This window comes from Rhineura floridana, chromosome 7 (assembly GCF_030035675.1).
Source record: "Rhineura floridana isolate rRhiFlo1 chromosome 7, rRhiFlo1.hap2, whole genome shotgun sequence".
NCBI classification, from domain to species: Eukaryota; Metazoa; Chordata; class Lepidosauria; order Squamata; family Rhineuridae; genus Rhineura; species Rhineura floridana.
In genome coordinates, this window is record NC_084486.1 from 119,752,858 (window position 1) to 119,824,946 (window position 72,089).

Below are 72,089 nucleotides of genomic sequence, written 5' to 3' on the forward strand. Positions count from 1 at the left end.
AATGCTGTCCTACATGCAGGCTCCTCTCAGATCTTCGCATGTTGAGTGTGAAGGTCTGAAGAGAGTTTCTGTGTGCATTCACCCAAAGCCTCTATGCATCCAGGGACCTTGCCTGTTCAGGATTCCCACTTGCATGGAAACGTCTAAGTATGTTCATTCAAACACATTTAGCAGCCCCCTTCAGATTTTTGTGCTCAGTGCACAAAGGTCTGAGAGGAGACCACATGTGCAGAGACATCAGGTGAGTCTTGCAGGTACACCTCCACCCTTCTGCAGACTTTTCACCCTCTCATGTCCTGGAAAGTGTTAGTGTGTTATTAAATAATATGCTCATTAATTCTAATAATGCAGTTAGGGCTTAGTATTGCAACTGAGGGCCAATAGTTGAGTGGTGCAGCATATACCTTGCATACAGAGAGCACATGGTTTGATTCTTCCTGTATCAGAATCGGCAGAGCAGACCATGGGCACCTTCAGTTCTGTGTGCAGCTGCTCCTTGTAGTGAGTTATCACAGCTACAGCTTGGAACATTTTTCCTGGGAATAAAGTATTCTCAGGCTCTGGACAGGATCACCTAGACTAGCCATTGGAACCTGCTAGCAGAAGGGGTTTGCTTGGTGGGGTGGAGCTGTAGCAGGAGCCTCTGGGCAGTGGTGTTGCTGCCACTTATGAATATGGGGAGGAGGGAGTCAGTGACACAGTTGGGCATGAGCACCAAATTAGCTCCACCAGTGTACCTGTACAGCTTGGACCTTCCCAGTAAACAGACATAACACCACTGCTGGGAGGGTATTGCTGCTTCTCTGCCCCACTGGGTGAGCTGCTCCTGCCTACTACCCAGGAAGAGCTATAAAAAAAGGCTTCCTGTTTGGTCTAGGGCAGCCTTTCCCAACTACTGGGGCACCAGATGTTGTTGGACCACAACTCCCATCAGCCTGAGCCAGCATTGCCAATGGTCAGGAAAGATGGGAATTGTGGTCCAACAACATCTGAGGCCCACTAGTTGGGAAAGGCTGGTCTAGGGCTTTGCCTAAGCATCTCACTTGTCCTGGCTCTGGTGTGTTTGCAAGCAATCCTCAGTTCTGACTGAGTTCTGACTCAAGGTGCTAAAAGCACCCTGGACAGCTCCTTGATAGTTCAGACTAAAACCCAGAGCGAATTCGACTGTTCCACTGACATGGAGTCACCAGCTGCCACTGCATCATCATTTAAAAGGGTATGAGCCAACTGGTCAGCAAGAAGCTCTGGTGAGTTGCTGTTGATGGCAATATTGAGTGGACCCAAGGGCCCGACTTAGTTTGTGGCAATTTCATATGTTCAAGTTAATGGAGAGGCTGCGTTTGAAGTACTGGGTAATATTCAACACTAGTCCTGCTCAGAGTAGACCCACTGCAGTTAATGGAGATGGCTAACTTAGTTTATTAATTTCAATAGGTCTACTCTGAGTAGATCTTAGTTGGCTATAACACACTGTGTGCTCATCACCTATATCCAAGAAGGATGTCTTTAATTCAAAGCAGAGCAAAGAAGTGCAACTATAGTAGCTGGAGGCAAGGAGGATGACCGAGCAAACCAAAAGAATCTGGGTTGCACCTTTTAGAAACAAAGAAGGGATATGATAAAACTTTTTCACTTGCATTTGTTGTGGTCATCCTTTAAGTGGGGTGGGCAGGACTTGCTCCTTTTAAATGTGTTGTCAGATGAGTATTTTAGTTTTTGTTTATTGCTGTTCTTATCTGATTTTAATGTCTTTCATTTTTTTCTATGTAAATTACTTTAAGGCACTTAATTGCAAAACTGTAACTCATATTAATTAATCAATCAAATAAATAAATAAACTGCTCAAGCAGCTCAGAGATGATAGATAATAAAGCAGGCACAGATATTTTTATATATTTTTGAAAATAAATGTTTTTAACTCAGTTTTTATAACATTAAATAACAAAATGCATCAATATAATACAGAGTGCAGTATTATACACACACACACATTATATATATAATGTATAATGCAGTCATACAATGCATATCAAAATAAATTACATATTTCATTGGTCCAATCATGTAGATGAATAAAAATAAAGGTATCCTGGTAAGAGGCAGTTTGAGATCTGGTGCCATCTGTGACATAGCTAGTTTTGGGGAGCTGGCAGTTGTCGCCAGAAGCCATCGCCATGCCTCACAAAATTGAAGAGATCAAATATTTTCTGCTGACAGCTAGGAGGAAGGATGCAAAATCTGTCAAGATCAAGAAGAACAAAGATAATGTGAAGTTCACGGTGCGTTGCAGCCAGTATCTGTAAATGCTAGTCATCACAGACAAGGAAAAGGCCAAAAAACGGAAGCAGTCTCTGCCACGAGAGGCTGTTGGTTTAATCCATCCAAGTGCTGACTAAAGCAGTCTTGTAAATCCTTGTGGCCTCCTCCCTCTTCACTGGTCTCTTTCTTGACGTAGCAGTACCGTTAACACTCTGGACCTGTTCTGCCTGCTTAAAGAGAAAACGATGCATAGTAATTTCAAGTTTGCTGGTATCACATGTCCCACAAGGAGGCATTCACTATTCCAGCTCTTAGTAGCCAGGATTGGCAAGAGTCACATGCACAAAATACAATGGTTCGGCTCTGTACTTGTGGAAGGAACAAGATCTCTTGCCCAAAATATTAAATGCCTGGAATTTCCAGAGGGGCTGGTAGTTATTGGGCAGAACAGTGTTTCTCAATGAGACGGAAAATAAGGGCATAATATGGCCAAAGTTAAGCATGTCTGACTTTTATTAATTCCTATAGGAGAGTAAAATTCCCTTGGTGAATTCTGACTTTTATACTGTGCTTATGTATATGGATATGGATATTGTTTATGTATTTTGCTTTGTAAATTAATTTGATATGTTTTTTTATTGTACCTTGTGTATTCCATTGTAAACAGCTTTGAGATCTTTTAGATAGTGAGCGGTCTATCAATGGAAATAATTATAATAATAATAAAAAATAAAGTGCCAATTGTGAGAGAAATAAACTACTTTATACTGCATCAGAGAAATGGTCCATCTAGAGCAGTAGCTCAGTATCTGATGGATCGAAGCTCTCCAAGATCTCCCACAGGGATCTTTCCCAACATCTGCCTTCTGAAATCCTCTGAACTGAAAATGTCACTTTATAGCCTTTTTCCTGCCTATACAGTAAGCCCATCAAGATTGTTGCAATTCTGCCATCTTACTTGCTGATAGTTTCTTTAAAATAAAAACACAGTATCTTTGTAATGAAAAAGAGAGTGTGATATTTAATGAAACTGTTGCTTAAAAAATGTAATTTAGTCTAGATACAGGTCCAGCTTCATGCTCTTGACACATATTCTACTCAGAAGAGTGGAGAGCCTTAGACGGTCTTTGTTTTTAGTGGGAGGTTTGTTGCTCAGTGTTTTTGATAATTAATCCCATGGTACCTCATACTGAAGTCTTGAAGTATGGAGAGTCCAAAATATAAATCATCACAGTTGCTATAATGGGCCTTAACTGGATTAACTAGCATAATTAAACTTCAAAAGATATTCACTAATAGGCAAAACACCTTGCAGTTTAAGAATGTAACTATAGCCCACTGGTATTTCTATCAAACTTTAAAAAGCAGGGAAATTGGGCAGCTATAGTGAATGCACCAGGGAAGCAGGAGACCTGACCTCCTCTCTGATGCAAACCCAATTTGGGTTGCTCTTTCACGGTCCAATCCACTTCCTGTGTAGCTTGGAAGAATTTGGTAACATGCCTCTGAGCATATTGTGAGTGGTGGCAACAACTGCCATCTCCAAAGATGGAGAATTATATTTTTGTATGTTTGTTGGTGTTTTTCTTACTCTGCTGCTTTCCTGTGTTAGTAATGTTTCAACAGAGAATCTAATCTAGAAAATTTTATTTCTCTCATTTTTCATCCTAGAAATCTGTGGCAGATTGCGCCTCCAACACCTTCCCATTCGATACTACTGCATACCTGGTTTCCAATTGCCCACATTGGTTCCTTGTACAAGAACCATCTGTATATAGTACCAAGTCCAGTACTTGTAAGGGAATGTCACTAATGTCAGGGTGAGGGGTGGCAATAATTTCCACCAGCCGCTGACAATCATGCGATTCCAGATCACCTGCTTCCTCCCCCTCCAATGGGAGAAAGTTCACTGGGTTTAACATTGTACACCATTCTAGAGTAATAGAAGCATCTCCTAAGAGGTTCTTCTCGTAGGAGGTGACTCTGGCATTCGTGCAATGTTGTTTAGATTTCTGCAAAAGCATAGCAGCAACTGAATGGGGGACATGTACTGTCATGGGGTGACCCAAAGTAGGGTCTTTAGCCTTTCCTACGAGCAGAGCAGTGGCTGCAACTGCCCTAAGACCGGGCGGGAAACCCTGTGCAGTGGTAATTTGCCACTATAATAGGCAATGGGCCTATTATTAGTCCCTAACTTCTGAGAGAGCACACCAACTGCTACACCATCTCTTTCAGTAACAAACAGCATAAAAGGCTTCTTATAGTCTGGTAAACCTAAGGCTGGTGTATTACACAGAGCTTGAATGATCTCCTGATAACCTAAATCCATTTCATCATCCCATTCGAGCGATTCAGGCCTATTGTCTCTAATTGCCTCATTCAATGTCTTAGCATAAAAAGAGAAATTTGGAATCCACTGTCTACAATAACCTGCTGCTCCCAAAAAACCTTGAAGTTGCTGCTTAGTTTTTGGCTTACGTAACCTTAATATTGCATCAACTCTTTCCTGCATCAGTTTCCTACTCTCTTTGGTCAACCAATGTCCTAAGTAGGTAACCTCTTCTTGAACAAATTGCAACTTTTTCCTGGACACCTTATGGCCTTTCATAGCCAGGAAGCATAACAATTGTAAGGTATTTCTGTAGCATTGGTCTGCGTCCCTAGAGGCCACCAGAATATTGTCAAGGTATAGAATGAGCGTAGACCCTCCCTCCAATTCCAAACCCTCCAAATCTCATTTCAGGGCTTGGGAAAATATCATTCGACTTTCACAATATCCCTGGGGCAGCCGCATGAACGTTTAAGTCTTATCGAAAGGAAAAAGCAAAAAGGAACTGCGAATCGGGATGTATAGGAATGCTGAAGAAAGCTAAGCACAAGTCAATTACTGAAAAGTACCCAGCATCCGTTGGAATGGACGCTAATACAGTAGCTGGATTTGGGACCAAATTATGTCTGGGCAGGACTATTCTATTAATATTTTGAACAAATCTGAAAACCTGATTCCCATGTTCATCAAACTTCCCGTGTTTAGCTACAGGCAAAATCAGAGTATTACATATCAAACCATGTGGAAGTATTCAGAGTACTCCCTGTTCCAAGAGAGACAGAATCACAGGTCAGATACCGTCTATCTGCTCCTGGGACAAGGGATACTGGGGAATCCGTGGGTAGGTTATTCCTGGTTTTAACTGAATTTTCACCGGTTCCATGTCTCACAAGTGGCCCACTACATTAGGGTGTGAGGCCCACAAGGATTCAGGCAAGCCATCAACTGGGGAGGATCCACTTAGGTCATTCCCCATCTTACTGCCTCCGTCATCCATGGCAAGAAGTAGCAAGAATGACCGGTCAAACTTTTCGGGCAACTCTATAGTGATGGTTCCATCAGTATGGCAATAGATAACTGCATCCAATTTACACAGGAGATCCCTACCCAGAAGGTTTACAGGGGTGCAAGGCGACAACAATACAGAGTGTTCCACTTCTCATGGCCCAATTGATAGTTTAACAGCTTCAGAAAACTGATATGGGATGGCTTGATGCCCTATACCCACAGCTTGTATCATTTCATCACTTCCTTTGATATTCAATTCATCAGACCTAACAGTAGTAATTGCTGTCCCCGTATCAATCATGCACTCAACAATTTCTTTTCCTACAGCCAATTTTACAATAGGCTCCTTTGTAATAAATTTTCCAATGGTAGATGAGCTCAAGAGCCAAGAGGGGGGCTCCATGTCCCATCATTGGGGGTTCCAACCCATGGAAAGGGGTCTAAATTTGAAATCATGGTTGTCAGAACGGTGTGCCCCCTCTTCTCGCATGCACTTTTTACAGTCCCTTGCAAAATAATTCATAAGTCCACAATAATAGCAAGGTCCTTTCTGTTTTGGGCGGGCCTGGATGTTCTGTTGTTGGTACTACTGATTGTTCCAATTTCCTCTCCATGGTGCGTTGGGCGCCTGGCTACCACTTGCCTGTAAATCATTCGGTTTTTGTTTTTGTTTTGGCTTTTCCAGTTGTGGAATTTGTAATGCTAATAATTTAGTCTCTAATTTCTTTTGATTATTCTTTTTTCTTCTTCAAGTCCCGTAAGGCGGCCACCACTATTTCATTGACTGGTTTTCCCCAGTATCCAATGACACTTTTCTTGATTTGGTCGGAAATTTCTGGCAAAAATCCTTCTAAAAGTTGCACAACCAATAAGGTTGAATTCTCAGCTGCAGTGGAATCTAGATTATAGTACTTCCTAAATGCTGTCTCCAACCTCTCTCTATACTCCCTGGGATTCTCTTCTTCTTTCTGTTTAGTGTCCCTGATTGTTCCCCAGTTAACCCTTCACAGGAATGCTGGCCTTATTGCCCCAGTGAGGGTGGCCTGCAATTGATTGGCTGTTGTAAGAATGTCCACTGCAATAACACCATTAGCAGCCATGGCCGCCATGGGTCTAGGCATATTCTGGGGCCAAGGATGTGAATTAAGTTGGCCAATCTCTTTTGCCTTTTCCATAATTGCCACAAATTCATGGGGAGCCACGGTCACCTTGACCAAGGTCTCCATGTCTGCAGGGAAGGGGTTATACAGTAGGCACAAGCTTTCAAACACCTCTATGTATTTTTCCACATTGTCCTCAGGCTTGGATAATTTCTGTTTAAAATTGTAAATATCAGCCATTGACCAGGGCTGATACGTCCTAATGGCTTCTCCATTAGGACCCACAAAATTGGGGTAAACTTTAACTGGGAATTGACTAACTGGTCATTTTGCTGCCTGTATATGAGCCAATTTATTAAGATCAAAACAGTTTCTGGACGGAGGATATGCTTTAACCTCCCCAAATGAACCTTCCAGGAAAACTTAATTTTTATCCTGTTGGATGTCAATTACCATATAACCCCGTGTCCTATACGATAAACAATCTTGCAATTCACTATTAGTGAAATTGTCTACACAGAGGTCTTCCATTTGCCAATCTCTGGACATAATCTCCAATGTGGTGTTGATAACATCTTCAGCAGTTTGTGAAGCCCGTTCGGCTGCTCTAACAGCAGAGGTGGGCATAACTTCCTGGGTTATTTGTTTCTGCTGCACTGGGGTTAAACTTGGGTCAGGGGCATAGGGAGGAGGTGTGCCTACCCGAGGAGTGCCTTCCTGCTCCTGCAATTCCCCCACCATTTGGTCTTGGTTGTGCCTGTCTCTGGTAGGTCATCATTAAGTCAGGAAGAGCTTCTTGTTCTGCCTCAAACTGTCCCTGAGGCACCAGGAGTCCAGAAGTAATTACCTCTTTCTGACTCTGTCATTAATGAAAGCTGTTTCAAGGTGGGGTATTTTGAGACATAAGGTGGTGGGGCAGTAGGACACTGTTTTTGTAACCACATCACTGCATTCTCCATCCTTTTTACTACTTCTGTACATTCCTGCAAGTCCCTTTTCTCCTTTCTCTTGGTAGCTTCATAATCCCACAAATCATAATAATCCATCTGACCGGGCTTATTCTGTTCCAAGTTGTGCCTAAGGGGTATTAGGCTGTTAAAGTCAAAAGAACCATTTCCCAGCCACTGTTGTTCCGGGCTAAGGTCATAAGTAAACAATGGCCATCTGTCCTGGCAAATTTTAACGAGCTGCCTTATACCAAGTCCTGCTGGCAACTTACCCCTCTCTATGGTTAGGGTCTCAACTAACAATTGCCACATTTTACAGCCTTACTGTGTCACCATGCCCTTTATTATTTTGGACCTTCCAAACATAGACACCATGCGCATGCTGGACCAGGAGTCTGTTCACAAGGGAACCGCTACCTGAATTGGCCTCATACAACCCAGGCGTCACATCACCTGTCAGTGGTCAATAGCCAGTGGACCTAGCACTGGAGGTGGTTTGTCTTCCGTGCATAACAACACACATCAAATCACATTCATTATCCACAAACAATCCCTCACAAAACCCAACCTAACAATACAAACCACCCAAGCGCTGTCACTGTGTAATTAGAGGAACAATATGACTTTGAACGGAGTATCATAAAATTTATAGTGGGCACTTACCACCCCAAGGTCCTGGTCGGAGAGAACTGGGAGGGAGAAAACAACCAAGGAGGGTTTTTATAATTAGGTCCCTCTTACCTCTCTCAGTGGTGTGCTGCCGTTACTCTGTTCCGGACCCTCCAGCCAGTCCCCCGGCGATGTTCCCAGGATCCAAGTCACAGCACCAAATTGTTGCAGGGGCCAAGAAGAGGACTCATCCCTGCGAGTTCTATCCTGGGAGACCCTAAAGAAATTCTCAAGACACAGGATTGGCACTTTAATTAGAAGCTTTATTAAACTAGCAATTGCCTGGGGACAAGCACTCAGACAAAGTCCTAGTGCAGGCCCCTGAACACACTCCACACAAGGAGCTTTATACCCTTTCAATGACGTACATACATTACACAATTACACAAAGAAGCTACACACATATTTCCATAAATGGCAATAGCAGACCCTTATTTCCCACAATACTTATGGCCAAAATAACTTGTTTTTTCCCTTCTTGTAAGTCAACCGGTATCTGCTTTTCCCATTTGTCAAGCCTTGCAATCTCCAGTTTCCTCTGCAAGCTATGCAACAGCTGCTCTCTGTTGTTCTATTTAGCATGCAAGGAAGCTGCCCAATTAATAAATACTCTATCTTAACATGCAATGAGGCCTAGCCAGTTTGGTGCTCACTAGAAAGCCTAAACCAAAGATTTTCCTCCACACAGGCAAAGATCAGAGGGTCCAAAGGCAGATGATGTGGTCAAATTGTTGGACTGATTCCAGAAGGCAGATGAAGCTAGGAAAGTAGCAGTGTTTGATCAAGGATGCCTTACCATGAGCACTCCTTCTTGAATTCATTGGAGCAGAAAGCAGGTGGGAACACCCCACTCTTCGCCAGCTCACTTTAGAGGTCAGGAATAAGGTAGTATGCAACAGCAGGCTCCTGCATAGTTCAGAGAGGCCAATTAGACCTCCCCTCCTGTCCTCAACAGTATGCAAAGTGAAGATGCTACCAGAGGAGGGACAGCAGTGCTGCTACTCCAAGTAGTGAATTAGGGAACTACTTCGAGGGAAACATCTCCATTCCCTGTTATCTTGACCAAGCCACTAAGATAAGATTCTTTCTCCTGAGGATGGGATGAGGTACCATGGACTTTTCCTACTGAGCATCATGGAGTTTGCAGTTCTATTCCCATGGTTCCTGGCAGAAACACTGGCGCTGACCATGTTTGGAAATAATGCTGAGCCACAAAGTATGGTTCTTTAACCATATTTATTTATTTTATTTATTTAAGACATTTCTTACCCGCGCTTCACAACAAGGTTACAGGCATATAATCATACAATATTAAAATCCAATAAAACAATTTAAAAACAAAAACAAAGAATTGACATCATACGTAGAGGTGGCCTCACACAAAAACCTTACCTGTCAAAACCCAAGGTATAGAGGTGCATGGAAACTATATAATGAAGATGCATGATGCACCTCAATGGGGGAGGCAGCTCTTCATTCAGAGAACTGCCATGGAGAATGACTTCTCTAGTTAATGCAACTCACAGCACTCCCACTTCACTCCTCCCTTAGTCAAGCATTATGTCTGCACATAGAATCATAGAATTGTAGAATAGTAGAGTAGGAAGGGGCCTATAAGGCCATTGAGTCCAACCCCCTGCTCAATGCAGGAATCCAAATTAAAGTACACCAGACAGTTGGTTGTCCAGCTGCCTCTTGAATGCCTCCAGTGTTGGAGAGCCCCCAACCTCCCTAGGTTATTGATTCCATTGTCATCTTGCTCTAACAGTTAGGAAGTTTTTCCTGATATTCAGCTGAAATCTGGCTTCCTGCAACTTGAGCCCATTATTCCATGTCCTGCACTCCTCTGTGTGACATCCTTTGAAGTACTTGAAGAGCGCTATCATATTTCCCCTTGGTCTTCTCTTCTCCAGGCTAAACATGCCCAGTTCTTTCAGTCTCTCCTCATAGGGCTTTGTTTCCAGTCTCCTGATCATCCTTGTTGCCTTTCTTTGAACCTGTTCCAATTTGTCTGCATCCTTCTTAAACTGCAGTGTCCAGAACTGGATGCAATACTCAAGATGAGGCCTAACCAGTACCGAATACAGGAGAACTAGCACCAGTACTAGTACTAGAACCAGCACTCATAGCTTGTTTGTCCCAAATAAACCACAGCCAAGAGCAAACCTTGGCTTCAGAGTGTGGAGACTGGACAGCTCCTTGAAAGTTCAGACTAAAACCAGAGCAGAATCACTTCCCTGGTAAGGTTGGAGCCACAGCTCTCCACTGGCTTCAGAGTGTGGTTTGGTCTGAAAGAAACAAGCTTCAATATAACACAAAGCCATCCAGTTGCTTTATGGTTTGTTTCCCCATTTGAGTAAGGGAAGAGTGAAGCAGGAGATCTTGAGCTCTATGCACCAGCAGACAGATCATGCACAGTATAGTTTCCAAATCGCGTGAAGTACTAGTTCCCCTCTATTAAGCACTGGTTAGGCCTCATCTTGAACTGCGTCCAGTTCTGGTCTCCGCACTTCAAGAAGGATGCAGACAAACTGGAATGGGTTCAGAGGAGGGCAACAAGGATGATCAGGGGACTGGAAACAAAGCCCTATGAGGAGAGACTGAAAGAACTGGGCATGTTTAGCCTGGAGAAGAGAAGACTGAGGGGAGATATGATAGCACTCTTCAAGTCCATGAAAGGTTGTCACATAAAGGAGGACCAGGATCTCTTCTCGATCGTCCCAGAGTGCAGGACACGGAATAATGGGCTCAAGTTGCAGGAAACCAGATTTCAACTGGACATCAGGAAAAACTTCCTAACTGTTAGAGCCATACAACAATGGAATCAATTACCTAGAGAGGTAGTGGGCTCTCCAACACTGGAGGCATTCAAGAGGCAGCTGGACAGCCATGTGTCAGGAATGCTTTGATTTGGATTCCTGCATTGAGCAGGGGGTTGGACTCGATGGCCTTGTAGGCCCCTTCCAACTCTACTATTCTATGATTCTATGGGTAAACAAACCATTATTTGTGTCTTAGCATTAAGTCTGAATGTGGCTTGCTGGTTTTAGTAATGGCGATAAAAGCTATGTTGATGAAATCAGCCTTCACTAGCCTGGTGCCCTCCAGATGTTTTGGAGTACAACTCCCATCAGCTCCAGCAAAAATAGCCATGGTGAGCAAGGGCTGATGGGAGTTGTAGTCCAAAACATCTGGAGGGCACCAGGTTAGTGAAGTGTTGTTAAATGGTTTTAACAGTATTTTTTGTTGTGTTTGGATTATACATAGTATGTAAATTCTCTTGGGAAGAATTTTAATTTTTGAAAGGCAGTATATAAATGTATTTAATCAATCAATTAATTAAATTAAATTAAATAACAAAGCAGCAGCTAAAACACTAAAAATAATCATCAAATTAACAGCAGGAAAAGGTCCCTAATCATTAAAGGCTTCAGCAAATCAAAAAGTCTTGGCCTGGTGCTTTAAGCTCTTTAAAGTAAGCCTCAGCCCCAGGGAAAACATCCCGAAGCTGGTTTGCAACTGCAAAAGCACTTTTTGTGATCATCAACTACCTGACGTCTGATGGGGGGACATCCAGCGAAAAGGCTCAGTTAATATCTCAGCTGGCAAGCAGGTTCAGGTGGCAGCAGGTTGTCCCTTGCATTTCCTATTTGGGAAAGGACCACATGTCAATGGTAAGACACCTGCTTTGCATGTTGAAAGTCCCAGGTACAACCCCTGGTGTCTACAGTACAAGCAGGAATGGGGGACCTGCAGGCTGCCAGATGTTGTTGGACTACGACTCCCATCATCCCTGAGCTTTCGCCGTGTTGGCTGGGGCTGATGGGAGATGGGAGTCTCACAACATCTGGAGGGTCACAGGTTCCCCATCTCTGAGTTAAAAGGTTCTGGTGGCTGATGATATGAAAAACTCTTCCTAAAATCCTCGGAGAGCCACTCCTAATCAATGCAGACAGTACAGGATTAGATGAACAAATGGTCTGACTAGCTTAAGGCAATTGCCTATGGTTCTATTTACCACTGAAGCTGTCCTGACCAAAGTTGCTCTACTGATGCTAAATAAGTACATAGTAGCAGTAATATATTTTCAACTTAAAATCCAGTCTCAGAGGAACAAAGATCTTCCCCGTCTCTCTGTTCCATAAATGTTTTAGATAATTGGAAGCAGTTAAGTTGTATGAGAATTTGGAAACAATGACAGAATTTAAAACAGTGGAGCTACAATGTCTAAGGAAGCAACACAGGACCTAAGTGAAAATCTGGAATCTGCAAGATTATATTTACTCCTCCTGCAGTGATTGTCATTAATGGAGGTCAATAGTAGTTCTGCAGACATACAAACAAGTGTCAACCAATTAGACAAGAGCAAAGTTACTGTTGTGAGCCAGTTGCCTGGTTTATGCATTTCTTAGTGATCACAAATATCAAAAATATGTATAGGTATACAAGGCTAGTCCCATAATGGAAACCTTGCATTTACTAAGGCAAAAAGAGCAAGTACTATAGTACAGTAGATGAAACACAGCAAACTAATGGGAAAAAACTTCCTATAACTGAAATCCGCTTAAGCACATTCAAAATCAAATAGGTTAAGTGGTTCAGAAAAACCAGGCTTCAAGTCTTATGTGTTCTACTAGGTTTGCAAAATCAACCTTAACTTTGGGTTGCTACAACTGAATGGTGCTGTAATGAGAGTTAATGAGATGGGAGACTTAAAGTGTGTCCCATATTTTTAATATTAAAAATGCTATATAAAATGATTAATGGGGCTTGGGCAACCCAGTTGCACATAGCGAAAGAGGCTAATCAAGGTATCAGTTCTTTATCATTGATGTTCAGATTCTTAACAAAAGACAAAATTTCAAAATATCCAGAAGTTTGAAAAATATCCTCAGGCATAATTTTACATTTCCCAATGGAGACTTGATAAACTGTAGTACACTTGATTTATCAGTATTTAGGGAAGAATTATTTAGATCAATCTCCTGATTAATCTTCCTTCTATTTGTTTCTTTTTTTAAAAAAAATGGCTATTCACAGGTCTCTCACTATTGGTTCACAGCCACATTTTGCTGTAGGGAAGACATTTAGAACTCTTAGAACTAGAAAGGTCATGTGAATAGGAAATGCGGCTGACTTGAAACTTGAGCAGAGATCAATGTCTGTAGCCCTGGCTTTTATTTTCTTTTAAGGATTGTTCTGGGGGGGCAACTATGTTTTCAGTTTAAATAAACCTCTTTTGTTGGATTTAAGAACTAGTGATGGGGAAAACTTGATTCACTCTTGGATTCATTGACATGGGGGCAATTATACTTTTGCATATCTTATGTTCTACTAGGACTGAGGCACAGTAACAGTCCAAAGAATAGGGGTTGGACCTAGACTAAGTTATAGCCAAAGTAGATCTATTATTATTGCAATTGTTCATTTTGTGGATTCAGACTAAGGCTTCAATCCAATACATGTCTACTCAGAAATAATCTCCATTGGGTTCAGTGGGGCTTACTCCCATATAAGTGTGTTTTGGATTGCAGCCTAAATTAGAGACATATGCACCTGTTGTTCTTATGTGCCTTCAGGTCGATTATGACTTATGATGACCCTATGAATCAGTGACCTCCAATAGCATCTGTTATAAACTACTGAGTTCAGATCTTGTAAGTTCAGATCTGTGGCTTCCTTTATGGAATCAATCCATCTTATGTTTGGCCTTCATCTTTTCCTACTCCCTTCTGTTTTCCCCAGGATAATTTGTTCTAACCCACCCAATAATTTGTCTTTTTCGTGGTCCATGGTATCTGCAAAGCCTCCTTCAACACCACATTTCAAATGAGTTGATTTTTCTCTTATCTGCTTTTTTCACTGTCCAACTTCACATCCATACATAGAGGTCAGGCATACCATGGTCTGAATGATCCTGACTTTGGTGTTCAGTGATACATCTTTGCATTTGAGGACCTTGTCTAGTTCTCTCATAGCTGCCCTTCCCAGTCGTAGCCTTCTTCTAATTTATTGACTATTATCTCCAATTTGGTTAATGACTGTACCAAGGAATCAGGGCCCATGAGAGGGGGATGCAGGGGGTACATCTTACCTGGGCCCAGGGTCAAAAAGGGCCCGGGAGCCAAAGGAGGGGAGCTCCCTTTTCCTCCCTTTGTTATATCATTTCCTGCTGGATCTCATTCTGCAAGCCTGCTACAAATGGTGCTTTTTTTCCTTTCCCCCCTAATTTGTGCAAAAAAGCATAACATTGTTCAAACAAATATTTGTATTTCTGTTGGATTCTGAAAATACAAATAATCAAACTTGAGGATTTTTTTCATTTTTTATGAAACTTACTCTGGAAGAAACTGAGCATGCTCGGTGGCCAAGGTAACAAGAGGAAGAGATACTTTTACCTTAAGAGGGCGTGGTCATTAGGAAGCTAGATTAACCCTTCCCCTTTAGTATGAAAGGAAAAATGCGGTTTGAGGGCTCATATAAGGTAAGCAGTGTGAACCTTTAAACCCTATCACGATGAGAAAATCATCTCTCTAAAATGTATTCTCACAAATCAGGATCCCAGAAAAGAAAAGACAAGAAAGAATGAGAGGAAAATGAAAAAAGCGGTCAACAAACACTCTCTCAATTTGGATTATGTGCGGCTTCAAAAAAAATTTCATTGAACTCATCTACAGAATTGGAGCAAGAAGAAACTGTTGGAAACCTCGTCCCCAAACAAGGAGCAGTTGATTTGGGTAATCATGCACAGTATTTTGATGAAGGGGCAGATGCAGAAAATGAAAATGGAAAACAGAAAGAAACAGACATACAGACGCATGTGGAAGTGAATTTGGAAGAGAGGAGTAATCATAATGTAGGCCTTGACATTGGATGTATCACAACCGAGTTTCCATCTCAAAAGGAAATAGAAAAGTATGTTATGAATGATCACATCCCTCTGCCTAAAGCATTCCCAAAAGACACCTGCGATCAAGTGTTCCCAGAAAGCATACTGAAATTTCAAAGCACTAATGGAGAACTACATGTAAGAGACTGGCTTGTCTGGAGTCAACAGAAACAAGCTTCATATTGCTTTCCATGTCAATTATTTTGGCACAAGACAGTCAAGACTAGCACTTCTGCGTCTAAGTCTGCACTGGTATCTGCTGAAGGCTGGGATTCTAATGGGAAGTGGCGGAAACTTTCCTACAAGATCCCAAAACATGAAAAAGGCAATAGTCACAGAGAATATTACCTAGCTTGGCGAGAACTAGAAAGGCGCCTGCTGTCTGAGACAGGAGTTGACATCATCTTAGAAGCGTCAATCAGAACTGAAGCTGTGAAATGATAATAATGATAAATAATAATTTTATTTGTGGGTCGCCTATCTGTCCGGGTTAACGGACACTCTAAGCGACGTACAACAGTATAAAATACAATACACATATTATAAACAATCATAATCCATCTAAAAGCAACCATCAATTAACACTTTAAACTAATCCACCCTGATCTTATAGACCTGTCTGAATAGCCAGGTCTTTAAGGCTTGGCGAAAACCTAGCAGGGAAGGGGTAAGTCGCAGATCCAAAGGAAGGGAATTCCAGAGGGTGGGGGCCACAATTGAAAATGCCCTCTCTCTGGTCCGCACCAGCCTAGCTGTTTTAACTGGTGGGACCGAGAGAAGGTCTTGTGAGGCTGATCTCGTCAGGCGGCATAATTGGTGATACTGGAGGCACTCCTTCAGATAAACTGGGCCGAAACTGTATAGGGTTTTAAAGGTCAGCACCAACACCTTGAATTGGGCCTGGTAGAAAACTGGTAGCCAGTGAAGATCTATTAACACCGGAGTGATATGATCACGTTGACGGCTATGCGTAATCAAACACGCCGCCGCATTCTGTACCAGCTGTAACTTCCGGACCGTTTTCAAGGGTAACCCCACGTAGAGCGCATTACAGTAGTCTAAGCGGGAGGAGACCAGGGCATGTATCACCTGTGGGAGCAGATGAAGAGGAAGGTAGGGTCGCAGCCTCTGTATCGAATGTAATTGATACCAAGCTGCCCGGCTCACTGCCAAAACCTGAGCCTCCATGGACAACTGGGAGTCCAAAATGACCCCAAGGCTGCGGACCTGGTCCTTCAGGGGTAGTCTCACCCCATTAATAATAATAATAATAAATAATAATAAAATTTTATTTGTTAGTCGCCCATCTGTCCGAATTAATGGACACTCTGGGTGACGTACAACAATACAAAATACAATATAAAACAATAAAACAATATACAATCAACAATTCACAACATCAACATTAATTCATCTAAAACCATCTTTCAATTGATATACCATAAAAACTAATCCACCCCAGAAATCCCATAGGCCTGCCTGAATAGCCAGGTTTTTAAGGCTCGGCAAAAAGCCATCAGGGAGGAGGCATGTCGAAGGTCAAAAGGAAGCAAGTTCCAGAGGGTGGGGGCCACAATTGAAAATGCCCTCTCTCTGGTCCGCACCAGCCTAGCTGTTTTCACCGGTGGGACTGAGAGAAGGTCTTGTGAGGCCGATCTTGTTTGGTGGCATAATTGGTGATGCTGGAGGGGTTCCTTCAGATAAACTGGGCCTAAACCGTATAGGGTTTTAAAGGTCAATACCAACACCTTGAATTGGGCCTGGTAAACAACTGGTAACCAGTGTAGATCTATCAACACTGGGGTGATATGATCCCGGCGACAGCTCTGCGTTATCAAGCGAGCCGCCGCGTTCTGTACCAGCTGCAATTTCCGGACCGTTTTCAAGGGTAACCCCACGTAGAGCGCGTTACAGTAGACTAAATGAGAGGAGACCAGGGCATGTATCACTCGTGGGAGCAGATGAACAGGAAAGTAGGGTCGCAGCCTCTGTACCAGATGTAATTGGTACCAAGCTGCCCGGCTCACTGCTGAGACCTGAGCCTCCATGGACAGCTGGGAGTCAAGAATGACCCCCAGGCTGCGGACCTGGTCCTTCAGGAGTAATTTCACCGCATTAAGCACCAAGTCTAAGTTTCCCAGCCTTCTCTTATCACCCACGAGCAATACCTCGGTCTTGTTGGGATTTAGCTTCAGCCTGTTCTCTCCCATCCATCCACTTATGGACTCCAGGCATTTGGACAAGGTCTCCACAGCCAGGTCTGTAATTCCCAACCTTCTTTTGTCTCCCACAAGCAACACCTCAGTCTTGTCGGGGTTCAGTTTCAGTCTGTTCTCTCCCATCCATCCACTTACGGATTCCAGGCACTTGTACACGGTATCCACAGCCAACTCTGGTGAGGACTTAAATGAGAGGTAGAGCTGAGTGTCATCCGCATATTGGTGACACTGCAGCCCAAAACTCCTGATGATGGCCCCCAGCGGTTTCACATAGATGTTGAATAGCATGGGGGAGAGGATAGAACCCTGTGGTACTCCACAATTAAGAGGCCAAGGGTCTGAAACCTCATCTCCCAATGCCACCCGTTGGTGCCGATTAGAGAGATAGGAACGGAACCACTGTAAAACAGTGCCTCCTATTCCCAATCCCTCTAGGCAATTTAAAAGGACACCGTGGTCAATGGTGTCGAAAGCCGCTGAGAGATCCAGGAGGACGAGGAAGGTATATTCTCCCCTATCCAACGCCCTCCTCATATCATCCACCAGGGCGACCAAGGCTGTTTCAGTTCCATGTCCAGTCCTGAAGCCCGATTGGAATGGATCTAAATAATCCGCTTCATCCAAGTGTGTCTGTAATTGTTTAGCCACCACTCGCTCAATCACCTTGCCCAAGAATGGTAAATTAGAGACTGGGCGAAAGTTATTCAACTCTTGGGGATCCAAGGAGGGTTTTTTTAAGATGGGCTTTATCACCGCCTCCTTGAGGTCTGATGGCATTGCACCCTCTTTCAAGGATGCATTTATCACTGCCTTGATCCCTTCGCTCAGTGTCTCTTTGCAGCTCATAATGAGCCACGAAGGGCAAGGATCAAAAAGCCAGGTGGTTGGCTTCACAGTACTGAGCACCTTGTCCACTTCCTCAGCGAGAAGAGGCTGAAATCGATCCCACCGGACCGGAATGCAACTGGCCGACTCTGGCCCACTACCTGTATCCACGGCAAACGGAATCATGCTCTTCAGGTGCTCGATTTTATCGGCAAAGTGTTTAGCAAAAGTACCACAGGAGATTTTAGAATGCTCCATGGGATCCTGAGCAACTGGACTGACCAGGCTTCGGACCACTTGGAACAATCTCCTGCGACAACACTCTGCCGACACAATAGAGGCCACAAAGAAATCCTTCTTTGTTGCCTTTGTTGCCACGTGGTGGGCAGCTATTGCTGCTCTAACCAGTGTCCGATCGTCTTCAGTGCGAGATTTCCGCCACCGGCGCTCAAGTCGTCTCACCTCCTGTCTCAGACCCCGCAACCGTGGTGTATACCAGGGTGCTATCTGAGCTCTATTCAGGGGGAGAGGACGTTTTGGAGCCACCTGGTCCACTGCCCTAGTGATCTCCCTGTTCCACTCCATCACCAGGGCTTCGACCGGGCGTCCTTCAGTCAGCTCCAAATCCCCCAGCGCATTCAGGAAACCCTTAGGCTCCATCAGGCATCTGGGGCGGACCATCCTAATAGGTCCTTGTCCCCTGCGGAGGGTGTGTGGCCTCGAGAGGTCTATATTCACCAGATAGTGATCTGACCATGACACGGGGTTAGAAGAAACAGCCCCTATTTTCAGAACACTTCCCTCCCCTCCCGAGACAAACACAAGGTCAATAGCATGACTGGCTACATGGGTGGGTCCCATATTACTAAGGTGCAGATCCCAAGAAGTCATGGTTTCAATGAAATCCTGAGGGGCTCCCAAAAGGGCAGTCTCGGCGTGTACATTGAAGTCCCCTACAACCAGTAGGTTGGGGGAAAGCAACTGCACACCAAGACCACCTCGAGCACCTCGGTCAAGGAGTCTGCTGTTCAGCGGGGTGGGCGGTACACAAGAAGAATCCCTAAACTGCCCTTCGGACCCAACCTCCAGTACATGCAATCAACAAACTTGGTCTCATGGAGACGGGGTCTGGCAAAACCCAAAGATCCCCAATAGATGACTGCCACTCCCCCTCCCTGCCTACCAGTCCTCGGCTGCTGTGCGTATTGGAAACCGGCTGGACACATGGCCTCAAGTATAGGAGCTGAGGCCTCGTCCAGCCAGGTCTCCGTAATACACACCAGATCTGCGTTCTCATCCAAGATCATATCATGGATGAGAGATGTTTTCTGCACCACAGACCTGGCGTTACACAACAGCAGTCAAAGATTGGAAGGAGTCCTTCATCCCCCAGTTATCTTCTGGTTGTGAACAGGCCCAGAACAAGGAATGGATATTATGCATCTATCCCTTGTTCCCCTAGACTGGCATGGCCTGCCACGCATGCCTCTCCAGGATCTGCCGCCTAGCATAATATCATGGCCCCACAACCTTTTAAAGCGCATCATCGATGTTGTACTCTTCTTGGGAGAACGTGGTCTAGCATTTACTGGTTCATCCCATCGAATTGGTGATTCAAACAGTGGAAACTTTTTAGGACTCATTGAACTGCTCTCCAGGTGGGACCCCATCCTTCAGGAACATGTGCTAAGTGTAGAGGAGTCACAGAAAAGGAGTGAGCGGCTTCAAGTTCATTATCTGTCCCCTGACTCACAAAATGAATTTATTGCAGAATACTTGAATCTTGTGAAACAACACATTTTGCTTGAGAGGCAATCTGCAAAGTACTTTGCAGTAGTAGTAGATTCTACTGCAATAATAGTAGATTCCACACCAGATTCTTCCCATATTGAACAAACAGCATTACTTTTGAGATACGTACTTTTAAAAGAAACGCAGTATGAGATTCAAGAAAGATTTCTCAAGTTTGCAGATTATAGCAACAAGAGGGGAAGAAATTGCTCAGTTGATAATGGATACATTGAAAGAACATGCTATTCCTCTCAGTGATTGTAGAGCTCAAGGCTACGATAATGGGGCAAATATGGCCGGAAAATACAACGGCGCACAAGCAAAAATACAAGAACAATGCTCAACAGCAATTTTTTCACCTTGCGGTTGTCACACACTCAACTTATGTGGAAATGATGCTGCTGAATGCATACCTGAAGCAATAACCTTTTTCGGAACAATTCAAACTGTGTACCACCTGTTCAGTTCCAGTGCTAAGCGGTGGGAATTACTACAAAACCGTAAGGACCTCTTCCGGTAAGACGCTTCGCTTCGAGCTCCTGTGGCAATTGTTATTTTTGTTTTATATACGTGCTTTTCATTATTATCAAACAGAGCTCTTGTTACCAAAATTCCTGACACTAAAAGGTGGTTGCAAAGGAGCCTCTGGCTGGTTTGTCCTTGTTGACAAGGCAATAGTAAAGAACGGGAAGGCTCGCCTTTTCCCCAGCGTTAATTGCTGCCATTAACTTTGTTATCTGCCGCAGTTTATCTGGAGAGGAGCTGAGCCGGGCTCCCCCCACTAAGGAAGTTATTGCACTGGAACTGATTATAGCTAATTACCTAGGCAATCCTGCACGTTTCCTTGGAGACGAGCGTGTTACTGCTCTATTTTACACCTTCAAGTTAAGACCACCCAAGAAGATATTCAACATTAACATTAGTTACAAGAAGTTGGGAATTGGGTGGTTATGGAAGAAGGAAGCAGATTAATCAAACTACAAACAAAGATAACCAACTATTTTCCACGGACTCTGGACACACAGCATTCTATGTTATTTTCACAGTTTTCTCAGGAACCTAATTCTTGCCCAGTGACTCATGAATGGTCCTTAGAGAAACCTCTTTCAGTGAACAACTATGCAGTTAATGTTAACGCTGACACAATAGAAGTTAAAAGCTTGGCCGCAGAGCTGGCTGACGCTGGTTTTAACCGCTCTACTGACTCACTGTATGATGCACCACCTACAGAGATTGTCACCATAGACTCACTTCAAGATCTATCTAGCGAAGATGTTTCTTTAGCTGGGTCTTTTGAAGTACGCTCTCCAATACCTGCTGCTTCTGTCTTCAAAACTACAGAGCCGGGCTGGAAATCCCTCATGTTGCAGGAATTGAGTCTGATTAAATCATTCATTATTGAAACCAACAGTCTACTCACCACCCTGGTGAAATCCCGAGGTCCTTTTTCCTCACCTAACACCTTGGAGCAATGCTCTCAAATGAACTTGTTGGACACTATCCAGCAGGAGGTGTCTGCAGGAGGAAGGGAAGAAGGAAAAAGAATAATAAGCGGCAGCAGCTTAGGAAAGCAAAGCGTGAGAGGCAAAAGCAAAATCCATCAAGGACTTGTAAAAAATCCAAGAATCTTAAAAAAACCAGCATTATTCCAGCTTCAAAAATGAATTTCAAACCTCTATTTAAGCTGATAGACACACAAAGGTTGGATACCATCGCGAGGAGGCATGCTAGGTCCTTGTCGGCTAACAAAAGTCTCCAGCAGTCCACTTCCTCCGTGTCTTCCAACGTGGAGTTACATACCGAATCTATAATCAACTCGGAGGATGAGAGCTTTTCTTCAGCGGCCCTTCATTTGAATAAAAGGACTCCTTGTGCTAACATCCAGCCATGACCGTGGAATCTTATTCTCCAGTCTGGAAAACTGGTTATATCTTACAACTCTATGAATACAAGAGGTTGGCCCACCTTTCCAAGTGTGCCCTTTTTGGACAATTGCTTTGCTGAACTTTTACATTCACTGCGGCCTACTAATTACATCAAATCCTTGGTTAATATATCTACCAGATCGGGTGCATGGTGTTTAATTGTTACTTTTCATTCATCGGTATTAGCTACCCAGATATATCGAGCAAGGGCGGACTTCTATATCAAAGGCTTATACATCCAGCGTTATTATACTAATTCGACTGGTCCAACTCCTTTATGGCCTCACCTTGCCTGTTCAAGAAGCGCGTCTCTTTTAGAGGCAGGATCTCCGACTATCTCTGGCCCCTCTCTTGCCAAGGAACTCTCCCAATGTCAATCCGTTGCATCCCCCCCTTGTCTCCTTCGCTTTCCACCTTGCTCTGCGAGTTGGAGCCGGAAGAGGCTCACTTGGCGGAATTATGTTCCCATTTATCCGAGCCGGGGAGAGAGCTGATTATTCAAAAACTTCAGTACTTAATTCAATGCCTCATGGATACGAACCAGCCGGCAAGCCCCATTGGGAAAGAGACAATTTTTCCTTCCTCTGTGATGGCGACCCCCGCTCCTAAACCACCCCTGAACTATGTCAAAACCCTGGGACTGCATCCATCTTCAGGGTCAGTTTTTTTGGACGAACTGGGCCTTTTAAACCATACTGAAGTTTTGCACTGACCTCTACAGAATCAGGCATTCCCTCCTTCTGGCCCATTACAGCCTTCGCACAACTCCCTGACATCCACGCCGGCGCCACGTCCGCTTCATCTACTCTCCTGGAATATAGCAGGATGGTCTGCCAAACATAATACGCCAGATTTTATCGAGTATCTAAACCAGTATGATATAATCTGTTTGCAGGAAACCTGGTCTGCTGGAGACTTAGCTATGGATGGCTTTGTCCCCATAGTTTGCCCAGCAGTCTTTCCATTGTCTAAAGTCAAAGGCCGCCCTAAGGGTGGTATGGCAATTTTCATTTCCACGGCACTTTCCGTGCATATCAGTGATATCTCGCCATGTCATAATTACGCTATGGCGGTTACTCTGACATTTGGACCAGTATCTTTTATTTTAATTAATGTTTATATACCTCCTGCTAAAGATAGGGCCCACACTGAACAAGTATGGGAGGATTTGGAGCTTTATATTACAGAACTGGAGGCTCGATTCCCTAAAGCCTCAGTAATAATCTTGGGAGATTTTAATGCTAGAATAGGTCAGAACAACGAGAGCCTCCTTGCCTCCACGCTCTGGGGGGGGGGTGAAGCAAACACTCACCTGGTCCCAGAGCAGGAGAGGATCTCTAAGGATCAGTGTGTTAATTTTCAGGGTATCTGTTTAACTCAAATGGTGGGCAGTCGTAATTTAATTATTCTTAATGGCCTAAGTCCTCTTGATCCCTGGGCGGAATTCACCTACATATCAAATAGGGGAAGTAGTGTGATAGATTATGCGATCATTTCCTCCCACCTACTGAATTCAATAACAAGCTTTATGGTCGGTAAGAGATTAGACAGTGACCATTTACCTATTTCCCTCTTAGTTCAGTTAAATGTGAAATGTTGTTTAGAGACAGTATATAACCCGGTTGTTAATCATGCGTATTTCAAATCTAAATGGTCCATTTGGGTTCTGAAAGTCGCTTCTAAAATCGCAGATTTTATAGCATCGTCCTACGCTATGTCCACCCAAGAGTCTCTTATTAATTCCACTAATCTCCCTGAGTCTCTAACTGTTTATGACTCTTTAGTAAGGACTCTTCAACCGATACTAGTCTCATGTACCACTGCTACCCACACAAAGACCTGCTCAGGCTCACATACTTGGTACGACCTAGAATGTTTAACCCTGAAAAGACAATTAAAAGAAATTTATTTATGTTACCGGCAGCAAAACGCCACCTCCCTGCCCGATGCTTACTACAACATCAAAAGGAAATATAAGGCTCTTATAATTAATAAAAAAAGGCTTGCATTACTGAAGGAGTGGGAATCTCTGAGGCAGGCAGCCCAAGCCAAAAATTCCAAAGGCTTTTGGCATTTAGTCAATGGCTCTATTAAACCCACTAACTTTGTGCCTTGTAACATCTCGTCAGGGGTGTGGGAACAATTTTTTGCTGACTTTCAAAAGGACTCCTGTCACTCTCCCTTACAGCTCTCGTGTCACGTTGATCATGAAAATCTCCCAGTCTGGCTGCCGGTCACACAGCAGGAAATAATTGATTTGATCAACAACTTAAGACCGGCCAAAGCTCCGGGTGGTGATAACATCCCCCCGGAACTTCTGAAAGCACATCCAGAATGGTGGGCTCCGGCCCTTGCCAACTTTTTTACATTGATTAATAATGTTGGACAGTTTCCGCGGGCATGGCAAGAAGCCATAGTTGTGCCCATATATAAAAAAGGTCCAAGGAAAGAGCCCTCTAGCTATAGGCCCATTAGCCTGCTTTCGGTAGTTGGAAAGTTATATACCAGCTACCTAAAGAGGAAACTGTCCGAGTGGATGGAAGAGGAAAAAGTCTTGGGATGGGAACAGGCGGGCTTCAGGAATGGCAGATCCGTCGTGGACCACTGCCTACTTTTAAAACATCTAGCGGAAAAGTACAGGAATCAAGTGGGCAGTGGCCTTTACGTTGCTTTCATCGACCTGAGGTCTGCCTTCGATTCCATCCCGAGAGACATTCTCTGGTCCAAATTGGCTAACACAACCATCGACAAAAGGCTGCTGTTTTTGTTGCATAACCTCCATCTGAACACCTCCCTCCGAGTTCGCTGTGGGCGAAATGGGGGTCTATCCAACTTAATCCACATCTCGAAAAGAGTCAGACAGGGATGTGTTCTGGCTCCCCTCCTCTTTAACCTTTTTATGAATGATCTGGCCCCCAACTGCCGTTTGTCTGATCTTCATTCACCTAAAATCAGAGGAAGTAATTGCCCTATTTTGCTTTACGCGGATGATGCGGCTCTGCTTTCCTTTTCTAAAATTGGCCTGCTACGTTTAATTAGAATTTTTATGTCCTATTGTTCGGATAATTTACTTACAATAAATTTTGCTAAAACAAAAATTTTAGTATTTGCAAAATCCTTCCGAACAACCAGTTGGAAAATTAGTAGCCATTGTATCGAGCAAGTAAAAGCATACACATATTTGGGTATCACTTTTCACTATTCTCTCTCTTGGATGCCCCACATTCGTGCAGCAGTTGCGACGGCTCGCACTACACTGAAGAGCATTGTACGATATTATTACCACAAAGGGGGGCAGTTTATTCCGGCAGCTATCCAAGTCTTCAGAGCAAAAATTCTAGCCCAACTTCTTTATGGGGCTCCACTTTGGGTCCACGCATTTAATGTCACTATAGAAGCAGTCCTCTCCATTTTCTTACATCAAATTTTTGGAGTTCCAAACTGCGTCCCAAGTGCGGCCCTAAGATTAGAAGCTGGTCTATGCTCGGTTGAATGCCAAGCGTGGATTCTTGCCTTCAACTATTGGACTAAAATCTCGTATACTTGTCCTATTGGATATCTGTCGCTCCTATGGGAAGACGGGTACCAATCCACTTGGATGAAATCCTTTTCAGATAAACTTTTTAGGTTAGGTTTGTCTATAGAATTTATTTCTTCCCTAGATTTTTGTAAGGCCAGACAGTATATCTGGTCTCAGCTCAAAGACATTGATAGACAAACCACATTACAAGCAGCAGCTAAAGTTTGCTCGCCCCTTTATCATAATTTGAGTTTTAATTTATTAAAGCACGCTCCCTACCTCGAGGCCCTAACGAATCCCAAATATCGCTTAGCATTTTCTAAGGCCCGTTTTAACTGCTTAGATTCAGCTCTATTGGAGGGCAGATTTCAGGGCATACCCCTAGTGCAACGTACGTGCCCGTGCAAGGAAGGCTTGATTGAATCGCTTTCTCACGTTCTTTTTTCCTGTCTGCTATATCTAGCGGAAAGGGACCTATACATATTGCCCTTTCTTAACAAATGACCCAATATATCTCCCAAACTTCAATTGGCCTGGCTTTTATCTGGCGCTATTAGTGATCATTTGGTACCAGTAGCAAAGTTCTTTTATGCAGCGCAATGTAAACGCTTATCCTTGTTTTCTTAAAGTTTTAGTTGTTGTTTGCCTTTTATTAATTTTTAATGATCTTTTATCCTTCTTGGTTTGTAACCTGATTGTTGTTTATCCCTTTTGATGGGTTATTGACCATAATAAAGATATGGATCATACAAAACCGTATTGGTTGTTCTCTTCATGGTATGTCTGAAACAAGATGGTCAGATCGGGTTGAATGTGTAAAGCCTTTTGCAGCTCACTTGCCTGGCATTAAATTAGCACTGGAAGACCTCCTAGAACTAAATTTGATGGCCAAAACAAGAAATGAAGTCCATGGAGTTTTATTATATGTGACATCTTTTGCCTGTGTGTTAATGTCAGCCGTGTGGTACAAAATATTAGCTGGCATAGATATTGCAACAAGGTCATCCAAGCTAGAGATGTCACACTGGATGTTGAAGTAGCAAACATAGAAACTCTCCTCACAGAGCTGACAAAACTTTGAAAGAACTGGAAATGCATGTGGAATGAAGCCAAATTGGTTGCATCAAACCTAAATATAGAAATAAAACTCTCTCATAGATGTGACGGAGTTAGGCGCAAGAGGGCAAGGCCGCATGACGACAGCACACCTGATGCTAACTTGGAAGAAATGAATGACACAGATGATACTCCAAAAGAGGCCTACTTCAGAAAGTGTGTGTTTTACATTTTGGTAAAAAAATGTTATAGCAGGATTAACTGTCTGCTTCAATGCTGTTAAGCAGTTGGCAGAAAAAAATGATTTCTTGTGGAAATATCTCACCATGTCCGAAAGTGATGTGGAGAGAAAAGCTTTATCTTCATCAGAGCAATATCCTGCTGACCTTAATGGTGATGATTTCGGAAAAGAATTTTATTTAATTGCATTTCTAAACCGCCCTATAGCTAACAGCTCCCAGGGCGGTGTACAACACGATAAAACCACAATATTTAAAATACAAGCAAGTGTGTATTGCGCATACAATTATAAAACATATTTAAAAACAGAGTAAAAGAAAATAAACATAAGATTAAATTAAAAAAAACTTAAAATGCCTGGGTGAAGAGGTGGGTTTTTACCTGGCGCCGAAAAGATGACAGAGAAGGCGCCAGGCGTATCTCATCTGGGAGGGCATTCCATAATTCAGGGGCCACCACCGAAAAGGCCCTAGATCTTGTTACTGTTCTCCGGGCCTCTGTATGAGTTGAGACCCAGAGAAGGGCCTTAGACGTCGAGCGGAGTGAACGGGTAGGAACATAGCGAGAGAGGCGTTCCATCAGATATTGTGGTCCAGTGCCATTAAGGGCTTTATAGGTAAGGACCAACACTTTGAATCTGGCCCGGAAACGTATTGGAAGCCAGTGCAGTTGGGCCAGAATAGGTGTTATGTGGTCGAATTTCTTCGTCCCAGTAAGAACTCTGGCCGCGGCATTCTGCACCAGCTAAAGTTTCCGAATCGTTTTCAAAGGTAACCCTACGTAGACAGCATTACAGTAATCCAATCTAGAGGTTACCAGAGCGTGAATAACTGAGGCTAGGTTCTCCCTGTCCAGATAGGGTCGTAGTTGGGCTACCAGCCGAAGCTGGTAGAATGCATTTCATGCCACCGAGGCTACTTGGGCCTCGAGTGACAGAAGCGGATCTAATAAGATCCCCAAACTACGGACCTGTTCCTTTAGGGGGAGTGTAACCCCATCTAGGGCAGGTCTGACATCAACCATCTGAGCAGAGGGCCCCCCAACCAACAGCATCTCAGTCTTGTCAGGATTGAGTTTCAGTTTGTTAGCTCTCATCCAGTCCATTATCGTGGCCAGGCAGCGGTTCAGTACAGCAACAGCCTCACCTGAAGAAGATGAAAAGGAGAAATAGAGCTGCGTATCATCAGCATATTGCTGGAAGTGCACTCCAAAACTCCTGATGACCTCGCCCAGCGGCTTCATATAGATATTAAAAAGCATGGGGGACAGAACTGAGCCCTGCGGGACCCCATATTGTAGCACCCAGGGACTCGAGTAATGTTCCCCAAGCATCACCCTCTGGAGACGATTCCCAAGATAGGAGCACAGCCACCGCCAAGCAGTGCCTCCAACTCCTAAATCCGCGAGTCGCCCCAGAAGGATACCATGGTCGATGGTATCAAAAGCCGCCGAGAGATCAAGGAGAATCAACAGAGTTACACTCCCTCTGTCTTTCTCCCGACAGAGGTCATCATACAGGGCGACCAAGGCTGTTTCTGTACCAAACCCCGGCCGAAAGCCTGATTGAAATGGATCCAGATAATCAGTTTCATCCAAAAGGGCCTGGAGTTGGCGAGCGACCACGCGCTCTAGAACCTTGCCCAGAAATTGAACATTTGCTACTGGCCTATAGTTGTTAAAATTGTCAGGGTCCAAGGAGGGCTTTTTTAGGAGCGGTCTCACTACCGCCTGTTTCAGGCAAGGTGGGACCACTCCCTCTCGTAAGGAGGCATTAATCACCTCCTTGGCCCAGCCGGCAGTTCCATTTCTGCTAGCTTTTATTAGCCACGAGGGGCAAGGGTCCAGAGCGGAAGTGGTCGCCCGTACCTGTCCAAGCACCTTGTCCACATCCTCGAGCTGTACCAACTGAAACTCATCCAATAAAACAGGACAAGACTGTGTTCTGGACACCTCATTAGATTCAACTGTTGCAATATTGGAGTCAAGGTCCCGATGGATGTTTATGATCTTATCTTGGAATAAATGCAACATTTACCCTCAGTTCATAAAGCAAATGTTGTAAATGCACAGTTAAAGCCATTAGATCTGTTGAACTTGTTAACAGAGTACAGACTTGGTGACCTGTTTCCAAATGTTTGTGTTAGCTTAAGAATACTATTAACAATTCCAGCAACAGTAGCTTCTGGAGAGAGGTCATTTAGCAAACTTAAGCTAATTAAGAATTATTTAAGGTCTACAATGTCTCAGGAATGTCTTGTGGATTTGGCCAGGCTAAGTATTGAATCAAACATTGCCAGAACAATTAATTTTCATGCTGTGATTTGAAATTTTTCACAAAAAAAGGCCAGGAAAGCTCTTTTTTTAAAGTAAATAGTAAGTTTATCTACCTTGTTTCAATGTAAATTCTTTCTCCTTGTCTGTATTGTAGCACAAACAAAGATGTTCAAATCAAATGCGCTTTCTTATCTCTGATCCTCTTTTATTTTATTTATATTTATTTATATTTATCATGGAGGGAGTATAAGAGCATAAGGCCTTAAATGCAGAAAATTAACAGAGCGCTCCACTCCACCCCTCTCTCGTCTTCCATACCCTTTTTGACCTTACAGGCTACAGCTCATGGCATAAAACCGTAGTGGATAAAAACAGAATGACTAATGGAGAAGGAAAGGGACCCAAAAGAAACTTTGTACCCCCTGATAAAATTCCTCTCAGAGGCCCTGCAAGGTATTGATAATCCTTGACAAGTTCAATGTCCTCATTGTCAACTGTAAAGTTACATAAATCTTCTGTTGTCATTACTTTAGTCTTCTTGACATTCAGCTGTAGTTCTACTTGTTGGAAGTGGAGGCAAGAGCAACTCCTGTTTGGGTTCTTTTGTTTGTATTCCAGAAGGAAGATAGAGTTAGGTCCTTCACCTGTGCTGTTCTCTAGCTAACTACCTTCTGTTGTAAACTGATATGCTCAGGGAAGCTGACCTGCCCTTCCTTCGTCATCTTCTTTGACTGTCCGAGGAGAGAGGAGACATCTTTCTCTTTGTTCTCTCTCCTGAGCCATAAGGGCAATATCCAAATCTGGGCATTGCGCCTCCAATGTAGTTAGTTAGTTAGTTAGAAGTAGGTATGTCTTTCCTATCTACTATGTATTTCTATAAATAAAGTAGTTTTTTCTTATTTTACTAAGTCTTAAGTCTCAGTGGTCTAAATGCAGGGTAAAAGCCTGCTACACACATTGGCATACACACAGCTCATACCACTGAGTATCTCTGCATATTTCCATAACACAGCTTTTGTACTTTCCTCTTTAACTTTCATCAGCATTTGTTTCAAATCATTACTGGCTTCTGCTAGTAGTATGGTATTGTGTAAATGGTATATAAAGGTGGCAGAAAAAAGGGTAGACCACAATGCCTTCTTATAAATGATGAGTACAAGTAGTATAGGTAGACAGTAAACAATGTGAGTGCCTTGTCTGTCAGTATGACTTTGGTTTGGTAATTCATATTTTTTCTTATTGATTATTGAATCTTTTGTTTTTGCAAATTGCTTTGTACAGCAAACAAATAGTACAAAATGTTGATAATTGGGTTGTTCCATAAGAAAAACATTCAACAAGTTCATCACAATTTCAGGGATGTAGTCATCCAGGGTTGCTGGGGCTCGTAGACCCCTTAGTATTTTGGGAGCAGGGTTCCTATGTAAGAGCCAATCAGTATGAATGGGGGGCATGTTAGCCACTGAGAAGAGTCTTCTCGTTTTGCTAACAACATGCTTCCTTGTCCTTTCATGCTGATTGGAGTGCCTTCTCAGTAGCTAACACCCACCTCCTCTTTCATGCTGATTGGCTCCTAGGGTAAGTGAGGTGAGCTTCGTGACAAAGTACTTTGGTCTCCCAAATCCTAGTCTCACACTTGGCTTCATTTCAGAATTCTTAAATCACAACATTTCTGGCAATGTTTAGCCCCTAGACAACTAAGATTGACCAGGGGAAAGCCTATGCACACAACAGGTTTATTTTGATTCTATAATTCTGTAATTGCAGGAGAGAGAGTGAATGCTGGGGCATGGCTGTGAGGGAGCATGGAGTATCATGAAGGAACCCTGCACTTCTGAATTTGCCACTACAGTACTGATTAAGATTGAACAAAATGTCACAAAGTCATGAGCAAGTTTTTGAGTTCTCCGCAGCTCTTTATCAGAAGACATGGAACAAAATTAATTGGGGGAGAGGGAGAGAAAAAGTAAGGAATGGTGTTTTTACCATCAGCTCTGTAGTTATAGGTAACATCGCAGAAGTCAGAAATAAACTTTAAAATGATAGAAAACTTCAGCTCAGAGAAAAAAATCTGTAAGAAGCTCTATCCTCCTACCCATTAGTAATCTTTAATGCGAGTCTTTGTAAAATGATTTAAAAAAAAAAAAAGCAAGCATACAGGGATAAATCTAACTTTCCCAAATACATACATACATACATACATATATATATATATTCTATCAAATAGTTAATGCAAAGGCCAGAAAGTCATCTTTTAATTCACTGGGCAAACCAACAAGATGTGCAAAATCTGCTATGCTAGGACTGCATCATGCTGTGCAGTGGAGAGTTATTATTTTGTGGTCATACAGTTCTTGTTTCATCCAGCAGGGGTCTCTAAATTGAGTACTTTAGAAAGGATTATTGTGCAATTGGTAGAGCTGTGACCATATTCCATTGTAACACATGGAGAGAAACCATCATTCACTTTGGTGAAAGATTACATTGACTCTATAATGTATGCAAGAAAGGAGAGATAGCAAAAGTGCCATTGAAAAGACTGATGGGAAAGCTACCAAAATACTCAGATTGCAAAGCCTAGAAAGCAGCTGCCAGCACAATTCCAGGTGCAAAACTAGTACTATGCCAACCTCCCTGCCCCTTGCAAATCTCCCCTCCCCCTGGCAAAAGCAGGGGTGGTTTTCTGCTGCTCTCGTCTAAAGAATTTTGGTGACTTTCAGGGAGATTGCTGCTTACCTTAACTTTATGTGGCTGTTGGATTCTATTCCTTTACGACATTTTTAAAGCCTCACATTGCTCTCCAGCATCCCTGCAGCCGTGTCCCAGTCAGCTGCACTTCTTGGAATACGCATGGGAGGATGTTACATCAGTGTTCCCCCTTGGGTCTTACAGGAAGAATGGCCAGCTGGAACAAGGCTATGGAAATGCTGGCCATTACAATAAATAAAAGAAGGAAGGAAGGAAGAAAACTATTCACCCGCAGCTACCACGTGAAGATAAGGTAAGTGCCAGTTGCCAATTGCCGATGTTCTCTCTAATTCTCTCCCCCTCACCCTCCAAATGTGCATCGGAGCATGCATGGAGTTCTGCATCTGAGTGAGAAACCCCAATCAAAGTAAGCAACACCACACCCAAGTTTCTCTGAAAGTATCCCCCTCCCAAGTTCATATTGGTGCATCAGAGTAAGCACCAATTATCAACCCCAACCCTACAATTTTATTTAAATTTATCTTTTCCCTTCCCCCCACCAAGTGTTAATTGGAGCATATACAGTATAGAGGTCTGCATCAAAACAAGTTTTAATCCCACCCCACCCCAAGTCTCTCTGAAATTCTCCCCCACCACAAGTGTACATTGGAGCATACATGGAGCTTTGCATTAGAATTAAAAGCAGAAGGTCCAAAAGCAAAATCCAGTACAACAGTCTAAGAGATACGTATAACATCTGCCTGGTGTGAACCTGGGACCTTCTGCATGCAAAGCATGTGCTTGCTCGGCTACAGAATTCTGGTCAGCAGGAAAATGGAAGACAGAAACAAAATTCAAAGGGATTTTGACAGGCTGGAACATTGGGCTGAAAACAAGAGAATGAAATTTAACACGGATAAGTGCAAAGTTCTACACTTAGGAAAAAGAAACCCAATACACAGTTATAAGACGGGGGATATTTGGCTCAGCAATACTACATGTGAGAAGGATCTTGGGATTGTTGTTGATCACAAGCTGAATACGAGCCAATAGTGGAATGTGGCTGCAAAAGAGGCAAATGATATTTTAGGCTGCATTAACAGAAGTATAGTTTCCAAACCGCATGAAGTATTAGTTCCCCTCTATTCGGCACTTGTCAGGCCTCATCTTGAGTACTGTGTCCAATTCTGGACACCACACGTTAAGAAGGATACAGACAAACTGGAACGGGTTCAGAGGAGGGCAATGAGGATGATCAGGGGACTGGAAACAAAGCCCTATGAAGAGAGACTGAAAAAACTGGGCATGTTTAGCCTTGAGAAGAGAAGACTGAGAGGAGTTATGATTGCACTCTTCAAGTACATGAAAGGTTGTCACACAGAGGAGGACCAGGATCTCTTCTTGATTGTCCCAGAGTGCAGGACACGGAATAATAGGCTCAAATTACAGGAAGGCAGATTTAAACTGAACAACAGGAAAAACGTCCTAACTGTGAGAGCGATATGATAATGGAACCAATTAACTAAGGAGGTGGTGGGCTCTCCAACACTGGAGACATTCAAGGGGCAGCTGGACAGCCCCCTGTTGGGTATGCTTTAATTTGGATTCCTGCACTGAGCAGGGGGTTGGACTTGATGGCCTTATAGGCCCCTTCCAACTCTGTGATTCTATGAAAATATTCCTCCATACCTCATACCATGTGACATTTCTGTTGTAGCAGGAACTGCCAGCTTGTCCTGTGGGGTTCAGATCAATTGCAGCCCCCATGTGAGCAACTTGGGAAAGTGCAGACATAATTTGCACCATTACAGCAGTTCAAAAAAGGGCCAGTGTTTGTATTAGTGAAAATTGCATTCAAAAATGTATGTATAAAGAGAAATTCGCACTAAAATGCTGATGAATTTTCATGACTATTTTAAAACTAAAACATGTGCAAATTGCTGGAGAACTAAATTTAAGAATGGAAAAATGAGAAATGAAGAGAAGCGAAAGTGACAGATCCATTCATCCTGAGGTATACAATGTGCGGGGTTGTTTTTTTTGCAGGTTTACACTAAGTAAAACTATTAGACTAAAATGACTTGGTGCTCACATAAACTAATCAAACAAAACTTCTGGTTATTCATTTTCAGTTAAGTGCCTCTACCCCCATGAAAATATAATATTGATGTGATAATCCAAATGTTTGGAGTGCTTCGTTCTATTCGTTCTAAAAATAATTAATGTCATAGCTACATCCACTTGTATTATTTAGAGATGCTGCGTCTGTTTCTCCTAACCAGTTAAAATGCAGTAAGGCTGAATGTCTCTTGCTACAGCTATAATGCAAAATCAATCAATAGAAGCAACTTTTAGCAGATAACACTTTTGTTTCGATGGATTGATCTTGGCTGTATTAAAATGTAATGGAATTACAGCCAATTTATAAAATTGCTTCTTTCTATCCTATGTATGATTAACAGGGATAAAGAAAAATATTTTCAAAGGAACTTAACAAGATTTAAATAAAGTAAAATTAAATAAGCAGCAGCTTTATGTTAAATATTAGCGAACTTTTAGAAAGATGTTCATAGAAATGAAGCATAGAAAACCAAGCAGAAACAAACAAATCAATTAATGGTAAATGATCCAAATTATAGTTTCTTATCATGCACAAATGCAGATGATAAAAGAACTAAAGTTCTGTGTTGTTTTAAAATCATTGCTGCTCAGTTAATGTTACTGCAGAATTAATGTGTTCACCTACTGCAGGAGAAAATACAACTTTAATAAAGGTGATAAGTGTGTGTATGTGGGGGATCCCATAAGGCTACTTTTTTAAAGTGCTTTGATTGACCATCTATTCTATCCTGCTGGCAGATATTTTTCATATGACCTCATACCTTCTCTCATCTATTCTGATGTCAATGGGATCTGGTTCATTACACCAAGGAAGTCAGAAGGAGGACAATGGCCCTCCACATGGCTTAGAACATGAACTCACAAACTCCTCATCAGTTTGTGCACTGTTGTATTTGTCATGCTGGAAATGACTCTGATGGAACTTTGATTATGTTGTAAAGCAAATATTTCGACTAGTTTAACTACTGCATATATTGTAGACGTACAAGCTTGCATTTGAAGAAGTGTGCTTTTGAATTTTTGGACACTGAACACTGAGTAAGTAAGGTATATATGCATGCTGATACTTTCATTTATTGGTGAATGTAGAACAGAATGCCGCTCCTCTCCGCCCGGCCCCAAAAAGAGTCCGGGTGGGAACGCTTTTGTGCAAGGGGCAGGAAGAAGGGCATGGAGCCACTTCCTGCCTCTTTGGCGCCAAGAGTGCCAGCAAGGGGGGAGGAGCAGGGGAGGCTATTTAAGGCTATGCCCCTGCTGACCTCCCACTCTTTCGCTACAGGGATCGCGACCTCTTCATCTTTCCTTTGGCGACCACAGGCAGCATTCCCTCCATGTGCGTGGCTACAGCCGCTAGAGTAGGGGGATCAGGGGACTGTGAGGTTGCAGCCGCTGGCCAGCTGATCTTGGATCAGCTGTTCCATGCAGTTCCCATCTGATCAGGGAGCCTGCGAGCAATGGCGGTGACGTGAGCGCGGCAGACAGCGGCGGCAGGCAGCAGTGGTGGGAGTGAAGACTGGTGGTGGCTGGTGATTAGTTGTGGCAGGGGGGCCTAGCATCCCCTTTAGTGGTTTGGAGCTCGAGGGAAGAGGGACATTTGGGGGGAGGGGGTTTGGACTTAGGAGGGTCTTAGAGCTTGGGGGAGGAGTGGTCTGGGTGGGAGGAGGGGTTGGACTTAGGGGATCTTTAGATCTTGGGGGAGAGGGGGGCTGGGCGGGAGGAGGGGAGGTCAGACTTAGGGTAGTTTTAGAGCTTGGGGGAGGGGGGAGGTCTGGCCAGAAGGCGGGGGTCAGACTTAGGGGAGCCTTAGAGCTTGGGGGAAGGGGGTGAAGTCTACCTACCTGAGGAGGAGGAAGGTCGGGGACAGTGGGCCTTAGGTAGTCCCTACCTACCCTGAGGGGAAGAGACTCTTAAGTAAAAGGGAATTTTGGGTGCCAGAGTTGATTAGGAAGTGCTTACCATGGCACCAAAAAAGGGTATTGGAGGAAAAAAGGGTAAGGGCAGAGCCCCAAAGCAGCCTGCTAAGGTTCCCGTTAGGCACAGGATGGCAGAGGCCTCTGCCTCAGAGGAAGAGGATGGCCCTAATATTAGGAGTATTGTGGCAAGGTTGGAGGCTATGGAGAGGGTGGTGGGCAAAAAGCCTGCTAAGCAGAGGAAGACCTCTGCTGAACAAAAGTTGTTGGATGTAGCAGCACGCCTGGATGTACTAGAAGCCTCGAGGAGCAAAAATACTCCTCCAGCGGAAGGGCCAGTGGAGGAAAACCAGCAGCAAGTGGAGAGGAGACCTCAGCAACTGCAGGCAGAGGGGAGACCTCAGGAGCCCCAGCCACTGGGAAACCCCCTTGCAGGATAGGCCAATGCACCTACACAACCATGGGGATGGTCGCCTTCAGGCCCGCCTCCCCCATGGGGTTGGCCATATTGGGGGGCTACAGGGCCATCCTCAGGTACAGTTGCAGGAAATGTGCTAGGGGGAGGACAGAGGCCATCAGGGGGGCAAACAACGGAGCAGCAGCTAATTACACCTACAGCAGTTAGCGCAGGTACCCAGACAGGGGAAGAAGAGGATGCATATGCAGAGGTCAGAGATACAGACATCCCATATGGCAGGGCCTCTAGTCGGCTGGGGTATCATCTGCTTCCAGTCACAAAGGAGAAGATATGGAAGAGAGAGTTTGTGGATGTTTTCTAGCTCCTTTTTCAAGAACCAGAACAAGTGGATAAAAACACAGGAGAACAAAGGGAGAAAGAAAGGTATAAAAGAAAGAAAGTGGATAGGAATTGGTCTAATTGGTTGGCAGGAGGGGTGGTGCTCATGAAATACATCGATATTGTATTTAGAGCATATAATGAATTCATGGGTGGAGCCTCGCTGGCTTGTGATGAGGTATTTAGGATGCAGGTAGCTTTTGACTCGAGTTTGAGATGGGACAGGCAGGAGCCAGAATTATGGTTGCAATTCATGTCTGGAGCAAAGGCTGTATCTGGGGATAGATCAGACAGTGGTAATCTGGTATCTAAATTACAGGCTACCAGCACAGCCCATGGAAGCATGGGACAATTGGTTCAACCCCGCTTACTCTGTTGGGAGTACAGCTCCCATGGACACTGTGCTAGGAACCCATGCTGCTTCAGGCATGAATGCCCTATTTGTGGGGGGGCCTCACCCATTCACCGGTTGCCCCAAGGGCAGGAATTTCAGGCCCACAAGGGATAGCCAAGGGAGAAAACCAGGGGCAGCTGGCCCAGCTCAAAATTAAGGGCCCCAGTCCCATAAAGTTATTTGTTTTGAATAGATTGTTAAGGGATTATCCCAGGTTAGGGGACAGGCATCTGTGGGAAGGTTTTCAGGAAGGGTTTAGGATACCCTATCAGGGGCCAAGGGTTTTTTGTTTCAATAAGAATTTGAAATCAGTTGAAGGAATGCAATGGGTTATTAGAGATAAGATAACTAACAAAGTGCAAGCAGGTAGAGTTCTGGGTCCGTTCTCTTCCCCACCTTTGCCAACGCTGCGCATATCTCCTCTGTTTGTGGTTCCAAAAAAGGAGCCAGGGCAATTTCGGCTGGTGCACCACCTGTCGTATCCAAAAGGCGATTCCATGAATGACTACATTCCAGAAGAGTTATGTTCTGTTCGCTACACATCTTTTGACGGTGCAGTGAAGGTGCAGTGAAGGTGGTGTGCAAGTGTGGGCATGGGGCACAGATGGCGAAGTGTGACATCAAGTCAGCCAAGGATTTTGATTTATTAGGTTTTTATTATGATGGGCAGTATTATGTGGATAGGGCCCTTCCTGTGGGTTGCTCGATATCGTGTTCTGCATTTGAGTGTTTTAGTTCATTCTTGGAGTAGGCAATGAGGAGGCGGACTGGATCTGATAAGATAGTACACTATTTTGATTATTTTAATTTTGTTGGGCATAAGAGGTTGGGTGCATGTGCACGTTTAATGAGGAAATTTAGTGAGATGGCAAAGGAGTTAGGCCATGCTTGAGGCCACCCCTTAACTGCTCTAAATTCTGCAAATTCCTTACCTGCCCTGTCACAGACTGTTTGAGTACTGGGTGCAATGGTTAACCGCATGGCTCTCTCAGCGTCACTCCTCCAAACTCCTACAGTTCCACTGGCATTGGATCCGGGTGTTCCTGAGCCCAGAAAGCTAACATTCGAAACTTGTCCATCTGACCATGTGACAAGACGTCAGCTACGCCATTATCCAAACCCAGCACATGTCGTGCCCTGAAAAGAATATTGAACCGCAAGCACTGCAGCTTGAAGGCCCTAACCAATGCCATAACCCTGGAATTCCGGGATGTTAGTGTATTGATTACTTGGATTGTGGCCTGATTGTCACACCAGACGTGTACCACTTTATTCGCCAGGACGTTTGGCCACAAGTATACAGCCACTACAATGGGAAAGAACTCCAGGAAAGTTAAATCCCGAGTCATCCCTTCCTGGTGCCAGATTAGAGGCCACTGTGCAGTACACCACATATCCCTTAAAATGACTCCAAACCCAGATGCCCCGGATGCATCTGATGACACTTGTAACTCAGCTTCTAACAACAGGTCATCTCTCCAAAATGAAACCCCATTGAAATGATCCAAGAATTCCTGCCACACAGCAAAATCCAAATGGATCTCAGCCATCACCATCTATGATGTGGCGCCCTCAAACCCCTCATGGCATCACAAAGGTGTCTGATAAACACTCCACCTGGTGCCACTACACGACACACAAAGTTAAGGGTTCCTACTAATTCCTGTAATTCCCTCAAAGTAACTTTTTAAGCCGACTTTACCTGTTGAATCTTGTTCCTCAGTGATGACAATTTATCCTCTGGCAACCAGGAACACTGCACAACTGTATCTAACTCGATCCCTAGAAAGGTCAGAAGGGAACTAGGCCCCTCCATCTTTTCTGGAGCCAAAGGCACCCCTAACTAGCTTTTATAGTTAAGATGAAAGGGGTACAAGATACTTCAGGTGATTTTCGCATTAAGAAAATGATGGAGGGGTGGTTGAGGGAGCTCTCCAGGACACAGGATCAGAGGGCGCCCATCTCACCAAGCTTACGTAGGGAAATGAGGCAACAGTGGAACAAATTATGCACTACTCCATATGAGACTACATTATTCCATGCAGCTGCTTTGAAAGACTTTTTTGGAGCATTTAGAATAGGGGAGTTGGTAGCAGGTTCGAGAGCTGACCTGTCGGATTGGGCGCTGCAGTTCAAGGATATTTCGTTCATAGGTCATGGGGTGCAGCTTCAAGTTCGATGGTCCAAGACAGATCAGACAAGGAGGGGATCTGTGGTGGTTTGGGGGCCATCCACAGAAGCAGACATATGTCCAGTAAGGGCGCTGGAGGAATACGGGTCATACAGGGGAGATGCCCCAGGATATCTCTTTCATCATGAGGATGGCTGGTCACTGACCAAGTATCAATTTTGGGCCATGACTAAGAGGGCCCTGCTGGGCCTGGGTGTGAGTCACACTGATTTCGGTACTCACTCATTTCGGATTGGGGCAGCTTCAACAGCTGCACAGGCTGGTATGCCAGCATGTGTCATTCAGAGCATTGACAGATAGAAATCAGCAGCCTATAAGGATTATGTGTGGCCCATGAAGGGCGGGAAAGCACATAAGTAATAGACCCAACATTGATGATTCTGTTCCTTCTCTTGCAGGTGGCTGGGATGGAGGTGAATGCCTTCGGGTTCTCATCGCCAGCCACAGTATGATATTCTAGGCCAGTCGTAGGGCATGATGCTCTAGGCTGGGGACCCAGCCAGATGGCAATGGTCCAATGGTTGGGCCGGAGAGGATTAACGTGGGACAGGCTTTTGCCTCTTCTCTTTCACCAGGGTGAGGTCAGACTAATGCCACAAATACTAATCATGCACACTGATGGCAATGAAAGGCCCTCATTCTGCAGGTGTTGAGGGATCTGCAAATGATAAGGCAAAGATGGCCTGGAGTGATTATTTTATGATCACATATTTTGCCTAGGCGAGTTTGGAGGGGTGATGGGAATCCTAGGGCATTAGATAAGGCAGGCAGGAAATTTAATAGAGAGCTCAGGTTGGCATTGCTGAAAGAGGGTGATGGAACAATTCCTCATCCAGAGATCAAGCATTACAAGGAAGAGCTCTATAGAGATGATGGGGTTCACTTTTCCGATTTAGGGGATGACATTTTCTTAGAAGACTTGCATAGGGGATTGAAGGAGGCCATTTGGGCCAGGTGGGGGAAGAAAGACTAAGTAAAGACTTGTCCTCCTCCTGTGGCAGGTGTGTGCAGGAAAGGGAAGAGGGGAGTACAAGCGGTGAGTACCCTGAGGCACTTTTCAGGTGAACAGTTACCCCAGAGACTTGCACACAGGGCTGTGGGACCTTGTGGGGCAGGGTATGGACACTGTTGAGATTAACCTGTGTCACTCACTTGGAGTTATGGGGCTTCAAGGGGGCATGAATCCAGAAGACCTCCCTCCGCACCTGAAGGGTGTGGCAAGGGGAAAGAGCTGGAAGCATGGCTAGCTTGACTTCCTGTGGGGTAGGCTCACCTGGGCATGACAGGCTTAGGAGCCTGACAGGGATTAATGGATTTCCCACACATGTTTCAATTCCCTATGCATTTTACAAGTCAGATGTTTATAAGTTCTTAAATTCATATGTTCTTAAGTTCTTAAGTTGTAGTTAATAAAATGGCCCTAGTTTACCCCATACATGTGTCTGGCTTCTTTATTTCCTGCCTCCTCATGCAAATCATCCCAATCCAATCCTGCTTTTTTATAGATGCAGGAGCTCTGACATGCACATGGAACTTGGCCCCACTGCCATCAAGGATTGCCCCATCATTTTAATGGAAGTATCCGGACATTTCTTGGTATATGAGAATCTGCTCCCTTCATTGAACACTGAAATGGCTGGAGTCAGGCTGTGCATTCGAAAGTTGTGGGCATGGGACTTCCGGGAAGGGTGACTTAGCCTGTGCCTGCTTTTGAGACGGGCTCCTGCCTCAAAAGAAGCTTATTCAGATATATCAGTCAGTTTTTTCTTTTTTTTTTGACTGATTAAACTTCTCCCGGGTAGGGAGAAACGAAGAGATTAACCTCAAAGCCTATTTTTGTTGGGACGACCAGATCTCATTAATTTATGGGACGAGGTCCAGCCGACGAAGGTGGGACGGATTTTTAACAACAAGCTCTATCTGGAAAAGCGAACGTTCATCTTATCTTCTAAGAGAGAACGCACTAACAGGCAAGCACCCTTCTTTCTATATTTTTCTTTTACTTGACTTAAATTGTTGCTGTTTAAAAGAGATTTGCCAGATTGATCGGTTTTTGACATCTCACTGGGGAGCCGTAACTTCTCTCTGCTACGCACTAATTAATAGCTTATCTCTGTTTTTGTTGCAAAAAGCTGTCCTGGATTTGCATTCTAAAGATATACACAGAAGAGGGATTTCTATTCCAGATTTTTATTTTGAAAAATATTATACTGTTTTGAGACTACTCTCTTTTTGGTCTATTTTATTTTGACGAATCTGTTTCTTGACGATTGCCATTAATTGTTTCGATCCTGGGAACTGCATTTTGTTTACTTAACTATTGGAGAGATAAGGCTGTCTGCTCTGTTTATACTGTGATGTCACCAAGTTTGGAGTATTAACCCAATTGTTGCTGAAATAAGAAGTGGTTTTCCTATATTTTTCTTTTAAAATGGCAATTAAGAAAGTGGCTGAGAATCTGGAAATAACTAGGTTTCAGAAAATAATGGATGAGATTGAGATAACGAAAATTGAATTGAGTAAAATGAAGCAGGAAATTAAAGATATAAGGGTCCCTGTGAGAGAGGTGACCCTGGAAGGGGTCCCTGTGAGAGAGGAGACCCCGGAGATTGGAACAGGGGTCCCTGTGAGAGAGGAGACCCTGGAGACTGGAATAGGGGTCCCTGTGAGAGAGGAGATCCCGGAGATTGGAACAAACGTGGAACAGGAACAAGATTTGGAGTCTATGGACTTTAGAAATAAAATCTATTGTTTGGAACTCAATGTTATCTCTGAAGAAATTAATGAAGATTCTAGAGATAAAGTTATCAATGGCATGGATTATCTTCTGGACTGGAATGATGTGATGGAGCCCAATATAGAGAAAATCTATGGAATTAACTGCAGCCATGTGACAATGGAAAAACTTTTAAGAGATGACCCAGTGTATTTTGAAAAAAAGAACAGAGATATGATTTTACAGCAGTATTTCAGCAACCTATTCAGAATGGATGGCAAGAAAATATTTGGGATAGAGGTAATTCCCATCAGACTCTTACTATATGACTATGGCTTTGACAGCAAGATTATTATGGAATACTGATAATGGAAGATTGGATATTGAAATTACTGGACTTAACAAGACTACTGAAGATGGAAGATGGAAAATGGAACTAATAGAGATAATAGAACAATGGCTACTGAAATTACTGAACCTAACAGATTCTGATGTGATGGATTAATTGAAATGTTTATTTTGACTATGGTTATAACAATAAGATTATCATAATTAGTAATGAGATGGATTAATCGATATGCTTATCTGGAAAAAAAAATTGATAGATATATTTCTTAAAGAATTGAAACCTCTCTTTGACTTTTTGTGGAAAGAATAAAGTAATGTTTATGAGATTTGATGATTAAGTAAGATAACTACTGGAGGAAAGTGATTTTATAATATGACTTAAGAGACAGGATTGTTATATATTATAGACTTATAACTGATTTGATCTTTGACAAATGGGAAGTCAATATTTTACTCTTTATTTTTTATTTTTGTTTTTTTTTTTTCTTTTTGTTTAACTATTTTTGATTTTGTTTTTTGTCTTTGAATGTTTTATGATTTTGTCTTGTATGTTTTATGAAAATCTGAATAAAAATTATTGAAAAAAAAAAAAAAGAAAGTTGTGGGCATGGGAGCATGTGTGGATCTCTGCACCAGTGTGCTAGAATTAAAAGTAGAAGGTATGAAAGAGATAACCAGTACAAACTCTAAGAGAAATGTATATAGTGAAGAAACCTAATTAAAATCATCTGTGTACCTTAGTTTGCTATTTCTGACATATGCCAGAAATAGTCATCCTACCTATCTGTATTCATTTTTTAAAATATTTTGTTGCAGAACTCTAATGCTCTGAAACTGTGTATCTCCTTACAGATCCTGATCCTGGAAATGTATATGTAAATTTTGAAATCTAATATGTATGTATATCACTTGGATCGTTTGGAATTTGCATGTAGCTTAATTTAATGATGGGAATGCTATACATATTTAGTAGCTCTTTGCCTCTCATTATGCAAACGAGGCAGCCTAATTGGCATATTTCCATACAAGTATCCTTGACAAGTTTCATATCGATAGATTCCAAGCTGCTTAATTCCAATCTTTTCTGCTCATGGTACTTAAGGAGTTTACCATGCTGGTATCCAAATAAAGCAATCAAAATGCATTATTGTTTTCTATTGGCAAATTTACTAGAGGAAATCCTCCTTCTGAAAGAGCACAATGGCTCTTGATTTCTCCAGAGTAAATAGGAGCCATGGAAAAACAAGCCTTATCCTGTTGTAGTACTTTCTTCCAAAGACCAAAATTAAAAAGCTTATGTGTGAACTTTGGAGAACTATGAAAACCCAACTCTTAGGGGATATGCAGAACATGAAAATGAAATATGATTTTCCTAAAACTGTGTTGTTGTTGTTATTACTGAAGCTAAGGGAAACAGTTCAATAGTGCATTGCTGATTTAAGAAGAATGCATATCCAGATGGTATATTAAACAGGCGCTGAAACTAATTATATTTTGGGTTGTTGCATTTATATAATTTTGTTCTGCTCTGGTGTCAACACTTCCACAGTCTGAGGTTTACAGTTCCTATATGATTCCACCCCCCCATAGGTATTTTAAGGCATTATTTCATTTGACTGTTTTTTTGTAGGTCTGTTATGGCCCTAGCAACTAGGAGTGACCAGGACCCCAGGTTCTGGCTACCTCTTCACCAGAGGTGGAGTTGGGTGCTGGCATTGAGTCAGGAGAACAAATTTCTTCACAAGTTGATTCTAGAATCCCTATGACAGAAAGTAGCCAGTTGCACAAAATTTAATATAGGGTAATATTCAATCCTACACAGGGTAAACGCACTGAAGTTATACAATATATGAATAACTTAGGATCATTAGTTTCAATGGATCTACTCTGAGTAGGACTTAGCTGAATACAACCCATGAGCTACCTTATTGGTTATTTCATTACATTAGTCTTCCACAGGTTGTAATCTGCAATCTATTGAAATAGTAAAGATTATCCTATAAGAGGTTAATTTGACACTGTGATGATTTAATAAAGGGAAGAGCATTCCAAAGCCCTGACAGGGATCAGCAGGGGAGAACACAGGAGTGGATCCATGACCTCTTCTAAAGCCCTTTCACTCACAATGACTGGGGGCAGAAAGTGTTGGTTGTTTAGAGTGCTAGAGTTCCCAGGCGGTAGGTTTCCCATACAGAGTCCCGGTCTGGTCCAGCCCTCCTACGTCTCGTTCCAGCAAGAATCCACAGATACACAGGAACAGGTATTTAGGAAGAGCTTTACTTCGTTGCATAAAGTTCTTGGTGACAAAACAGTACACACATACGCCATACACATACGCCATACACATACGCCATACACATACGCCATACACATACGCCATACACATACGCCATACACATACGCCATACACATACGCCATACACATACGCCATACACATACGCCATACACATACGCCATACACATACGCCATACACATACGCCATACACATACGCCATACACATACGCCATACACATACGCCATACACATACGCCATACACATACGCCATACACATACGCCATACACATACGCCATACACATACGCCATACACATACGCCGATTCCTAACTCCATCTCTCACCCCCACACACGCTGTTCCCTGTTCCCATGCTTTATTGCCCTTGGGCTGATTAGGGCTCATTATGTCCAGCTGTGTGGCTGATGCAATCCTTCTCTAATCTGTTACATAGTTAACCCTTTCATTCCCTGTTTAATTCTTCGGGAAGCAACATAGCCCAACAGTCCCCCACCTGTTTTACAAAGAATAAACATCTTGTTCTGTACATGGTTACATTACTTGCAGGGTTACATTATTTACAACATTCCCAGATCATGTATTAGTTGCACATGTCTGTCTTCTGGTAGTGGTTTTGTCAAGACGTCTGCTAACATGGTCTCTGTTGCACAATATCGTAGAGTGATCAAACCCTGATTGACACAATCGCGCACGTGATGATACCTGGTGCTCACGTGTTTTGTTTGTTTTGTGTGGCTTTCAGCCTGCGCTAACTGGATGCATGCTTGATTATCCTCATAGACAATATATGGCTTAGTTACCAGTAGGGATGCATCCTGAAACAGCATTGCATACCATTGCAGTTCTGTGCATGCTACAGAGAGGCTGATGAATTCGGCCTCTGTGCTCGAGATGGCCACTACTGTTTGTTTCCTGCTATGCCAGTCTATGAGAGAGCCTTGATATATGACAGCTATACCCGACATGGACTTTCGGGAGGAACTGTCAGCTGCGTGGTCTGCATCTGCATAACAGACCAATCCGTCTCCTCGCATGGAGGACAGGAACAACTGTTTTCCTGCTGTGCCCTGCAGATACCTCAAGATCCGTTTGAGCCCGTCCCAGTCATGGAGGGATGGACATTCTACCTTTCTGCACAATATATTGACGGCGTTACATATGTCTGGCCGTGTCATCATTGCAAGATATAGCAGCTTACCAATGATGCATCTGTATTGTTGAGGGTCCCCATGGGCCTCACTGTTATGTTCCTTCTGGAAGTCTACTACCATTGGGGTCTTTACGGGTTTACATTCTGCCATGCCATGTTCTTTTAATATTTGCCATATTTTTGGCTCCTGGTGCAGAGAGAAACTGCCGTCATTATGTCGCAGGATCTCTGTTCCTAGATAATGAGCCACGGGACCAAGCCGTTTAATGTCCACATGGCTTTCCAGCTGTTCACTAAAGACAGTCTCTTGGTCAGTATTTTCACACATGTACAGAATATCATCAACGAACACAAGGCAATAAGCAACCGTGCCTTCCCTTTGTTGAATGTATAGACACGGGTCTGCTGTGCTACATCTAAACCCCAATGACTCCAGAACAGCGTTCAATTTTATATTCCAGCATCTTGCACTCTGATGCAACCCATACAATGATTTCTGTAACCGACATACACGTCCGGTTTTATCATCAAAGCCTTGTGGTTGTTCCATATATATTTGCTCAGTTAACTCCCCATATACAAATGCTGTGTTTACATCATAATGGAACACCTGCTTTTTACCCATGGCAGCCACTTTCAGCGCAAGCCGTATAGTCTCATGGCATATTACCGGGGCAAATACGGCATCATAATCCTCCCCATGTATTTGATGGAACCCCTTTGCCACCAGACGTGCTCTATACCGCTGTACGCTGCCAGTATTAGTTCTTTTAATTTTGAACACCCATTTACACCCGATCAATTTCTTGTCAGGAGGCAGTGTTTCTAACGTCCATGTGCGATTTCTTTCCATAGCATTGAGTTCTTCCTGCATGGCGGCATGCCATTTTTCTATGTCCGCACTAGGAAGTCTCATTACCTCATCATAAGAGGTAGGCTCTATTATCTCACACCTTGCCTCTGCTACCTGCACTTGAAACCGCTCCGGTGCTTTACCTCAAGTAGCCCTCTGTGATCTGCGCGGCCCTTGTACTGGAGTAGCATTCCCCAGTATTTCTGCCTGCAATCCGGTTTCTTTTTGTTCTGAGCTGCTAGCAGCGTCTGCTTCCATAATTTCTTGCTTAACCGCTTCTATGCCGCTGCTGCCAGCGTTTTTCCCATCAGCCTCATCCTGCTTTACTTGTTCAGCAGGCTGGCTTTCACATACAGCCTTTGGGAGTGTTTCGGTTTGGGTTGTATCACCATTTACAGTGAATCCCATATCAAACTGGTCATTTTGAGAGGTCCAATCCTGTTTACTCGTGTATACACTTCTGCAGTTTATTACACGTTGTTTATTTGGGTCCCACACTCTGTAAGCAGAATTTTCATATCCTAATATATTCCCTTTTATTGCTCTAGGAGCGAGTTTCCCCTTTCTTTGGGCTTTTGGCATGTATGCCCAACAATTTGCTCCAAAGGGTTGGATATGGCTTAGCTTGGGCTTACAGCCGTACACTTTCTCATAGGGAGTCATGTTTATGGGACTGGAAAATAGTCTATTCTGTACATAGTTGGCATACATAAGACTTTCACCCAAAATGCTGTGCTTAAGTCACAATCATTTATCATAGCACGTACCATTTCTTGCAAATATTTATTTCTCCTTTCAGCAGTTCCGTTCTGATGAGGAGAAAATGGGGCGGTGAGAGAGTGTTTAATACCTCTCTCATTAAGGAAATTCGTTAGAGAATCAGACAGGAATTCCCCACCTCTGTCTGAGTGTAACTCAGCTACTTTTACTCTGTGTTTGGCTTCTGCCCACTTAACAAACTGTTTGATGTATTGTTCCACCTCACTCTTCGCCTTTAGCAGGTATACAAAACCATACCGAGTGAATTGGTCCACAAGCAACATATAATACCTGGCACCTCCTTTGGATTTGCGGAATGGCCCTGCCAAATCCATGTATATGAGTTCAAAGGCTCTGGAAGCTTTGCGGTCACTACTCTTGTTTACAGGTGCCGCTATTGCTTTATATTGCTTACATATTTCACATTCAATGTAATTATCACAATGCTTGAATTGAACGTATGCACTATGTCTAGGCGTTATGTCCAAAGTGGAGAAACTTATATGCCCAAACCTTTTGTGATATTCATGTATGCAACCATTATGGGGAGGTTTGTTTGCTATGAGTTTCGCTCTTGGTCCTTGTGTTTGCTCTATTACAAACAAGGAATTTACCATTTTACTTTTTACATACACCTTTCCCCTTTTTCTTATTTCACATTCCCCTTTATAGAATACCACATTATATTGCATTTCGGTAAGTTTAGCCACTGACATGATGTTGGTCTCTATCTGTGGCACGTACAGTACATCAGTAATCAGAGTATTTAAACATGCAAGATAAACAGTGCCCCTTCCCAGTACCTCCCTTTTTGTTCCGTCTGCCAAAAGGACATGCTCACGAACAGAAGAGAGCATCTGGAACTGCTGTTTATCATTCACTAGAAAATGAGTGGATCCAGAATCCACCACCCATGTTTTCTTTCCTCCTTCGCTTTTTCCGGTTGTCACAACTCACACCGAAAAAAGTTCTTTTTTCGCGTCTTTCTTTATTATGCGCTCTACAGTCTCTTTTTAGATGTTGGTCCGACCCGCATTTGAAGCATCTTCTTACCGCATACGCCCGTGTGCCGTCCTCCTTACGCGCTGGACCGGCTGTGTCTTGCTTCTTGCTTCTTTCCTGGTGGTGGTCCCATTCCTGTTGTAGTTTTCCTGATACATAGTCCATTGTTAACTCCTGATCTGGCATTGCTTCTAATGCACATATCACAGCATCATAAGAAGCATCCAGGGTTGAAAGAGTTGTGTACACTTGTTGCTGAGGAGAGTACGTTACGTCTCTGTCCTGTAAGTCAGCTAACAGGCTCCTTACTGTTAGTAGGTGGTCATGCATACTCATGCCCTCTCGCAAACGCATTTGGAACAGCTTCCTCGCAAGTTGCACCTTGCTACCTGCCGTTTGTCTCACATGCACATCACGCAAAGCCTGCCATACGTCTTTCGCTAATTGCTTTTCTCTTACATATAGCAACTGTGAGTCCTGAATCCCCCAAATTACCGTGGCTTTAGCCTTTTCTTCCAGGCATTGCCACTCCTCAGAAGGGGGGTCCGTGGGGGGCTCTTGGTTAACAACTTGCCAAAGACCTTCGCGTCGTAGAAGCATCTCCATCCGGACCTTCCAGCTTGTGTAATTCGACTCATTAAGGCGCTCTAGAGGCATTGCTGATGGATACAACATCACCATCCCCATCTCCTCTAATAGTGTGTGTCTCTAGGCTGGGTCTCTAGGCTGGGTCTCTAGGCTGGGTCTCTAGGCTGGGCCCATAACCCTTTGTTGGTTGTTTAGAGTGCTAGAGTTCCCAGGCGGTAGGTTTCCCATACAGAGTCCCGGTCTGGTCCAGCCCTCTTACGTCTCGTTCCAGCAAGAATCCACAGATACACAGGAACAGGTATTTAGGAAGAGCTTTACTTCGTTGCATAAAGTTCTTGGTGACAAAACAGTACACACATACACCATACACTTACTCCGATTCCTAACTCCATCTCTCACCCCCACACACGCTGTTCCCTGTTCCCATGCTTTATTGCCCTTGGGCTGATTAGGGCTCATTATGTCCAGCTGTGTGGCTGATGCAATCCTTCTCTAATCTGTTACATAGTTAACCCTTTCATTCCCTGTTTAATTCTTTGGGAAGCAACATAGCCCAACAGAAAGAAGGAAGGAGGAGTGTCCTTGTTTTTTACACTTTTGCTATGCCATCTCCAGACTGGAGCACCAGAGGGTCCCAGATTGTGCCTCACTGAGAAATGGGCCATCACTGGATCCATCAGTCTATCACCAACCCTGCTCTGCTCCAGTCCTCTAATGCCCCATTTTGGGGGGGGTTACAATTCCTATTGCAAGCAGGAGAACCACAGATAGTATTGTGCACTCTGTCATGCTTTTGACACCATGCACTGAGAGCTAGGATTGCTCTCTGCAAGCCTAACCACTTACCTGGCAGTAAGCCACATTGAATGCAATAGGGCTTACTTCTGAGTAGTCATGGTTAAGATTGCACTATTAATGTTTCACTTGTTTGGTTTGAGGTATCAGTTTAATGCTATTGTTTGCTTCGTTATGCAAGTTAGGTTCTTTTCATTTTATTCAGAGGAAAACCTTTTATAATTATGCTAACACCACAAGACTTTGATGTTTGGTAATGTTGTTGGAACTAAGGGAAACAGCCATTTTATACATACTTTATGTACTTCTAATGGAATGTGCATTTTAGTGTTCCCATTTGAACATGATATAAAATATTACAGTTTCCTTAGTATGAAGGATAATTATATTTGCTCATGTTGATGTCTGCTTTAGTGGACTGCATGATGATTTTATATATATAACAAGTACAGATGAATTCTCATGTTGAATAATAGCTATCTTGTACTTTTCTTTCTCTAGTTCTTTTTTTCCCAATGTCAAAGAAGCTAGTTTCACGGATCCTTCTGCTTAGATAAGGTGGTTTGGTGGTCTCTGACTGATTGTCACTGACACTGTGGCAGTGGATGCTTTCACTCTATTAAAACTGCATCTTTAAAGTCACAGTCAGTGGAGACTGGTGGCTCCAAGGTCAGTGGGGCAGTGAATGCACTCCAGGCTTTAGTCAGAAATATCAAGGAGCTGTCCAAGGTGCTGAACCACCTTTCTATATCCTTTCTATATTTCTATATTTGCCTAATGTACACATGTTTGCAAGTGGTTTCTCCTAATATAATGCGTTTTGTATATTACTTTCAGTAATATATGTATTTTTGTGCTCCTTTCCCCCTAGCCTATTCATTTTTGTGCACATTGGTTAGAAAACTGCATCACAAAATTCACAGAAATGTGAACTTCAATGATAGTTGTGTTTCAGTACATATATTGGTCTTATATTGGTGAATTAAGTAGTTTCTCATTCACATGCAAATATTTCTCCCCCATCCCTAGTTTATACACATGATTCACAATTTACATGTTTTATGCTTTAAATGTCACCATGCTTCCTAAAGCTAATGTAGGAGAGGACACACTTCCACCTGCCGATCCCAAATGTTGGTCCACAGTAAGCTCAATGATCTTTTGGAGTGGAACATTTTCTAGTAGTGTTCAAAGGACCCTATTGATTTTGGGGGGCAACCATAAGGGTGCTCACCCATGCCTAAATAATGATGCTGAATATCTATAATTCTTTCATGTTAACCATGAGACAATCTTATAGGATACAGAAGGTATCCATGTCACGAAACTAGAGAAACACACCCTCCCCTTGGGAGTACTGCAGCTGCTCACCTGGCTGTACTGCATTTTCTCAGAGATTCTATAATCTCATTCATTCATCAGTTTATCTGCATACAGCTTTTTGGCCAAGGCCCCCAAAGTGGTAAACATAATAATACAGAAGAAAATATAATACAGTTGCATTAAATGCAAATTCCAAAGTACAATATAATAAATCAATGTAACTATAAAATAGCAAAAGCCCATGCACACCGTAAACCACACTAGATACAGTCATGAGTTGCCTTTGTGTTCTCATTACAAACACAAATGCCATCCACAAACCAGAGGCTGTACAACAAGGTGCTCCCTGAAGAGCAGCTGCAGCTGTGCTAAAGTTCTTACGGTTGCTCTCCAGGGTGGGGCTGGCTGGCTACCTTATATCAAAAAGGATGGATGTTCTCTATCCCTTTATTGACTGCAGGGGTGGTGAACCTTTGGCACTCCAGATGTTGCTGAACCACAACTCCCATCATCCTTGCCCATGGGCCATGCTTGCTGGGGATGGTGGGAATTGTAGTTCAGCAACATCTGGAGTGCCAAAGGTTCATCACCCCAGGACTATTGGTTGCATCCAACCAAGGGTTCAGTTTACACCCCTGGGCAACAGTGGCAGGGAGGACTTAACTATCCTACAGCCTTGCAGCTCACACCATCTAGGGTGGACAATGAGAGAGCTAGGAAGAATACTCACTAGGAAAACCCCCTGGCCAGAAACCCTGGAGAGCCACTGTCAGTCAGTGTAGACAATACTGAGCGAGATGGACCAATGGTCTGACTCGGTATAAGGCAGTTTCCCATATTCTTTGTTCCGTGTAGCTCCAGAGGTTGCTTGACTACAGCTCCCATCATCCTTGACAATTGGCCAAGCTGCCTTGGGCTAATGGGAGCTGGAGTCCAACAACATCTGGAGGGCAAGTTCCCCACCCCGATGTAAAGGATTCATACTGTCTGCTCCCCGAGAACATGATGGAACTCATATATATACATGTAGGTTTCTCGGTTTGTTTGTATATATATGCTTATTGTATTTTATTGTATTTTATGTATTTTAAATAATTGTATTTTATGTATTTTAACTTACTGTTTTGTCTTGTGTTTTTATTCTGTATAATTTTATTATGTGTGTGTTGGATTTTATTGTGAGCCACCCTGAGTGCCCCATTATGGGGTAGAAGGGCAGGATTGAAATATTTTCAATAAATAAATAAATGATGGGGAAGAATGGGACTGCTCATGCATTTGATAGAGTCCCAAGTTTGGAAGAAGTATTATACATTATAGTAGGAAAGGCAACATGGTTGACAGGAGACTTATATTATTTATTTTAGCATTAATTTAAATATTATATGTTCCAAACACTTTGTCTGAAGAAGGCAGAATTTCAGCTACATGTATATAAAATAGGAGTCTTTCATTGTTCTTTTGCGTCTCTCCCTCCCTTTGTTCAGTGCATCAAGTACCATTCATTAGCATGCACTCATCTATGTATGAAGCCCCACAATAGGTTGGATTCACAGGAGGGCTTCCTTCACGGGATAAAAGGCTACTCAGGCAGACAGATGATGCAAAAAAGAGAGATGCCAGGACAGAGAATGTTCTCTCACTGCATCACAGCTTTCCCAGCATCCCAATGATTATATTTCAAGGAGAATTATCATATTTCAGCAATGACATTTACTAGCTTTATGAAAAATGAAATACGGCAAAATGGCCCTGCCACCAGCTTATCAGATTCATCACTTTAGGAATTTCCAATGATGTTTCTTTTATACTCCCTTATTTTCCTTCCTACGTAATTCCTCTGAATTATAGTGAAATTGGAGTGACATTTCCTTAGGACAGCAGATTGCAAAGTTTTGAAAATAACTCAATCTTATGTCAAGGGGTTGGTCTTCACATACTAGGCCTATGCATACCAAGCTGTGGGTTAGGAGTCAGGACCAGACACTGGATGTCTTCATAGTCACTTCTCAAGCCTTCTCACCATACTTTACAGCCCTTATATATCCAGTCAATCACTGCGCCCTGCAGGCGAGAGCCTGTTGGAGATACCATCTTGTCAGAAGTTCTGTTCTGCACGATACAGGAATCAGGCCTTTAGTGTTTGGGCACCCTTTGGAATTCCATCCCATTAGATGTAGACAGGCACTGTCTCTGATGTCTTTTTGACTCCTACTGAAGACCCTCCTTTTTCATCACACTTGTTAGGTGTTGACCTTTGCCTCAGTCTGCATCTGTACTGGAATTGTTCTTAAGATGTTTTAAAGATGTTTTAATTGTTTTATTGCTTGTTGTTGCTGTCCTGGGCACCTTTGGAAAGAAGGACAGGATAACAAAAACAAAAATAATTGCTCTAGGAGCACTTTGTACCTTACATTTATACCTACATTCCTAAAATGTTGTAAATTTAAACTTTTGGAGTGTTCATTGGGTTCATTGTGAATGAACAATGGAAATGAGTGGAGCCCATTCATTTCATGTGTTACTGTTAAACATTCTGAAACAATTTGAAATCTCACATATTAATTACTTGCTCATTCAGAACCATTTTAGCTTTCATTTTCCTCTAGCAGCAAGAATTGATCAGATGGAGATGAAAGGGGGCATGGGGAGAAGAGAGTGACATTGTAAAGTTATCTAATCTTCAGCTAAAAAAACATTTTAGTAAACATGTCTAACATTTTAAGAAGGGTCCTCTTTCTACATGGAACCCTCCAGTCACAGTAGCATCAGGACTAGCAGCACGTAGGGAGGGGAGGTTATGCCTTCCCTCCCTGGCTACAGTCCCAATGGAAATCCTTCTCCTCTGCCGCTGCTGTGCTACAGTTAACAAAAAGAAAAGAGCTTCCATTCCCCCCCCCATTTATTTTATTTGTGTAATACATAAACAAAATTAAACAGTTATACAGTAATAAAGGAATGTGCAGTGGGTTGAAATGTCCTTTTCTGGTAAGTAAATCACAGTCTTTCTCTATTGTACCTTTCAGTTCTACAAGTCCATTTATGTATTCAAATCTTGTTCTCGGGTCTACGTCCACATCAGCGAAGAATCAAGAGTTCCAGATTGAGGCATACAAGGAAGGACACTCTTTGTTGTTGTCTGTTTTGTTGTTGCAAGTGATAAAGTCATACCATTCTGATCCAAATTTGTCTGTCTTAATGTTCTTTAGCCAGGCTGTTTATGAGTGAGCTTTTCAGCCAATGCAATTTGCCAGATCCTCCCTTACCAATAGTCCACTATATCAATAGAATCCTTTTTCCCTGTTACTAATTTCAAAAGAGGGGACAACATCCATTGGGACTGTGGATAAGGAGAGAAGACTTAAACTTCCCTTCTCTGTGTACTGTGGTTCTGATGAAAATTTCCCCCACCTCTGGTATTTATTTTTTTAAAAAAACATGTGACATGGCTATAAACAAGACAATTAATTTAACAAGTAGTACTGGTTAGGCCCTTGGGGAGCAGAGATCAGCCATTTCTCCCTGTTGAGTGTGCATTCAGTGGCAGACTCAAGTAATATTTGAACTGGCCACTGGATATTTCACCATTAAATACTCCAAAACTGAATGTACTCAGTTTGATTAAAAACAATACCAACAAGTTCCCCTTCACTTCTTTAAGACCCATCATTTCCAAACCTTGTCCAAACCTTGCTGCCATCACAGCCTGCATTCTCCCACTTTTATACAAGATAGATGTGCTATACCATGGGTGGTGAACCTGCACTCCTCCAGATGTTGACGGACTCCAACTCCCATCCTCCTTTACCATTGGCCAGGTTGGTAGGGACTAATAGGAGCTGGAGTCCAACAATTTATTTATTTATTTTATTTTATTAAGCTTATATACCGCCCGACTAGCAACAGCTCTCTGGGCGGTGAACATTAAAAATACAATAAAAATAACACAATACAGTATATCACAATACAAAACTGTACAAAAAACTGTACAGTCTAAAATCAAAATATAATAATTTAGAATTAACAGGAATTAAAATGCCTCAGAGAAGAGAAAGGTTTTAACCTGGCGCCGAAAAGATGATAGTGTCGGCGCCAGGCGCACCTGCTCGAGAAGACCATTCCATAGTTCGGGGGGCACCACTGAGAAGGCCCTAGATCTTGTCACCACTCTCCAGGCTTCCCTATGAGTCCGAACCCGGAGGAGGGCCTTCGTAGTAGACCATAGTGTACGGGCTGGTTCATATCGGGAGAGGCGTTCCGACAGATATCGTGGTCCCGCTCCGTATAAGGCTTTATAGGTAAGTACCAACACTTTGAATCTGGCCCGGAAGCATATTGGAAGCCAGTGCAAACGGGCTAGCACAGGTGTTATATGCTCAGACCGCTTAGTTCTTGTTAGCAGTCTGGCCGCCGCATTTTGCACTAGCTGTATCTTCCGAATCGTCTTCAAAGGTAGCCCTACGTAAAGCACATTGCAGTAGTCCAGACGCGAGGTTACCATAGCATGTACCACTGATGTGAGGTCCTCCTTACTCAGATAGGGACGTAGCTGGGCTACCAACCGAAGTTGGTAGAACGCATTCCGGGCCACCGAGGCTACATGAGCCTCAAGTGTGAGGGAAGAGTCTAAGATGACTCCCAGACTACGCACCTGTTCCTTTAGGGGGAGTGTAACCCCATCCAGGACAGGGTATATATCCACCATCCGATCAGAGAAACCATCCACCAACAGCATCTCAGTCTTGTCAGGACTGAGTCTCAGTTTGTTAGTTCTCATCCAGTCCATTGTCGCAGCCAGGCAACGGTTCAGCACGTCGACTGCCTCACCTGCAGAAGATGTAAAGGAGAAGTAGAGCTGCATGTCATCAGCATACTGATGACAACGCACTCCAAAACTCCTGATGACCGCCCCCAGCGGCTTCATATAAATGTTAAAAAGCATGGGAGACAGAACCGAACCCTGCGGGACCCCACATTGGAGAACCCACGGTGTCGAGCAATGTTCCCCAAGCGCTATCTTCTGGAGACGACCCGCTAAGTAGGAGCGGAACCACTGCCAAGCAGTGCCTCCAACTCCCAACTCCGCAAGCCTCTCCAGAAGGATACCATGGTCAATGGTATCAAAAGCCGCTGAGAGGTCAAGGAGAATCAACAGAGTTACACTCCCTCTGTCTCTCTCCCGACATAGGTCATCAAACAGGGCGACTAAGGCAGTCTCAGTGCCAAAACCAGGCCTGAACCCCGATTGAAATGGATCTAGATAATCAGTTTCATCCAATAGCGCCTGGAGCTGGTCAGCAACCACACGTTCCAGGATCTTGCCCAGGAACGGAACATTGGCTACTGGTCTGTAGCTGCTGAAATCCTCTGGGTCCAAGGAAGGTTTTTTCAGGAGTGGTCTCACTGCCGCCTCTTTCAGACAGCCAGGGACCACTCCCTCTCGTAAAGAAGCATTAATCACTTCCTTGGTCCAGCCAACTGTTCCTTCCTTGCTAGTTTTAATTAGCCAAGAGGGGCAAGGATCCAGTACCGAAGTGGTTGCACGAACCTGTCCAAGCACCTTGTCCACATCCTCGAACTGAACCAACTGAAACTCATCCAACAAAACATGACAAGACTGTGCTCCGGACAACTCAGTAGGATTAACTGCTATTAAATAGGAGTCTAAGTCCCGGCGAATGCATGAGATCTTATGCTGGAAGTGTTCAGCAAATTTATTACATCGAGCTACCGATGTATCTGCCGTATCTTGTAGGCCTGGATGGAGTAGGCCACGAACCACTTTAAAAAGCTCCTGTGGGCGTGAGAGAGATGACTGAATAGAGGCGGTGAAATGTTGTTGTTTTTGCCGCCCTCACCGCTCCTACATAGAGCTTAGTAGAAGCACGAACCAGCTCATAATTGCATTCGTCGGGAGTTCATCTCCATCTCCGCTCAAGCCGCCTCCTGTCTTGTTTCATCGCTCTCAGCTCCGGAGTATACCAAGGAGCTGTATGAGCTCTACATAGGAGAGGGCGCGCAGGAGCGATCGTGTCAACAGCCCGGGTCATCTCTGTATTCCACAGATCGGCCAGGGCTTCGACAGGAGCGCCAGTCTTATCAGCCGGAAAAAACCCCAGAGCCTTTTGAAAACCTTCAGAATTCATTAGTCTCCGGGGGCGGACCAATTTAATAGGTCCCCCACCCTTGCAGAGGGAAAAGGCTACTGAAAGTCTAAACTTCAGCAAGCAATGATCTGTCCATGACAACGGGAGAGATGTAAAACTCCCCACATCCAGATCACTATCCCCATGTCCGGTAGCAAAGACCAGGTCAAGAATATGCCCCGATGTATGTGTTGGGCCACTAACATATTGAGACAGCCCCATGGTTGTCATGGCGGCCATGAAGTCCTGAGCTGCCCCAGACAAAGTAGCCTCAGCATGAATGTTGAGATCTCCCAGTACTAATAGTCTGGGGGATCTCAACAGTACCTCCGAGACCACTTCCGTCAGCTCAGTTAGGGAAGCCATTGGGCAGCAAGGTGGGCGGTACACCAAAAGGATTCCCAGTCTGTCCCTCTGGCCCAGCACAAGGTGCAAACACTCCAGACCAGTGATTGCATGGACATGGTGCTTGGTGAGTGAGATGGAACTCTTATAGACCACAGCAACCCCACCTCCCCGACCCTCAGATCTACCATGATGCTGAACCAGATACCCCGGTGGGCAGAGCTGGGAGAGACTAACTCCTCCCTGTTCGCCCACCCAGGTCTCGGTTATACATGCCAGATCGGCCACCTCGTCCACAATCAAATCATGGACGAGGGAGGTTTTATTATGTACCGATCTGGCATTAAAGAGCAGCAACTGGAGATCTGAGAGTTGGCTGATAGGACAACCAACAACCCTGCGGGTATGAGAAGGACCAGAACGCGGCACAGCCACTACATGTCTGGGCCACGTTCTCCTTACCTGGCACGTCCCTCTCATATCACCATACCTCCCTCTACCCGTCACTACGGCAATTGGGGCCCCCTCAGGTCTCCCCTCTTGATGATAAAATCTCTTCCCGAGGCACATGATAAACTATAAATACAAAAAACTCATATACATAAAAATACACATTCACTCATAACATACACTCATATAACACCCATTCATCCACTTCAAACCCACACAGAAGACACAGTCCCGTATTCTGTGCGCCCAAACGCCAGCTCTAAGACCGTTCTTCTTCCCATGTAAAATGCCACCTGGGGCCTGGTCCTGCAAGGTGCCCACGTGCAGAGCAGGAGCCCAAGAAGGAGAGAGCAGAGACGTTGACCAAGCACCAGCAGCAAAGCAATGTCTGGAAGGCCACAAGTCCCCCATCCCTGTGCTATGTACAAAGAAGTGATGGTTTTCTACTCAAGAAACCATTCCTTTCTTTATATCTGAAGACTGATTTGGGTATGTATATTTTTCCAATCCCATATTCTTTTTTTAGGCAATAGCTGAAAGCATGGGGAAAGCACGTGCATTCCCAAATCAGTCTTCAGATGCACTGGAAGGGATCGTTTTTAATTGCCTCTTACTGCTCTTCTCCCACCCTCCTTTATTGGCTACCACTGGCCTGGGCACTCCCAAATAATCTGTCTTTTTCATATTGCTGGGTTGTTTTGTTCTGTTCCTCTGCCCTCAGGATAGCTGGCTGGGTGATGTGCACTAACAATTCTATCAGGAATTAATTTGTACTGAACAGCTGCAACAAAATGGGTGAAGGAAAGGAGCAGATGTAAACAGGACATGCCACGATGTGTGTGTGGATTCACATGTGCTTCAATGTATACTTAGAATCACAATGCAAGATGCGACTTGTATAACTGAACCAAAATCCTATCCATAGTATCAGACTGCTTAATAATATTTTTATTCCCCTTCATTTAGAATGTATTTGTGTTATTGTGTGATCAGGATATCTATGCACTTCATTGTTTCGGTGCCAAAGAACAGAGCAAGTGAAAGCCATTGACCTTAAGTAAAAAAGAACACCAAGAACCACATCAAAGTATTTTTAAAAGACGCCTAAGTGTGAAATCTTTCCAAACCCATTTATATTTTTCCACTTTGGGAGTCTGAATGCTTTCCAAGGGAACTTGTCAAGAAACTTTACTGAGAACAAAATTCTTTTCAAGGGAGGCTTCACAGTCTAAAATAAATTGCTGTTAGCATTTTACGTTTGGGGTTCATGGAGGGGCCATAGCTCAGGGACAGAGCATGTGCCTTCCCTGGCACCTCCAAGTGAAAAGGTAGCAGGGCAGGGCACATAGGAAGCTGCCTCAGACTGAATCAGAGCACTGGTCCATCTAGCTCAGCATTGTCTGCACTGACTGGCAGCTCTCCAGGGTTTCAGACAGGGGATTTTTCCTAGCCCTACCTAGAGATGCCAGAGATTGAACCAGGGACCTTCTGCATGCAAAGCAGATGTTCAATCACTGAGCAATGCCATGAGTCCTTGGAGTGTTCCTGCCAGTCTCAGGATTGTATTCAACTAAGTCTTCTCAGAATACACCCATTGAAATTAGTGAAGTTAGGTTCACACCATATATTTACTCCACTATGAAATAGTCAGGGCTTCCCCCAAAGAATCCTGGGATGTGTAGTTTGTGAAGGGCACTGAGAGTTTTTAGGAGACATCTATTATCCTCCCAGAGTACAATTGTCAGAGTGGTTTAACACTCAGTCCCTCTTCCCAGATGCAATGATTTATATAAACTCTGGATATCATCATCATATACAGATCGTCTTCAACAACAACATATACAAACATCAGGAGTTGCTTGCAACCCTAGAACTGGTCCAAAATGCAGTAGCAAGATTACTGGCCAGGGTTTCATTTAGAACTCATATACCCACTGTGTGAAAACAGCTGCACTGATTGGCAGTTGGTTTCCAGGTCCAATTCAAGGTGCTCACGTTAGTGTTAGTGTTTAAAGCCCTACATGACTTCGGCCCTAAATATCTAAGAGACTGCCTCCCACTGATCAGCAGAGCAGCAGGAAGTGAACAATTTCTCTCCCAGTCCTCTTTTCCCTGCTGGGTATCCCTTTCTCAGCTGGTCAAATCCTCCCGCACCTGCAGCTCCCATGATGGCGGTGGACCCCATGCTGCTATTAAGCCTTTCCCTTAGCTTAATAACAGTGGTGGGGTGTGGGGAGCAATTGCCATCAGAATCTTGGGAGGGGCAGGGGGAGGGGCAGGGGGAGGGGCAGGGGGAGGGGCAGGGGGAGGGGCAGGGGGAGGGGCAGGGGGAGGGGGAGGGGGAGGGGGAGGGGCAGGGGGAGAGAAGTTGCAAAACTTTTTCTCGGCAATTCCCCTTGTGCTGCTCCATTGACTTAGGAACAGGTGAGAATGGTGAAAAGGGGGACAGATTGCAGAAAATGTTATCTTTTTTTGTCTGGAGCCCCTGCCCATTCCTGCTACTCTGCTGATCAGTGGAAAGGTGTGTTGTGCAACATCCAAGATTAGGCAGTGGGCCTGAAACAGCTGGGGGCAGGGGGGGCAGATTGCACATTTCTGAACAAGAGATAGGAAAAAAGCATTTTCTTGGAGACTATGCATACTGACTAGAGAATGTGCATATTGCCTGGACAACGTACAAAATGCAGCTGAGATATACATTCCCTAAAACCTATTTGAGATTATGCATAATGGCCGGAGAATGTCCAGAATTCAGTCAGTATATGCACATTCCCCAAGGCCTATTGGAGAGTATGCATATTTGTAGGTGAATGTACAAAATTCAGGTGAGATATGCACATTCCCCAAGGCCTGTTGGAGATTATGCATAATGATTGGAGAATGTATAGAATTCAGACAATATATGCACATTTCTCAAGGCTTGTTGGAGATTATATATATTGACCAGGAAATGTGCACAATTATCTCTTCATGGAAGGTTAATGTGCACATTCTCCATGAGGCTTGATGAATGTGCACAATGGCTGGTTATTATGCCCATTAGCCACTCAATTTACATCCCCTTAACACAAGCACATACTCACACACAGAGCTACCCATTAATTGTGAATTTTTGTTTCAAGCTAATTTTAATATTGTATTTTGAAATTGCTGTAAACCATTCTGGGTCATTATGATGAAGGGCAGGTAAGAAATCAAACTAGTATTGTAATTTGCAGCCTATGAGACCTAGCAGGATATCTAACCACTGTGTGTTGGTAATGATTTTCGTTAAAAGAAAAAGCTGGGAAAATATATTATGCACGTTAATACAGCATATGTAATCTGTTATGTTACAAGATCATGTTATATACAGAGCTTGGAAGTAACTCGTTATTTTTAACGAGTTACTTTTAATTCGTTACAATTTTAATTAACGAGTGGGTAATTCCATTACATTTGGCAAGTAACGGAACGAATAGTAATTTCCCTACTTTTCAGCTTCAACTTTAACGTTTCCACGTTAGGTTGGACGTTACTTGGGGGCGGGAACAAGGGGAAGTCAGCTCCTGGCTGTGATTGGTTAACACAAGACATGTGCCTCACACTGATTGGACCTCTGCGCAGACTGTCTCTTCCCTCGTGATCTGTGTTAGGAGGCATGAGGGAAGAGGTTGAATAGGCAGGGGGAGCCTGCTAGCGTCTGACTCTGAGAGGAAAAAATGGACGCCGGAGGAAAAAGCCAGGGCACAGACAACAACGGAGAAGGCTGCAGCAGAATGGCGAAGAGCTGTGGAGGTGAGTGACGATGATTTGTGTGTGTGTGTGTGTGCCCCGGTGTGTGTGTTTTCGGCTGGAGTCTCTGGTTTTGGGGGGGGCTCTGGCTCTCTGGCTACCACCCCTTACTCTCTGGACTCTCCGCTTCAATTTAAAAAAAAATTAAGTTTCTAGGTGGTCTAATTCCCGAGATATACACCAAAACGTAAACCCCCCCTGCACAACTTTTTTTAAAATAGATTCATGCTCTAGCTACAACTCCCATCAGCCCAATCCAGTGGCCATGCTGGCTGGGGCTGATGGGAGTTGTAGTTTAAAGTAACTTTTCAAAGCTCTGGCTGCAACCCCGCCCTTTCATGATTGTGAGTAAAGTGCAGACTTGTGTTTGTGTTGTAAATCTCTCTCCCTCCAACCCTATTTTTAAAGAAATTAGGCAGGGTTTATCACAGTTTTTATGATGTAGGAAACTAATACTCATTTTTTAAAAAAATGAATGAAGTTTATTTATTTTTATTATTTTATTTATATCCCACCCTTCCTCCCAGTAGGAGCCCAGGGCAGCAAACAAAAGCACTAAAAACACTTTAAAAATCATAAAAACAGACTTTAAAATATATTAAAACAAAACATCTTTAAAAACATTTTTTAAAGCTTTAAAAACATTTTTTTTAAGAAAAAGTTTAAAAACATATTAAAAAGCAATTTCAACACAGACACAGACTGGGATAAGCTCTCAACTTAAAGGACTTGTTAAAAGAACAAGTTCCTTATCACTTGAGGCTGCAGTTTTCCCTGGTTGAGTAAGCCCCATTGAATACATTGGGACTTGCTTCTGAGTAAACAAACATAGGATTGCACTATAAATATCTTTACAGGTTATATAAATAAACATATTTGATAGTCATGCTTATATAAATATTTTCATAGAATCATAGAATAGTAGAGTTGGAAGGGGCCTATAAGGCCATCAAGTCCAACCCCCTGCTCAATGCAGGAATCCAAATCAAAGCATTCCCGACACATGGCTGTTCAGCTGCCTCTTGAATACCTCCAGTGTCGGAGATCCCACTACCTCTCTAGTAATTAGTTCCATTGTTGTATGGCTCTAACAGTTAGGAAGCTTTTCCTGATGTCCAGTCGAAATCTGGCTTCTTGCAACTTGAGCCCATTATTCTGTGTCCTGCACTCGGGGATCATTGAAAAGAGATCCCGGCCCTCCTCTGTGTGGCAACCTTTCAAGTACTTGAAGAGTCCTATCATATCTCCCCTCAGTCTTCTCTTCTCCAGGTTAAATATGCCCAGTTCCTTCAGTCTCTCCTCATAGGGCGTTGTTTCCAGTCCCCTGATCATCCTTGTTGCCCTCTTTTGAACCTGTTCCAGTTTGTCTGCATCCTTCTTGAAGTGCAGAGACCAGAACTGGACACAGCACTCAAGATGAGGCCTAACCAGTGCTGAATAGAGGGGAACTAATACTTCACATGATTTGGAAACTATACTTCTGTTAATGCAGCCTGATATAGCATTTGCCTTTTTTGCAGCCACATCACACTGTTGGCTCATATTCAGCTTGTGATCAACAACAATTCCAAGATCCTTCTTGCATGTCGTACTGCTGAGCCAAGTATCCCCCATCTTATAACTGTGCATTTGGTTTCTTTTTCCTAAGTGTAGAACTTTTACTTCCACCCAGTTTTGTCATGCTGTGCCCCTATAAGTATCCAATTGCATACTATGGTTGTACAATACTTCCTTTACATTTTAAGTATGCCTTGGGGTAGTCATGGTTCTCCATTGTTTTCATCCTGAGGGGCAGATAGGCTGAGAACTGGTGAGTAGCCCATGGTCACCCACTACACTTTATAGCTTATTTTCATTTTGAAAAATTAATTAAAACAATTTACATGCAGGCAAAATTTATTAAGCGGATTCACACAATGTGTGTAAAGCACATCCAATTCGCATTTAAAGCACATGACTTCCCCTAAAGAATTCTGGAAGTGTCATTTCCCCCTCACAGTTATAGTTCTCACCACTCTTAACAAACTGCAGCTCCCATGATTCTGTGGTGGGATTCATGTACTTCAAATGGGTGTTGAATGTGCTTTAAAGGAATGGTGTGGATCTGCCCTAGGTATGATGTTCATTCAAGAGTGAATTGAAAAGAACAATTTTAAAAGATACTTCTTACTCTTACTCATTTTTCAGACCTCTTTCTGAAGTAAAGTGTCAAATCTGTAAAAACATTTGGAGCAGCCACATTAAAAGATAAGGGCAGGGTATTCCAGGCAGGGGGTTGCCAACCCTGCTTGGATATGGATGTCTTTGCAGAAGAACCCTAGTCAAGGTTTACCAACAGCACAGTCCAAACTATATCTACTTAGAAGTCAGTCCTGTTGAGTTCTATGGAGCTTAATCCCTTAGTAAGTGTGTTTAGAATTGCAGCCTTCAGGAGCCTCCATCTTTACTCCCCAAAGCTCCCATCTAACATCTCCACAACACTAGGCTCCTTTGTCTCTGCTGTGGCCTTCTGGTGACTGCCCTAGCCTGAAGGCACTTAACCCTTCTTGCTGAAAGCAAGTAGGCTAGATTAAATGTTCCCTACCCAGGCTCATATATATAAAATATAAACGGCATTTTGTCAAAAGTATTTTTGTCTACATTTTATACCTCATCCTTGGTTTTCCAAGCTTGGCATGGAATGCTTCTCATACAGAATTAATTTGAAATGCTGCATATTTATTATCATAATCATCACTGGTGCCACGTGGAGCATGATGGTCTTCTGGAGCCTCTAGACGTGGCTTTCAGGGAGCCTGGAAGAGGAACTTTGCGCTGCCAGGGAGGGAGAGCCCCTCGTCATCTGCTGCTGCTGTGCTGCTTCCCCTGGCTGTCACCACCACCACCCTTCCTGCTGGACTGCTGCTATTAACAGCTGCCATGCCCTGCAGGACCAGGTCCCAGCCTATTTCATTGTTGCTGCTGCACTGCGCGAGGAGAGTCTTCGGCGTGGGACATTGTCGCCGGATGTATGCTGTGTGGTGTGAATGAGATTGGTGTGTGTATGTATGTGAGTCTTTGCTTGTTTTAACTACACTTTAATTGTATTTTATTGTATTTTAATGCTATTTAATTATTTGTTCTGTTGAGTTTGCTATTTATTTCTATGTTTTTGTATTTTATGTTGCTGTTTTACTCTTATGTACACCGCCCAGAGAGCCTTTTGGCTTTGGGCGGTATAGAAATTAAATTAAATAAATATTCAAAATAAAAAATATATGTACCGCCTTCAAGTTGATTCCAACTTATGGTGACCCTATGAATAGGGTTTTCATGAGGCTGAGAGGCAGTGACTGGCCCAAGGTCACTCAGTGAGCTTCATGGCTATGTGGGGATTTGAACCCTAGTCTCATTTTGTTCTCACAACAACCCTGTGAGATAGTAGGTTAGACTGGCCCAGGCAGGGTTATTTAGTGAGCAAAAATGATGCAAATAGGATCTCTTTTAATTGTGCTATCGACCTGCTTACTTCCACTCTGACTGGGGGATCTTGCAGCATGGAGAAGAGATGGGGGCACATCACAGCTGAAGTTCACCCATATAGGAGCATTATCTCTTGTTTATTACAGAGACGCCTGTTGCAGGTTTTGCTGCTGAGAGCAGCAGTCAGTTAGTGCGGCCACTTGAGTCACAGCTTGTTGATCCTGAGGAGGCAAAACTAGAAAGTGAGGTTCAGAAAGGAGGCCCTGTGCATGAGGAGGAGGAGGGCATGAAGCTGTTGGCGTGTGTGCGTTGTTGCATGAAACAGCATACATTACGTTGGAGTTAAGTTGAGCAAGAAACTTCTTCAGAGCATTTAAATCATGTAAGAGTCTTTATTAAGACATTAAGGCTTTTCAGCAGTTTCCCCCCCCCCCTCTAGCTCTACAGCACATCTCTCTCCAAAAGCAAAAGTTAAGACAGCCTCTCAGTTCAGAGGCATGGTGCAGAAGACCAGAAGAACCAACAACTGGCTGTTACAACTTTCCCAGCTGTTATCTCCCGTTACCATGACAACCTGCCTGACCTTCAAGTCTGCTCTCTCAGGCCAGGCATGGCAGATAAGACTGCTTCTCAAAACACATGCTTGTAACTTTCTAGACCTGATGAAAACATCCTTAGGCAGTACGGCCTAATGCCAACAGTCCCCCTTTTTCATCATGTCTGTAAATCCATTACAACAATAACACATTTCTACAATACATAGTCAAACAGTAATACATTTCTACAATACCTCTTGCAATACATTTCAGTACATTGCATCATACATTTCAGTTCAGTTCAGTACAGTTCAAAATTACATCTCAGTACAGTTCAAAACTTTATTCACTCAAACTTTGGTTGAACACATGTCAAATAAAGTGTCTCAGGATCCATGTCTACAACTTTATTCATGCCAGGACTTGTTATTAATCCCACGGTAAATCTTTCAGGCGGTTTGCCTAAATTTGCTCTTGTAGAGCGTCTTAAAGGAACCAGAGCTTCGGCTCTCTCTGCCCCCCCCCATTTGTGCTTGTACTTGGCACCGCGTGCCCAGGATCTTCCATTTCCTCAGCTTTTCATTTCTTCGATCTGCGTTTTGCACAAATGAGCACATTCATAGCATCTCTGAGAGGAATTTGTGTACCTTCCACTTTAATGTCAAGATCTGGCTTAAATGTCTGTGATGGTGTTCGTGTTTGTGTGCCACCTGTTCCTGTAAGAATAACTGTCTGCCTTTGATCCCAAGGCTTTTCTGAGACTTTAATGCTTCTGCTCAGAATTAACTGCTGTGTTTCTGGACACCAAACTCTGAAATATGCATTCTGAAATCCCAAAACAAAACCTTGCTGTGCTCTGGGCGCAAGCTTGCCCCTCCTTTTTCCCTGTGGAATGTGGATCCAGCACCTTGCCCCGAATTTTTGAATGTGTTCTATCTTAGGCTTTCTGCCAGTAAGTTTCTCATAAGGAGACATTCCAAGTGCACTGTGTAACACCCTGTTGTGAATATAATTCGCATAAAGAATTGCTTCTGCCCAGAAAGAATTCCCTAAACTGCAATCCATCAGCATGGCTCTCAATGCTTCCTCAAGCACCCTGTTTTTGTTCTCTGCAACCCCGGTGGAAGGTTTAAGTGCTATTTTCTTACTTGCCAGCACTTCATGCAATGCTTTACTCATGAATTCTTCTCCCTGGCCTAAGTGTATAGCCCCCACCATGACGCCATGTTGAGTTTCGATTCTCTTAATGAACAGTTTCAGCTTCTGTTCAGCTTCACTTTTATGCTTTAACAGAAAAACATGACAAAATCTTGAAAAATCATCTACCAGTACCATGAAGAATTTCGCACCTCCTCGTGAAGCATTTATTGGCCCTGATAAATCAACATGAACTAGCTGGTAGGGAGCTGTTGTGGTTCTCTCAGCCTCCCGGTTTATTGGTGCAATAGTCATTTTAGCTTGATTACAAGAATCACAATCCATTATCTGTCCACAGTCTCTTAAACGCATGTTTTCACTGTGCAAAGGGGTTTTCTTTATCGTGTCAAGGTTTGCATGCCCCAGCCTTTGATGCCATTCATGGACGCAGTCCTGATGTACCTGTGCATCAGCATTTAACACAGCACACCCTGCCTGACTGCTCTTTATTACAAACTGTGAATCATTAAGGCTTCCCTGCAAACACACTTGATCCCCCCTCATTATAAAACATTGGTCTTTGTGGAACAAAATTGAATAATTACAACTCACCAGTTTGCTCACTGACAAAATATTATGAGCCAATTCAGGAACAAATAAACAATCTGACAGTATTCCAAGCTTGTCAAACTTCACCAGACCTCGAGCTTCCACGTTCTTACGTGATCCATCAGCAAGTAAAACAAAGTCTTTCACTTCTTCTGAAACGTAAAACAAACGTCTGTCTTTAATTAATATATGGCTTGCTCCACTGTCAAGAATCCAGTTAATAGAACCTAAATCTTGAGACTTCTGTTTACAAACAAAGTTCACACTTCCTTGCTTCAAGCCTCCGTCCCTGGAGTTGCGCTTGATTGCACAGTCTTTACGGAGATGCCCACAAGCCCCACAGGCAAAACAAGACTTCAGCCGCTGCTGCTCCCGCTTGTTTTCCTGTCTGCTTTTGACAGCCTGCTCTGGTTCGGCACTTTTCTCCTCCTTGCTTTTGACAGCTTCCATCAGCTCAGCTCTCTGCACCTCCTGCTTCCGCTGCCATTCCTGGGACAAATCCTGCAACGCGTCCCACATCTGTTTAGCCGATGGCTCATCTCTCACACACATCAGTTGAGAATCCGATAGAGCCAAGATTATAAACACCTGTGCCCTCTGGTCTCGACGCTTCCAGGCCGCGGTCAGTACCGCCGGGGGTGGTTCATCTATTGTGTCCCATAAATCCTCTTTTATCAGCAAAGCCTGCATTCTCGGCTTCCAGCTGCCATAATTCTTTTCATTAAGCCGTTCAATCGGCAAGCCTCCCCCAGACAGGTTTACAGCCATGTTGCTCACCTCCGTCTGGTTCAATCATTCAAGCTGCCCTCTCTGGAACTCCGTCTGCCGTTCAGACCAGCAACTTACTCCCGTGTAATGCGCTGTGGATCTGGGCCCATAACCCCTGTTGGCGTGTGTGCGTTGTTGCGTGAAACAGCATACATTATGTTGGAGTTAAGTTGAGCAAGAAACTTCTTGAGAGCATTTAAATCATGTAAGAGTCTTTATTAAGACATTAAGGCTTTTCAGCAGTTCCCCCCCCCCTCTAGCTCTACAGCACATCTCTCTCCAAAAGCAAAAGTTAAGACAGCCTCTCAGTTCAGAGGCATGGTGCAGAAGACCAGAAGAACCAACAACTGGCTGTTACAACTTTCCCAGCTGTTATCTCCCGTTACCATGACAACCTGTCTGACCTTCAAGTCTGCTCTCTCAGGCCAGGCATGGCAGATAAGACTGCTTCTCAAAACACATGCTTGTAACTTTCCAGACCTGATGAAAACATCCTTAGGCAGTACGGCCTAATGCCAACAGAAGCAGTGCCAGTTGCCCACAGCCACATCTGCAGAACAGCAAGTACCATGGTTTGGCTTTGAGAAAGCTTGTACATTTGTGAGCCAGAGTGGGGAAAATGTTGTTGTACGATGCAATTACTGCCTTCCAAGGATCAAAAATCTGAGATCAGCTGTTTCCTCCTCATCCAATGTGAAGAAACATTTTGAGGTAAGCCTTTGTCATGCTGGTCCTCCAAGAGTGTCCATTGTCTATTTATGTTTAAATTGTGAAGTTCCTCTTCCATTTTTTCTTGGATTCATGCTTTGTTCTTCTTCCTCAGAGGGCACACCCTGAGAAGCTGAGAGCAATGGAAGAAGCAATAAAGGCAAGGAGACGTGGCCTTCCTGAACCAATGCATGACACTCCTCCTCCCAAAATGCTGAAGCAGCAGCAGACAACCCTTGAGAGGTGGGGATCTGGCAGGGAGCCTGTCACCCAGAGCAATCTCGACAGGAGAATCATTGATTTCATTGTAGAGGAGACATTACCACTTCAGACTGTGGACAAACCATCATTCATTAATCTGGTTCGCATTGGACTCCCCAAAGATCTCACCATCATATGTGCCAAGACTCTGAGAGACAGAATTGAGAAGAGAGCATGCCACATGAGAGAAACTCTTGCAAACCAAATGGGTGCTGTGGCATATATAGCAACCACTGCAGATTGTTGGACCAATGGCAAGAAGAGTTACTTTGGGGTAACAGCCCACTGGATCAACCCAACTACCCTGAAACGTGAGGTCGGGGCCTTGGCTTGTAAGCGTCTGAAGGGACGCCATACATACGATGTCCTTTCAAAAGCACTGCATGATGTACATGTGCAGTACAGGATCCACAACAAAGATATGTGCACTACTACAGACAATGGCTCCAACTTTGTGAAAGCGTTCAGAGTTTTCATGGCCAAAGAACCAGTGGAAGCTGCAGGCACCAGTGACGATGATGGTGATAACCAAGAGGAGGAGGAGGCTGAGGTGGAGTTTGTGCCTATCTGTGAGGTCCTGGACACAGGACCTGAGGCAGAGGAAGAAGCTGCAGACTCAGGAGAGGATTTTGTTTTACCACCACACCAGAGATGTGCTAGCCACACCCTCAACCTTATGGCAACACAAGACATAGAGGCCATGCTTTCTGACTCCTCCAAAAGTAGTCTTCTTGGTCCTTTCAAGAAACAGTTTCATTCCTTGATGGGAAAGTGCAGCAAGTTGTGGTCCAAGCAGAACCAGTCAGCCCAGATTGCTGAGTATATCCATGCGCAATGTGGTGTGTATCTGAAGGTACCGAATAAGACCAGGTGGAATTCCACCTTTGATGCGTTGAAGCAACTACATGAGCTCCTGTCAACTGTGCCACTAAAAATGCATGCCATAATGGACCGCTGCTCCTTGTCCAGGATCACAGCTGCTGAGATTGAAGTGGTACAGGAATACACAGAGATTATGGAGCCACTAGCCCAGTCCCTAGATATCCTGCAACGGGAGAACGGCATGTTCATGGGGTATTTGCTACCAACGCTCTGCAATCTGGACCGCAAGTTAGAAGAACTGGAAAACAAACCTGAGAGGTACACATACTGTTTTCAGCTGCTGAGAGGTGTGTGCGAAGCCCTAAGAAAGCAGTTTGCAGCTATCTGGGAGGACAAGAGGCTTCTTCTGGCAGCCTGCCTACACCCTCGCTTCAAACTAGATTGGCTGGAATCGTGTCAGGCCACCACCCATACCAACAAGTAAGAACATTAGGGAAGCCCTTTGGGTGGATTACTCCAAGGGAAATGTTGTCTCAAGGGAGGCATCAGAGGGCTTAAGGTGGTAGGCAGGGGCTGGGCCTTTTCTTCCTGGGGCTCCTCATCACAACCTTGGGTTGCTGCAGGTAATCCTTAAGGGTCTGCTGTGCTGCCCCATGAGTGTGGTGACTTGGTCACCTTCCTACCTTCCATGTCATCATCCACAGGCTCAGGCTGGACCCTGAACCAGGGGACATGACAAGCATCAGGAAATGAAGAGCAGATGATGGTTTCCTAACATATATATGTTAACATATCCTCTCTCTTTCTTAGATACACAATGGAAGCCTTGCTGAAAGCCGAAATAAAGATGGGTGTACTTAATGAGGACAGTGATCAGTCTTCAGATAAAGACTAGGAAGGAGATGACTTAGAAGATGACTTCTTTAACTTTCTGCCCCAGGGCAAGAAGTCAGCAGTGGACACTGCTGAGGAGGAACTGGTGAGGTACCTGAGGTCTCCCAGCAGGGAAGTGTCATCACTCCATGGCTTTCCACGTGTGCTGCGGTGTTTTTTGCAGCACAACACAGGCATGCCTTCAAGCGCCGCAGTAGAACGCCTGTTCAGTACTGGTGGCAACGTAATGACTGTAAAAAGACATTCCTTGTCTGACATGCTCTTTGAGCATCTTGTTCTTTTGAGACATAACAGAAACATATTATAAAAGCATTTCAAGTGTAAAATTTGATTTCAAGAGTTGGGGTATCTTCATTGCTTGGGGGGATGTGAGATTCTGTTATGCCATTATGTTAATCTTATGGATAATTTTTTTTATTCTACTACCCCCTGTGTGTGTGTGTTTATTTTTAATATTGTTTTAGGCTTCTTAGATGTGCAGCAGCCAAGGCCAGCACCTTGTAGGAGTTTTTTTTAAAAAGTAACTGAAATGTAATTGTAGTGATTACTTTTGAGAAAAAGTAAAGTAATCAGTTACTTTCAGAGCAATGTAATTGTAACGGTAATTACTACTTTTTTGGGCCAAGTAATTGTGACTGTAATTTATTACTTTTTAAAAGTAATCTTCCAAGCTCTGGTTATATATATACAACAAACAAAATGCTGGATTAAGGAGTGTCTGTCAAGCTCATTTCCACAGCTCTGGATAAAACAGCATGTTGCAATCCAAACTTGTTCCCTGGAGAAGATCTTTCCCTATTAGAAAGAACACACCACATTAGCAACCACAGAAAGCCTCTGTGCTGAAGTATGTGTATGTGTACATGTAGAGGCAAAGGCGGTCAGAGACATATTGGCAATCATCTGCAGGAAAGCTATTATTACCATGACAACAGCACTCTCTCTCTCTCTCTCTCTCTCTCTCTCTCACACACACACACACACACACACACACACACACACACAACCACATTTGTGAAGCAATGATTGCCAGTCCAGTGTTTCAAGTACAGCAAGCCCAAGGTTTCAGGTATGGCCAAGAGGGATTAGACAGGCCTAGATATTCTGTTCAATAATTTTTCCATGGAATATGTGCACTCTGCATGCAGACTAATTCTAGGGAGCTGATAAGTGGTAAATCCCACACTGTAGACCC

The 72,089-nt window shown here is 43.6% G+C and overlaps 2 long non-coding RNA genes across 2 annotated transcripts; both read right to left on the reverse strand.

Annotated features, from left to right (window-relative positions):
- Positions 1-2,034: 2,034 nt before the first annotated feature.
- Positions 2,035-11,933, reverse strand: LOC133388515 (uncharacterized). Its single transcript, XR_009763844.1, has 3 exons — positions 11,864-11,933; positions 8,385-8,540; positions 2,035-2,489 (listed from the first exon to the last, which is right to left on the reverse strand). It is a non-coding gene; the product is annotated as an uncharacterized LOC133388515 (long non-coding RNA).
- Positions 11,934-15,571: 3,638 nt separating this feature from the next.
- Positions 15,572-31,861, reverse strand: LOC133388516 (uncharacterized). Its single transcript, XR_009763845.1, has 3 exons — positions 31,788-31,861; positions 21,457-21,551; positions 15,572-15,631 (listed from the first exon to the last, which is right to left on the reverse strand). It is a non-coding gene; the product is annotated as an uncharacterized LOC133388516 (long non-coding RNA).
- Between the last annotated feature and the right edge of the window lie 40,228 nt (positions 31,862-72,089).